This window comes from Beta vulgaris, chromosome 8 (assembly GCF_026745355.1).
Source record: "Beta vulgaris subsp. vulgaris cultivar EL10 chromosome 8, EL10.2, whole genome shotgun sequence".
Classification (NCBI taxonomy): domain Eukaryota; kingdom Viridiplantae; phylum Streptophyta; class Magnoliopsida; order Caryophyllales; family Amaranthaceae; genus Beta; species Beta vulgaris.
In genome coordinates, this window is record NC_079209.1 from 47,418,632 (window position 1) to 47,490,720 (window position 72,089).

At 36.4% G+C, this 72,089-nt stretch overlaps 4 protein-coding genes across 6 annotated transcripts in view; 1 reads left to right on the forward strand and 3 right to left on the reverse strand.

Annotated features, from left to right (window-relative positions):
* Positions 1-3,132: 3,132 nt before the first annotated feature.
* LOC104909051 (diacylglycerol O-acyltransferase 1A) lies at positions 3,133-21,638 on the reverse strand. Of its 3 annotated transcripts, XM_010698235.4 has the most exons (16): positions 20,219-21,612; positions 15,814-15,894; positions 15,636-15,709; positions 15,452-15,527; positions 14,742-14,809; positions 14,053-14,176; positions 13,349-13,435; positions 12,262-12,363; positions 12,031-12,167; positions 10,338-10,419; positions 10,200-10,220; positions 9,452-9,514; positions 8,995-9,042; positions 7,954-8,016; positions 7,752-7,805; positions 3,133-3,754 (listed from the first exon to the last, which is right to left on the reverse strand). In XM_010698235.4, exons 1-16 carry the CDS (start codon positions 20,588-20,590, stop codon positions 3,650-3,652), a joined length of 1,557 nt encoding a protein of 518 aa, XP_010696537.1. In that variant the 5' UTR covers positions 20,591-21,612; the 3' UTR covers positions 3,133-3,649. The 3 variants fall into 3 exon arrangements, with proteins under 3 accessions (XP_010696537.1, XP_057247277.1, XP_057247278.1); XM_057391294.1 differs by lacking the exon at positions 3,133-3,754 and having other exon boundaries at positions 7,752-7,854; positions 20,219-21,629; XM_057391295.1 differs by lacking the exons at positions 3,133-3,754; positions 7,752-7,805 and having other exon boundaries at positions 7,984-8,838; positions 20,219-21,638.
* A 3,115-nt stretch (positions 21,639-24,753) lies between these two features.
* On the reverse strand, positions 24,754-34,539 carry LOC104909052 (THO complex subunit 6). Its single transcript, XM_010698236.4, has 13 exons — positions 34,225-34,539; positions 34,120-34,151; positions 33,922-34,020; positions 32,581-32,657; positions 31,263-31,308; positions 30,578-30,638; positions 29,031-29,084; positions 28,749-28,829; positions 28,475-28,514; positions 28,219-28,328; positions 26,791-26,901; positions 25,589-25,705; positions 24,754-25,072 (listed from the first exon to the last, which is right to left on the reverse strand). The coding sequence occupies exons 1-13, from the start codon at positions 34,429-34,431 to the stop codon at positions 24,983-24,985; spliced, it is 1,125 nt and encodes a 374-aa protein (XP_010696538.1). The 5' UTR covers positions 34,432-34,539; the 3' UTR covers positions 24,754-24,982.
* A 19,704-nt stretch (positions 34,540-54,243) lies between these two features.
* Positions 54,244-57,275, forward strand: LOC104909055 (disease resistance protein RPS2). The gene has a single exon (XM_010698237.4). The coding sequence runs from the start codon at positions 54,483-54,485 to the stop codon at positions 57,174-57,176; it is 2,694 nt and encodes an 897-aa protein (XP_010696539.1). The 5' UTR covers positions 54,244-54,482; the 3' UTR covers positions 57,177-57,275.
* A 7,014-nt stretch (positions 57,276-64,289) lies between these two features.
* LOC104909056 (telomere repeat-binding factor 4) overlaps positions 64,290-72,089 on the reverse strand; it is a 12,669-nt gene continuing 4,869 nt past the window's right edge. Inside the window, exons 3-6 of the mRNA XM_010698238.4 lie at positions 70,873-70,957; positions 66,227-66,310; positions 64,765-65,035; positions 64,290-64,678 (exon numbers count right to left, since the gene is read on the reverse strand). Coding sequence (XP_010696540.1) covers positions 64,647-64,678; positions 64,765-65,035; positions 66,227-66,310; positions 70,873-70,957 — 472 coding nt within the window. The 3' untranslated portion in view covers positions 64,290-64,646. The remainder of the gene's footprint in view (positions 64,679-64,764; positions 65,036-66,226; positions 66,311-70,872; positions 70,958-72,089) is intronic.

The window sequence follows — 72,089 nt, forward strand, 5'->3', positions numbered from 1 at the left end:
GCAGATATCGGGACACGGTCCTAAAGTTAGACAAGGATACAATTTTTTTATATATAGATATATGATATTAAATTCATTTTTAGTTTTCAACTTTGCAAAAAGACAAAATAGAAAAGCCAAAAGTTCAAAATTTTAAATAGCTGATAGCATAGAATAAAACATGTATAAGAATATTTGGATAAAGATAAGAAAAAACAAAGTGATTATAGAGAATCAAGATTGACCTAGTGGTTGTAAGGTCCTTCTTTCACCCCAGGTGTTTGATTCTCACCCCTTTCAATAAGGATATCCAATTCCTCCCCCTTCTTGCAAGGAATTTTTATTCCACAATGTAGAACCCCTTTCCAATCCGTAGACACGTCCGTATGACGAGTACGTTGCACACATATACATGACTAATAGGCCAAATGTACATGAATAACATGTACATCTGAACACATGTACATGAATAACATGTGTTTTAATATATGTTCATTGGTATTAGGGATGGCAATCAAGTCCGAATCTGACCCTAGTCCGCTCCGATCCGAAGGAAAAAATCCGAGTCAACTCCGACAAAAAAGTAATCCGACTCTGTTCAAAAAATCCGACTCCAAGTCAGGGGAGGGTCGGAGTCGGATCTCATAAAATAATCCGACATCCGAATCCGACTTTGAGTCAATCAATCGTTTTTTCTTGTTTATGTTAATGTATTATTTATATATAATCTGACTTCGACTTTCAGCCAATTGTATTACATAGGATTTCCCCATTGAAGAAATGAATGTTAAAATTAATAGTAATATTTAGATTATTTATACTATAGAAGATTTTCATATGATGATTAGAATAAATCGTGATAATTAAATTATGAGAACGTATTGTGTCGGACTCGTCCGACCATAATCTTTGGTCGGACGACTTTCATGTGGTTCCAATTTTTTTTCAGTTAGTCTTAATTTTCTTTCAGGTAGTCTTCATTTTTTTTCAGGTAGTCTTCATTTTCTTTCAGGTAGTCCATTATTTCTTTCAGTTGGCCCATTATTTCTTTCAGTTGGTCCATTTTTTGTTTCAGTTGGTCCATTATTTGTTTCAGTTGGTATACATATTACGAAGCAAAGTCCAACTGAAAGAAAACAAAGTCCAACTGAAAGAAAACAAAGTCCAACTGAAAGAAAACAATAACGAACTGAAAGAAAACAATAACCAACTGAAACAAAAAAAACCAACTCAAAAACCCTAGAATCATCTTCTCTTCCCCTCTTAACTACAGTACAAATAAGAAAAAATTGTGCTAGAACAAGTTTCTACAGCATATAAGAAGAAAAAATTCCTCGAACAATATTTCCATTTCTCATTCTCTGAATTGTTCTTAGAAAATTAAATTTAGAGGAATATGAACTGGATTGTATTTGCCAGGAAACAATTCTCGTCCGGGACGTGTTGAATCATATCAACTGTCTATCACTTTTACCACCGCACTGAGATCCCTTGCCTTCACCAGGTAGATACCAAAGTGTCCAGGATCGGGAATGTCTTCTGTTTGCACAGCTCCAGGATTTGCTCGATTTGAAGCGAATACAATCCAGTCATTTCTCTAAATTTAAAGAACTAAAAGGCTGGAGAAAGGAGATGATATGAAAGAGAAAAGAGGAGAGATTTTTCATTTAGGTCAGCCCGTCTGACAGTAAGTATTTGGTCAGACGGTCTGACCCAATACTTTCACTTAAATTATTGTATTATAGAAGACTATTCTATTATTAAAAAAATGGCAAAAAAATAAGTCGGATCGGGTTCGGATTTTAAGTCAGATGTTCGGGTTTTAAGGGGTCGGATTGGGATGTTCGAATTTTAAGTTGGTTCGGATTCGGATTTTCAGAGTTGGATGTCGGAGTCGGACTCGGACTCGGATGTCGGAATCCGGTCCAAGTCCGACCCGTTGTCATTCCTAATTGGTATTGATCTTTATGTTCATAACCTAGTGTTTGATGTTTATCGTACACACCTTCCTCAACATACGGACGTGTGCGCCTACTAATTTGCACCCCTTTTCCCATTTCTTCACTCCCCCACTTAATAGTCGACGAATATGCTATTCTTCATGTACTGTTATTTTTTTAGGTTTTTTAGCGAGCTAAGCAAAATAACAAAATTGTTTTCCAAAACCTTTTAGGAACTAGATCCAATCCTCCTAATTAAAAGATCCACCTATAATATGGTAGATCCAAAACTATCATCCTCCACAAGTCCATAACATACAACTAAATTCAAATATATGTCCTGTCGCCTTTGCCTAAATGGTGGAATTTCCTACCCATTTCAGTTGTTACAAATTTCCCTGGTTTCTCCTATGTCAAGTTCTATATAGATGGAATATAAAGATCCACAATATAAAAAATTCGCCATTCATCTACTAGTCAGATCAAGACTTCAAACAGTTACGGGGCTTCTCTAGAAGTAAAAGGAGCATCTAAGTGTCATGGATTGAACTTGGTAAGTAGCGCAATATCCTTTAGGAATGGCAAATTTTCTATATTATGGATCCTTATCGACCAATAGCTATAAATAAAGCTTGACAAGAAGAAACCAGGGATAACAACTAAAATAGGTAAGATATTCCGCCATTCAGTGAAGGCGCGTATCTTCGAATTTAGTTGTAGAAATGGCGGCTTTGATCGAGAAGAAAGGAGAAATGTCCTGTCGATTTGTCATGGCATTATGGCCCGTTTGATAGTTTTATAAATATTAGTAATGAGAATGAATTTATATGTAAATTTGAAAAAAAAAAATCATTGCTCATTCCATGGTGATGTTTGTATTTTTCTTCTTGAATTTTCATTCCCATCCAATACCACCTTGTTAGATGGTAATGAGTGATAATGAAATTAAGAATGAAATTGCTTCCCCGTGAAAAAAAAAACACAAACTTGAAGTTCGAAATTTCCTCCCCATGGAGATTTTAAGGTTGCTTCCCTGATAACCTACACTTAAAATTCAATCCCATTACCACAATCCATTAACGACTACCAAACGGTTGCTCACGACTTCCACACTGAATGATACCCATAGTTGGTTCATTCAACTCACAGATATATCGCTTTATTCAATCGACATAATACCAACACCAGTTGAATGAAAGAACAGAGTTATCACTTTAGCCAATAGCTTCATTCAATTTTCATTTCATTGGTAACTCGATTACAATGAACAGATAAAAATATGGAAGCTTTGAATCATCAATGACAAAATGTTATTGCCTGACTTCACTTTATTATCGTCACGACCCACGAACTGAAACTGGAAATAATGTAACGAGATCCAGAATCTTACAGGATACCTTCAGATAATTGATCAATTTGCACCAAATTGATCAAACTCCGAAAGGAAACAGAAACCAAAAGACATCATGTACAGTTTTCCCAGAAAGATTCTGATCCTAATTCAACGTTACATCTTTGAGTTTGTATCAACAAGGGTGTGTATAATTTCTGAGTCAAAATTACTCATACAGAAAATGAAGTCATTAAGTATGACTCACTTGGCATGAGGTACTCGCGTAGACCAGCATTTACATAGAATCTTGAAATGGAAAAACAGCTGCTGGTCTCTGCAGGTAGCATGAGCTGGTACACTTACTATGCAATTAATACCTTCTCTAAGCTAAAAAGCTTCATGCTAAATTGCCTTTGCGATTCATTAGATCATGGTAATAAAGAAGAACACACATTGGTTGACCAAATATGCTGAAGATGAACCAGAAGATCATATTTCCAAGCTGATAATGACACACATAAAGGAAGAGTCAGCACGCTGTGAGACACACCGAGGAAATCGCCCATTTTATAGATTTAAAATAGCAATTCATTATACATGATTCTAAATGCTGGCGATAATACTATAGGCATGTTTAAACCAACTATTAAAGTTTGCACCATATAAAGGCATCCAATCTAGTTCTCAAGTTCGTATATTTGCATCAGTTCACATTAATATTCTTAGTTACTTCACTAACCCATCACCCCTCCTATTTCCTCACACAATATCTCAATTTATTTCTTTTGTTAGCTCAGTTTTGCATCAGAACGTGTAAGCATTTAATTGGCTGATTCCAATTTGATGCTTACTGTTGGGTATATGGCGTGATATGAAGCTCATGGAGGTGTATGGGTGTGGAGATGAGGTTGCATAGAAGGAAAACGTTATTTGGGACATAAGGGTGACTTTGGATGCACATATCTTTCAATCTATAAATGATTTTGAGGTGATTCAAATTGGAGGTGATAGCTTGTTCCGAGAGCTTTCCAACAATAGGTCATATGTCCAATTCCGGTGAGAAACGAGAAAGTTATGACTGTTTTACGAAAAACTGACGAAACTGTTTCGTCTCGCCCGATCAGGTGCACCCGCACCTCTTCTACAGAGGATTTTTCACACATTGAGGCAGAAGACTCAGGTGCGCCCGCACCAGGGGCTAGTGCACCCGCACCTATCGAGAACGCGTTTTTTTTGCGGTTTTCTTTAGTTGGGGTATTAAATAGGTGCCCTAATTGCGTCATTAATGTATTCTTCATCTTTAAACACATACTTGAGAGAGAAAAAGCTTTAGAGAGAGTTCTTGAGTGTTTTTGTAATCTTTCTTGAATATTCATCGATTCCTAGTGCATATTCGTGGTTTTTCTCCCAGTTCTTGGATTTCCACGTAAAAGTTCTGGTGTGTTCTTTTCTGCTTTCTTATTTAATATTTTATTATTGTTTGCTATTATTTCTAGATTGATAGTCAATAGAACTTACAATGGTATCAAGAGCTAGGTTTGTTTATTGTCTAGATCTAGAATAATTAACAATGAGGATTCAAAGATTAGAATTGAGAAGTTTGATGGGACAGATTTTGGATATTGGAAGATGCAAATAGAAGACATCTTATATTAGAAAAATCTGTATCAACCTTTGTCTGAAAAGCCTGCTGAGGAGGTTAAGTGGAAGGTACTGGATAGGCAGGCACTAGCAGTGGTGCGTTTGACATTGGCTCGGACTGTGGCGTTCAATGTCAAGGATATCAAAACAACGACAGGATTAATCAAAGCACTGTCAGATATGTATGAGAAGCCATCTGCAATGAATAAGGTATATCTGATGCGTCGTTTGTTTATTTAGAGATGAATAATGGTAGTTCTGCTGCTGAACATATTAATGAATTTAATTCATTAATAAGTCAGTTATCTTCGGTTAATATTGTCTGAGGATGAAGTGAAAGCCCTAATTTTGTTGTCCTCCTTACCTACTGCATGGGAAACTGTAGTAACTGCTGTTAGTAATTCTTCTGGTAAAGAAAAATTGGTTTATGATGTTGTCCGTGATCTGATTTTGAGTGAGAGCATTCGAAGGAAGGAGAGTGGAGAATCATATGGAGCATAAGTAGAGGGAGGGGAAAAGGGAGGAACTTTCAGGGAAAATCGGAGTCAAAGGGGACCGGAGTAAGTCAAAAGGCAGGGCTAGTGTTACTTGTTGGGGGTGTGGTAATGAAGGACATTTAAAGAGAGATTGTCCTAAGAAAGTGAATGGGAAAGGGAAGAAGGTTCAAGAAAGTGATGATGAAGAAGATGCATCAACTAACTTGATTTCTGAGTACGATTCCGATGCTTTGATGGTAAGCATGGATGATCAGGAAGAGTTGGTTGGGTGCTTGGGATCATGGGTCTTGGATTCGGGTTCTTCTCATCATTCCTCACCATGCAAGGAGTTGTTTCGGAATTTCAAATCCGGAAAACTTGAAAAGGTCTATCTTGCGGATGGCAAGGCATGGAAGTCATGGGAAAGGTGATGTGAGTGTGAAACTCACTCATGGTGGCTCGTTGGAGTTGAAGAATGTCAAGTTTATCCCAAGGTTGAAGAAAACTTGATATCGGTAGCCCAACTTGCTACATCGGGTTACAAGGTTGTGTTTGATGGTGGTTCTTGGAAGATTGTCAAGGGAGCATGATCATAGCTCGTGGGACAAGGAGTGGAACACTTTACACCATGGGGAGCACAATAAAGGGGTCCGAATTGGGATGAGAACTTCATGTAAAGTGTCGTTTGGTCGGAAAACTATCGATAGTGGGCCAAGGGATGAGAACCGTGGTGAAGCGGTATCCCGTGGCAAATTGACCGGTAAGCGCACAAGGTGAAGGACGGCACACAAGCATGTTGTGCCGGAAATCCTAAGTGGAACAAAGGGGTATTGTTCGAGTGGGAGCAATGTGAGTTTGCTTTTAGAACAATGAGAAGCTTCTTTGGCTTAGGTGGTAATTGGTTTTATTGAAGTTTGATGAGACTTCAATGTGCTTCTTTGGTTGGAGAGGAAGTGATTATCTTCTTTAGTTGTAGAGGAAGGGATCTTCATTTGGTTGTGCTTGTCTCTAAGGTGATCCGACCTCGGGGTAGGAGGGTGTGTAGGTTCATGGAGTGATGGTGCAATGATTTGGAGGTTAGTATTAAGAATCAAAGTCGGTGTAGACTTTGATATCTTTTGTATTGGAGTTGGTGCAAACTTCAATGCTATTTTCTTTGGTGTAGAGGAGATGTGTTGTCATGGGATGCTTGAGGTATGTCATGGTTTGGACACGACTCGAGATTGCTTTTGCAGTGGGAGTTGTGTGTAGGATGATGAATGAGAGGATGATGAAGGTATGAAGTTTTCTTCACTTACACCTATCTCCAAGTGGGAGATTGTTGGGTATATGGCGTGATATGAAGCTCATGGAGGTGTATGGGTGTGGAGATGAGGTTGCGTAGAAGGAAAATGTTTTTTGGGACATAAGGGTGACTTTGGATGCACATATCTTTCAATCTATAAATGATTTTGAGGTGATTCAAATTGGAGGTGATAGCTTGTTCCGAGAGCTTTCCAACGATAGGTCATATGTCCAATTCCGGTGAGAAACGAGAAAGTTATGACTGTTTTACGAAGAACTGACGAAACTGTTTCGTCTCGCCCGGTCAGGTGCGCCCGCACCAAACAGTGGTGCGCCCGCACCTCTTCTACGGAGGATTTTTCACACATTAAGGCAGAAGATTCAGGTGCGCCCGCACCTATCGAGAACGCGCTTTTTTTTGCGGTTTTCTTTAGTGGGGGTATAAATAGGTGCCCTAACTGCGTCATTAATGTATTCTTCATCTTTAAACACATATTTGAGAGAAAAAAAACTTTAGAGAGAGTTCTTGAGTGCTTTTGTAATCTTTCTTGAATATTCATCGATTCCTAGTGCATATTCGTGGTTTTTCTCCCAGTTCTTGGGTTTCCCATAAAAGTTCTGGTGTTCTTTCATGCTTTCTTATTTGATATTCTATTATTGTTTGCTATTATTTTTAGATTGATAGTCAATAGAACTTACACTTACTGCCTCTCCACATTTCACAGGTAAGGTTGCACACCACATCTAATCCACTCAGCATTTCACCAATAATACTTGTTGATTGACGGTTTATACATCTTACTATCTTTACACTTCAAATAATATATTGATAAGTCACATCACAAAGAAATTTTACCCCCCTCCCCACCTCCGAAAGGGGCGAGTGCAGGGAGACACCAGGGGGAAAAACCTCATCATCTTTCTAAAACTTCGGTTTTCTTAAATTACTCAGCTTTTTCCTATTTGCATTCCAGATCTAGAGAGTTTTAAGGACAGCTTCTGTTTGTTTCAACTCAAAAATCAAATCCAGTAAAATACCAAACCCCTCACTCCCTGACACAAAAGATCCAGAAAACCAGTGAAGTGAGAGACACATACCATGGAGTTCTGGAACTTCCTTTGCAGGAAATTTGTAAGCAAAACCAAGGGAACCTGGTTTAGGAAATCAGTTCAGCACATTCAGCAAATAGTATGCACATTTCTTCACAAAAGTAGATAGGAGCAATAAGTTAGTCTTGCAAAGAAAAAACAAATAACAGAGGAGCAAGTACACCTTTGTGTCATTGACATCCCATCTTACCTGAAACATAATGCCCAGAAAAGCCCAAAGTTTGAAGATATGGCAAGGGACAGCAATGCATAGCTGCAAAAAAAAATTAAAATCAAATACAGACACAGCAGGAAAACAAGATTATAATATCAAGATCATGGTTTCTCAAGATACAAACTAGAGAGCTGGAAATGATTTAAGAAGAGAGAGTTCAAAGAAGTAGATGTAAATGCATATTCAGATCAAAAAAATCAAAAGATGCAACAGAGAAGCCCATATCTATAGCATTAAAATGTGAGCCTGTTAGATGTAACTTGATGTTTCGGCAAATGTCTTGACACAAAATTACCCACACAGCATTACTGATTCAGTCTTTATACCTTTCTCATAAGTAAACTGAGCCACACTTAATGCAGAAGGCTAATGACACGTCACTATCCTACTATTTTACTAGATATTAAATAACAACCACACTTCCTCACTTTTCTTATTTTTCGAACTTGGAACGTTGCCATGTGGGAGAAAGCCAGGGAGAGTAGTAAAATTATATTACTAGATAAAAGAGTAGGCCGAAACATTGGCATTTATATGGAATCCATAAGACTATAAGAGTACCTTGTCATGAGTACATCATTCATACAAAGTTCAAGCATGTCTTCTTCCCCTCAGCATTTTAATATTACTTTAGAAAGCAGTCTTAGTCTGAATTCATTTAGGATCTCTTAAAAAATTGTTCAGAGTCAATTTGTGCTTTCAGATCATAAATAGCAGGATTGCAAGTAGAAACTCCATTATAAGAAGTTTCAGAACTATTTCCAAGATTTGGAGTCCACTCAACAAGGTTCACGTCCAGATAGATGTCACAATGGTGGAGACCTCTTTCGATCAGCCAAAGAAGTTTTGAAAGATGAAGATCTAGCAGAAAGTGCTGTACCCAATTACTTTGCAATCAAAACATGCCAAAATTGAATCTTATCAAAGTATAAAAACTATCAGTCGTGTTTAAGACACTGTATACAAAAAAGATAAAAAAAAATGCAGAAAGATGCTCCAAGTAAATTTCTGAGATACCTCATGAAATATGGCAGATATGAGGAAAGCAATCAACACTGCAACTCCCTGGATAAAAACGAGACAGCATTAGAAACTCCAAATTGATAAATGACAAGACATGCAGAACAAATTCAATCACAACCCGAAAGACTTGGTCTGATAAGACCACATCTGCACTCAAGCAGCAAGACGCGCTATTTAACTTTCTATCTATATTATTTTTCAGATAAAAGAACTCATTATCTGGGTTAAGGGGGAAAGCATCTATTATAAGCCAACTGCTGATGACAGAATATAGGGACACAATGAAAGATAAACTCGCAAGTTATAATATACTGATGAAATATCAGATTGATGCCATATTCAGAGAAGACTTAAAGAAGCAACAACAACATCAATGTCAGAGCCTTAATCCCATTAAAGAAGCAGCCAGCAACTCATAGTTGAGAAAACTTAGTATAAGATAAGAAGATACCTTCGGTATTCCATTGCGCAAGCAAGGAAAGTATACATGGCGAACCATCCATTTATGTACAGGCTGTTCCAAAATTGATGTTAATGGATAAAAAAATAATAGGATCAAGTTGATAAATACATGAAGAAAGCAGTTTCAAAGTATATTTAGTACGAATGGGAGAAGCTCCAAGCAGCACTATATGCTTGGCAATATGTCGCAACCATGCAAATATTTGGGGGATGGAAGGAAAATGTTAAAAAGAAAGCAAGGAGGTGTCAACCATGCAAAAGGAGGACAACGTAATTAATCTACAAATTTAAATTAAGCGTCGCTTAGAAACTAAAACTAATTTACTAAAGTTAATTTGAACTAAACAACAGCCCATAGAAAAGGAACTTGAAAGGTTGATATTCACCAGCTCCATCCTACATTTGATATTGAAACATTGCAAGTTATGACTACAAGGTGTGGAGATACTTTAGCGGTGGGAATGTGGGATAATGTAATTGATTCTTTCTCTTTCAACTTCTCTAGTCCTCATTCCCTCTCTTCCCATCTCTTTTTCAATCTTATGATCTTATCCCTTCCTTGCCTCTTCTATAATACACTCCTCAATCTTCCAAATTACTTTTCTCAATCAACCTAATGTGGATAATGATCATGACCTGATTTAATTTGGTACTCAATTTTCTATTGAGCACCAAGCCGTGAGCAAAGTAATAACAAATTTAAACAGTCGGGTATGATGATTTAAGAGGAAACATACCATATTCCACATCCTCCAATACTGATGCATGTCATCAATTTCGCCAGCACATAAAAAAGAAACAAGGTGATCAGATTATTAGCAATAAGTCACATTAAAAGTAAGAGCTCTAGGTTTGTCTCATTAGCAGGAAACTACCTCTTCGAATGTTCTTGCATTCCACCAATCTTTGTAAAACTCACGGTCTCCAAACTTAAGAAGCTCAGCCAATATGTTCAACCTAATGTTGGAAAGACATACCCAAGTAACAATCATCATATAGTAATATAGAAATAGTGACTAGATCTAAAAATATGTTAAATTGTGACCGATCAATAAGAGGATCATTTATGGAAATTTGCATGAACTGAATCCAACATCAAGTGTCAAGTATCCAAACTTATATCTAGACCGAGTACCTAACATCAGCATTTTGAGGTGAAATAAAGGGTCTGAACCATAGAAAAAAATTGCGCATGCGGTCGCCATAGCGGTAACGGCCGCTTTATCACAAAAGCAACTTGTATTGGACGTATGGAACGGATCGCGGCGAATGCAACGTGAATTTTTTCAACGAATTCGCATATAAGGGATCTAATGTCATATTTGCAAATTTATAGTTTAAGTAGTATTTCTTCATCATAATATACGAAACAACTCAAATACATCCAAACTTAAATCCCCCCACTAATTTATTCTCCTTTCTTGAGTGTGCATGTTCTTTTTCTTACAATTTATGCTTTTTTTCACGTTAATTCTGTCAAAAGAACAGAACACTCTCGAGGCGAGAAGGACATGATTTTGTCATTGCGTTCTATAACGGGATTCTCGGGAAGATAACTCCCAAATCCATTACTAACAACCATTATGTAATGGAACGGCCGAGTTTTAATTGCATGGTCTGAACTCTGAACATAGCTGTTGTTGCTTAAGAAACAGCTCTAGAACACAAATTCTTCCTGCAACTTCATTTCATTGGATTGTAATTGCAATTATATATCCTTATCTACACAATCAGCAAGTTCAAACTACTTTTGTTTTTTGGTCTGAAAGAGCGATTAAGTGCAGTGATGTAGACAGGATTCAGGTTTTGAGTACCACACCTACAAGACTTTACCAACTAGGTTAGATGGTATCCAGACAAGTTCAAACTACTCAAGACACAAAGAATTTAACAAAGATAGCATGGAGCTCAGGAACCTAAACAGGGAGAACTTAACTTCACATTAAATGCTTTCTATATATAATGAAGGACGTATCGACAAACTGGAGCTTGAGTAATTAGTTATTAGCCTAAAAAGAGCATGAAGTCAAAACTTACTACGTGAACAGACACTTGAATAATTAGAAACACTATTTCGTTCTGCTTTCTCATGCAAGCTCTCTTTAAAACCATGTTTTAAAGATCAGCCGCTATGTATCTCTTTTTCAACTTGCAAAGGAACTTTCCACCTTGTAAAGGACTACTATAGATCAGCTGGTAGATACAGAGCCAATAAGCCTATATAGGACCGAATGACCGCAATAAAAATCTGACTGAACCACAATCCTTTACACAACACCAGAACAAAGTTAGCACAACTATTACTGTGATCATTACCAGAACCAGAATTTAGAACTATGCTTTGCAACAAAAACAGCATTTAATAGAAACAAAAGAAAAATGAAGTCTTAAGTTAGTACTTTTTGACAGCAAGAGTTGCTTCAACTTTCACTCTTAAGTCTTACAACAAACTTCTCTATTCAGCAAAATGGTCAACTATATGTGTAATTGTGTACGGCATGAATGTCCCACCCAATTTCCTCACATAAATGCAACATAACTTGGAAAATAATGTGTAGCATAACTCACCAGAGGTGGAAAAAGCAATAGAACATGCACAGCCACACGTACAAATTCGGGACTGAGAGCTTCAAAACTCTTTCTATTGCATACAACAAGTTTCCTTTCAGTGGATGCTGTGAATTTTGTACAATTGGATTGATATACTACAAGTATTCCAACCAAAAAAAAACTTATATCAAGATTGTATCTGGGATAGGAAGGAACAAGAAGATACTAATTACAATAGCATTGACTGACTTGCTCTACGATGAACCCCATTAATCCAGTAAATATCACCAATTTCAATACTTGTCGAGCCACCCATCCTTTTCGAATACATGCAGTATTAGGATAACTTGGCTGCAAAATAGAATGCAAAACTCAAAACATATAAGCACATTCAGCTAATGGCCAAGCTAACATAATTCATCACAGTGTGAAGAAGTCTTATATATGTGTGATATGCTTTGAGAAAAGACAAAGCTGCACATAGGCACTCTTAATTGACAAAAGGAAATTATAAGCATAGAACAGACAAATTGAACTCCTAGCATTGGCGTATGATCTTGCAGTATGACAAAGCATGCATAATCGACAAGTTTTGACGCATGATTGCATGAATGACATGCATCTACTGCCAAGATGCAGTTGAACAGGGAGTGCAAGAAAAAGCATTAAATGCACCCTCCTCTCTACACCTAAAGACACAGTTGGGAAGTATATTTCACAGGATACCAGAACTCTTCATGAAATTCACCGAAAAACACTTGGATAACTTTTCAAATTGAGAAGGAATCATAAAGCGCTAATGCAACTTGGAACATTTGAGACCGGATATATATTCCCTTATTTCACTATTATTTTCTGCGAAAGGTGTAGACATGTCATACCAGAAACATGGATAGATAATCAGAGAAAAGTTTGTTCACTGCCAAATTAATATACACATATTAAGTAGAAGACTGATAGACCTCAGAGATTATTGTAAGTCAACTATAAGTTCAGGCAAACACGTGCTCCTGTCCCAGCCAAATGTCATCCATACGGAAGAATGACACCCAAAACATCAACATTGACACCAATACTTTCCCAATGCCTTTAGAGGGGCTCCCCAACCCCAAGCCAAACTTCTTCTTCACAAGTATAACAGAGAGGTAGTTCCAAATGACTCAACCTTATGCACCATCCAATTGCTACTTTACAGTGAAGAAGTACACACAATTTAATGACACATTTCGATTTGGTCCATTAGAATCCAAAAGTCAAACAACAATGATTTTGTTGACTCAATTCAAAATGGACATAGAGGATGATGTTGCCATAGCATGAGAAAATTTCCACGCACCTGGTAACATAGCGTGGGAGCAACCATGAAGTACACCAAACTGTCGAAGTTGACATCATAAGGAAGTTCCATATCTAGTTCATCATCCTGAAACCAAACTGAAAAACTGGTAAGCAAAAACATAAACACTATATCACAGTGACATGATATATTTGTTTTCAGAATACAAATATCTTAATTGCAGGAAGCAAGTAAACTTCCCATAAGAATCAAAAGGACCTTGGAAAAAATATGAATACCAAAGGAATGAAGAAAACAACACAAGTACAGTTGGCTGCTTCAAGAACTACATGGAGAACTAAGATTGGAGATATGTAGGACCTCACAACCAAATACCAATAGCTAGTAGCCTTGTAGTCCAGGGGAGGTGTTGTCATTTGTTCGCATCATAAGGTAAACAATGATAGATATAGAAATAGAACTAGAATCACTTATTTGAGGCTGTGGAAGAAGATCTTATACCTTAATTTCCAAGCTAAGAGGTTGTTATGAGTGGATTTAGAGTATCTAGTTCAACTCGGTGGACTGCAAAGAGAAATACCTATGGCTCATTATAGTAGGAGAATAATCCTCATGTTGTTAATGTATGACAGGATAAATGTATAGGAGCCAAAGGACTAAACTTGGAGTGATACTTTATAGGTTATACCAAAGAAAAAAAGGAGAAAAAAGGGAAGAGAAGAAAATGGAACTCTTTCCATTACCTTAATAGATGCTTTGGCAATTGCTCTCATATCATAATTTGTATGTGCATATGATACCAACTTTAACCACATGGTGCAAGCAAAAAGCATCAATGTGACACCAAAAAGAACAGCAGAATCGCACCTGCAAAGATACTAGGTTTTTTCATTAGTTACTTCGGCCCACTTATGTCAATGAAATTTGAAAAAGTTGATAGAACTAAAAAAACATCACAAGTAAGAAATTTTCGCACACAACTGCACACCACTCCAACTGACAACTAATGACAATGACCACTAAGTACGAAAAACAAACAAAGCTTCCACCACTTTGGGTTTTGTCAGTGAACATATTTGTGTTCACGAATCAAAACAACATATTTGTGTTCACGAAGCAAAACAAGACTATTACAGCATTAAGGTAATAATAAGTAAGTACTGTCTCTGGTTTCTTTTAGTTGTACCATATTCACATATTCCACTTTCACATTCTTCCATTATTCATACATAAGGAAAAACATATTCATGTGGGATTTTGTAAAATTTGTCGCGTTATATGATTTTATAATATTTATAATACATAATTCAAAAAAATAATGATGCTCAAAGTTGTGCATTGGCAAATATGCCAAGGCCTTTGGGTACAACTGAAAGAAAAAGAGGTGGTATTAGATATATATATAAAAAAACAAAAGGTTTCAGGATCCAACCTGAGTATTACAAAAACTGGATACAAGATTGTAATTGTGGCAATCAATATATGAAGTAGGACAACCACCTGCACAGATGGTTACCAGATTAGCATGTTTTTGCAAAGTTTGAGATGGTTACAGCTTAAGATATTATAAAAGGAACCAGCTAATAGAATTACAATAGAAAAAAATCCACTTATCCAAAGAACAAGTAGAAAGAACTGTAAATCACGGTTTTATGAAGTTCATCATGGAGTTCAGCAAACATCTGAGCAAGCAAACTCAAATGAAGAAATTACAATCAAACAGCTTCCAGTTCCTATAACAGGTAATGTAGTTAAAAAAAAATACATTATTTTTCTTCTTCTCCTCTGTCACCTAGCCAATCAATCCAGGCTATCCTCCTATGTCAATTGTTTGTCAAATAACCCCACAGTGATCATCAGTAACACATCTAGTACTGAGCTTGAATACCAAAATGAATTGGTTATAATAGAGGCTACCAATAAGTGATAATCTAGTGAACAAGACCAACAATAGCCAAACAGGATTTGAGGTTCAAGGGAAGCCTGCAATGGAGATTAGAGTCTTCATCTAAACATCTAAACATCTAAATAGTTGAAATGGCAGCAAGCAAAGGTAGGATATGCGTGGGCGTGCTTTAAGAAAAGAGCCCAAATCACAATTTCGCATCTGGATGACAATGAAATAGGATTTAGATCACCTACCGGATCAGATATGCGCCTTCTTTGTGCCAACTTTTCTACGAAGAAAGCAGCCAATGGAAAAACTGGGAGAGAAAGACTGTAGTTTAAAACAATAGTAAAAGTAAGTGCATAAGCAAAGACAGGATCTGCATCCATGTAGCACACAGCTTGTCAGTAAAACGTATTGATAGTAAAAGATTCCTACCAGCACATGAAAAGAGGCCAATCCCTTAGTGACTTTGAGCTAAACCAGAAACCAGCTCTTATGAGCAAACCATACTGCAAATAGTCAATGAAACATCAATTATACTGCAGAACTGAAATGAAACTGGCTACTAAACAAAAGGGTAAGCAAAATCAAATGATGTTTGCTGCTACTTAACCTTCATGAGATTTTCAATGATAAGCCGGCTGTTCACAGCAACAAGTACCACTACACAAAGATTGAAGAGACCAGCATGACTCTGCAGCAAATCATATAATTAACAGTTAAGATCGCTGACTAAGATAGACAGCAATAAGATAATGATGCTTAGCATAGATAGTTGCAAGAAAATGTTGTCCATGGAATTATTAAAAACCAAGGACCCTTGATCTGAAGAAGTATCGGAAACCAAAGGAAAAAAGTAGTACAATAAAGCTATATGAATAAGATTATCTCCAGACCTGAATTTGAAAGATTGATCAACCAAAATTAGCAACAATTATTAACAGACCTATTGACATCTATACCAAAATCTACCACCTGTACTTTACTCGAGGCAGACTCTTTTTCTAGAAAACCAACCAACATGGAAAAATTGTGGCTCTTGATTTCAAGCTGATCTTTTTGACTTAGTGAAAATGTGGCTCTTGATTCAGAAATTAATCTTTTCAGCTTATTAAAATACAAACCGCAGCATTATTTCAATGCCACTACTGAGGCTCCTGACAAATAATTTATTACTTTGAATACCAAAGGAAACCCACTAACCAATAAATTCTTAATAAAGAAGTACATGGCATTCAGTGAGATATCTCATTTAACAATCATGGAACAATCATTTCCTGCGCGAAGCATTATCCGAATCATAACCATGTTAAGAAATATGGACCAGGATCATATGATAAGGCAAGACTAAAAGGAACTGTAAGCATGAGGGGTAAATGGGCCAAAGCACTGGTTTAGATCGATCATTGAATCCAGTAGGAGGGAAAGAAGGTGTTCCCCCTTTCTTTTCTTCAGGCATCATCTTTTGGGTAAGAAATAATCTCAGGTAAAAAAATTAAGATATATAATAGAGATCTATACATGGATCACAGATCAGCAAGTTGGCTCAGTAGCCTGTAAACCTGTCCATTTCCACGGACACAACAGATATTTATCATATATACAATTTTTTTCTTTTTAACTATAACATCCATAATTTATATGCATTGATAGTACTGGCTACACAAAGGGTAAACCAGTTTTCTGAGAATGACTGGTAGTAAATAGTAATAGACTGCATTGATCCTTTTTCCCTTTACCAGATCAGGGAATCAGCTGACCCTTTGGTCTCATTTCATCAAGAAATGTTATATTTATTTTGAAAAGAGATAATTGGAACTCTTTTAAAATCACTTTAACAGACATGCTCAAAATTATACGAGCCACCGTACCATAACCATAAGGGAAGGAGCAGTAAAACTGCAAATGCAGAACAGACTTCTGCTTTCTGGAAACAACAGCCTAATGCAGATGCAGAAATCTGGAGAACGCAAATCAATCGCCAAAAGGAACCAATTTCTCTATAGATAACGTTCTAGTAGCAAAAGCAATATATTGATAATTTGAAGGAGAACAAAAAACGGAATGAACTGAGTAAACAAGACCTGCACAAACTTTATAAGCATTTGTTTTTCATCTGAATCTTTCAGCAAATAATGTTGGTCACAGAAAATGTGATTAACTGTGTTCTCTGTTAGGCACTAGCTCTAGATATTAGTTCACCAAAAAAAAAGGTCTAGATATTAATGAAATCTCAATCTTTACGTATGGCTACTTGGCTACTTTCCTCTGTCAAGGACATAGGTTTCTTTTCCCATCCAAAGAGTATGTGAAGGATATCAATGACATGATTCGGAAAATATGTCAAAACATCAAAGAGCAAAAGACATTAAGGAACTTTATAACAAACAGAAGCATACAGTAACCGTCATAAAAGTACCAACAGTTGATGAAAAAGGGAAGGTTGTAAAAAAAAGTCCATAAATGACTGTCGTCCCCATGAATAGAATCTACCTCCAAATAACTTCTAGGAAACATAAAAGCGACTTAGCTTACCCTTGCAAATGCAGAGAATTTGATTAAATTACAAGAAAGAGAAGTCATCACGCCAGTAGCACAAGAGCTATTGCTTATATGGAAGCTATAAATGCAACCAATTTTATAAGTTTTTACAAAATACTACCTCCGGTCTTAATTAGTTTACCCGTGTTCCTTTTTGGGACATCCTTTATTAGTTTACCCATTTCTTTTGTTTCTATTTTTGGAATGGGACCACTAACTTTCCATCACACATACATTCAACTTTAACATAAAATAATAATTTATTTTTCTTTCTGTCCCACAATATTGTTTCTCCTAAAACTTTGTGCAAAAGAAACAGGTAAACTTAATAAAGACAAAAGGGAGTATTAGTAAATGTGGGGGTAATTTTAGATTATCCAGTAAACAAGTTAAAAATATCATAGATGATCATAGAATAGACCTTACAGGGGTTTGATTCTTATTCTAATTCTCACTATTTAAGGAAGTTAATAGGGTTATAGGGCTACTAACTGTATGGCCAATCATGGACATATGCCCTTTTCTTCTCGATTAATTTGATTCTTGCAAGTCGTAGATTTCTTCCATTATCCTTCAGGACATTTTTGTTAAAAACCGATCCAGATCTTACGATTCTACGATCCACAAGGAACTTTTCGATCCGGATCCTACATAAAATCTTAATTTGATAGGCTCTTTCGATCCTATCTAACTACCATAATTCACATGGAAGGATCATAAACTGCGATTCTACAATCCATTTCTATCATAAAATTTCACAAAATAATTCAAAATATTATCTCTCTCCTATTAGCTTTTGGTTACATGTTGCTCCAATCTTAGAGTATTGAACCACTATCACCATTTGAAAATCAAAAATGTCGTTATTAATGTGTGTGAAGTTCTAACATGAGTCTTTTAACCATATTATAGCATAATTTTCACTAATTTACCCTATATTTTAGGAGCTTACGATCCTATGATGCGATCCTACCAACCCTTACGATCCAAAGTAGGATCTCGATCCTGATAACATTGCTTCAGGATGAGTAGGGGTGAGCCTACGCTAGGGGTCTAACCTAGATTTAATTTCCTTTATATAGAAAAATGAAGTTTTTCAAAGATTGGATGATGTGTTGTTGCAATATCACATCAGATAGTCCTCTTTGCCGTACAAAACTTTCAAAAATATTGAGATTTATCTTGGTATTATCAATAGGGGAAAAGAGAGAGCCTCTATCGAACACATAGACTAGATCATTACGCCTTACATGCAGGTTAACACCAAAGTCTGAAGAGGATATTACAACTTTCATGCATATCCAAATCTTAATATCTAAGTACAATCCCCACATATCACTCAAACCACATAAACTCCACCCCTATGTTTCCTCTAAGAACCAGAGCCAAAGCTCATATACCTATGTTTCCTACAAGAACCAGATGTCAAAGCTCATATACACTAAATATCACGATTCAAGAATAACTTATCAACCTGATGGCTTGGAAATTGTTCAAATCCTTCGCAATTTTCTTTCAGTCTTCACTAAACAAGATTTCTTAGTAATAGAATTAATAATATCCTCCGGCTAGTAACTTCGACACATTCTTCCCGCCTTCCCGGTGGACTTGACTCTTTTACTGTTCATCCTCCATCTCAAAATGACTATTCCAATACTTACTTTTTCCCAATTTCAAATTCAGTTGCCAATTCAAACTAAAAAAAAAAACCTACTAATACATTATCTGATGTGAAATTATTCCACCATGTTCACTAACTATACAACCATTAGCCAGCCTTTTGCATTAATCAGTTTCCTGAAACTTTATCCTTTCGCGATTAGGACGATTACCACGGCAACAGCCATCAACGAAATTGCGCTACGGAGAACAGATGTATGCTTTTGCACCACATAATCAAATTTTGGAGTTGCATTGGCCAAAAGGTTAAAATAACTCCCAGTGCATGTTTCATGATCAAAACCTTTTATAGGCCAAATTAGTAGTCCATATAAATCTATGTATGATGAGAACCATACACACGATGAACATGATAGACTAGATTATAAAGACAAAGACCAATACCAATGAACATGTATCAACAGAGATGTACATATGTTCATTTGGTTGGGTTATCCATGTATTGATGTACATGTGTTCATTCGGCTTGTTATTCATGTACATTTGGCTTGTTATACATGTACATTTGGCTTGTTATCATTCGGCTCTATGTACTAGCATGTGCATCATTTAGGCGTTGCTTCTATAGAAACAAAAATACATTCACATTTTGGAGGCACATATTTAGTACCGAAATTCAACTGTCTTCACTAAAAACATGTATCACATTCATTACAGTTTTCACAATTAAAAAAAGAAAACACTATTCCAATTCAACTCACCAGAAAACAGTCAAAAGTCAACCAAATTGCATAATTTACAACAAAAATAAACAAAACCAACAATTAAGACTAAACTAAACAATTGAAAAAGCAAACCTGTCTGAAAATGGCGTCAGAGCTAAGAGGACTCTCCTTAACCTTCAAATGAGCGGGAGACGACGGTCGATACGAGTACCGAATCGCATTCTCAGAGTTTTGAGCTCCTCCACCATTGACAACTCTCTCTTCACCTTCACCTTCACCGCTCACATTTTCAGAATAAATCCGTTCATTATTATCAACAATCCTGTCAACATCACCGCCATTGGAGACATTCTTGAAATCCTCCAATTCTTCCGCCATTGAAGATGAAGATGTAGAAGCTTTACCATTACCAGCTGGTGCACTAATCGGTCGCCTACGAACGGATTCGCCATGATCAGTCGCCGTGGTAACACCGATCGTCTCAGGCGAATCCGAAATCGCCATAGAAGAAGAGCTCAGAATTCGCACAAAATTGTCAGAAATCTCATGCAAAGCTAAAAGTGATAAGATTTGTTGAATCGAAAATGGATAAAAATTGAATGAGATGAGAGATAAAGTTTGGGGAATATTTATGATGTGGTTAATTGTAGTATGAAATTAATAAGATGTTTGATGTTTGTAAAGAGGAAATTGAAATGATTCGTTAGATTGGGTGCTTAATGCTTTTGATGATGTTTGGAGGTGTTTCTTAGGATACTTGTTTTGTTTGGGAAAAAGGTAGGAGAGAGAAAATTGATGAAATCAGAAAGGGAGAGGTGTTGAAATTGAACACGAGTCGGAGACTGACAGAATGCACATTTCATATTTAAGCATTTAATCTCTCTGCCCACGTATGGGTGGAATGGGTCGGTGCACCATGAATATAAAATTTGAGCTTTTTTTTTTGTTTGTTTGTTTGCTTTCTTTTCCGACAAGTTTTTTTTTTTAGAAATTTAATGGGCATAAAAAGTTGTGTTATAAACCAAATTTGCTTTTGAGTGTTTGGTAAATGACGTTTTTATTGGCCTGTGGCTTTTTCTAGTTAAATAGTTGGAAAAATGGTGAATTGGTAATTTTTATAAAGCTGATTTTGAAAAATATATTTATTTACTATTTTATGTTGTCAAGAGAATCATGTGGGAGTTCAATGGTTGGAGCTCCCACCTCCTAACCTTGTGGTTGGGTGTTCGACTCTCAAGCCATTGTAAAGTAACATTGAGAAATGAATATCGGATTTTCTTCCTATTAGTTGTTTTTTGTTTAAGAGTGAAAACTTTGGTCATACTTTATGCATATGAAATAAAAATATTTATCATGCATGTACAATCTTTTAAATATATTTGAATTTTCTTTCAAAGTTTCATCTTTTTTTTTCCATTATACTAACCTTTGTTTATAAATAAGTGCAATAATTTGATTTTCCAACTTGCCAACCCACAACTTGTCTATTATATTTCCATTTATATTTGTAAAAGTTATAAAAAATTGATATTATTAAATATATTTATTTAACAAATACAACAATATTTTATATGATCATTTTTGTTTTGTTATTATATATAAGTAAAAAAAAATACAATCACAGTGAGATGTGTGAATAGTGCAAAAGTTAAAGTGTTGTACTTCAAAAAAAATCATGTTACTCCCTTTGTCCAAAAAAATGTTGCTACATTTGCTTTTTCACAGTTTACGAGATATAACTTCAAACACCAATATCTTGAGTTATATATATGAAAAAAAAAAAAATTATATATTTGGAAAATACAAATTGGTACGAATCAAATAAGATCCAACGTGACTATATATTTTTCTTATGTATATCAACTAAAAAACTGTCAAAGATACCAAGTGAATAATGCCAACGGTCAAAATATAGCAATATTTTTGAAACAAAGGGAGTTGAAATTATTAATGTCAAAAGATTTACACTTTTAAGAAGGTATAAAAGAAAATCAGAAAAATTTGATGTAGTACGAAAATAAACAACCGCGCTGGTGGCGTGAGTCGTTGACGTTGTTGCTTCACAAATTGTCTACATAACTACTAACTACCATTATCTTAAACATAGATTAATAATTTGTTAGTTTCATCATTCATGTAACAGCTTCAATCATAAATTCTGGTTCGGCATATTAGTAGTTCAGGTGACATCAACGACTCAAGTACTAAATATAGAGCTTCATTCACCTTGTTAATTAAAGTTTCTGGTCAACTTTGAAGACGTTTATCATTAAACAACTAGTTCAAGTACAAAATGTATATTAACACCGGACCCACCTACACATATAATCTTCATTTTATCTCGTAGCCTGGCTCTCGCTATCAAGTGGGAGTTTGGGACAAGGAGAACATAAGAACAAGGAAAAGGTTGAATATTCAGATTTCTAACTTCTTTAAGCAATTCCTACGTAACTTCACTTACAAATTACAAATTAGTGCTACTCCTATGAGGACCAACTAACCTGGCACAAGAAAAAATCTAAAATTTTGAAATTTAGAGATATAATTTTGATCACTAATATCTTTCATTATTATAAATTAGGAAATTGACAAATAATACGCTGAAAAAATATAATGATAGAATCTACGATTTTTCACCATATACCCCTGACAAATTTTTTTTGTACCGTATACCCTTTCAACTTTCCAAATTCATCATATACCCCTCACTTTTCAAAAAATACATTAACTTACCCTTTTGACTAACGGAAGGCTAACGCCGTTAGTCATTTAACCCTAATCCTCCCTTTAACCCTAATTAGCTACCCTAAACCAAACCCTAACCCTAATCTAATACCCTAAGTCCCTAACCCTAACCACCCCTTACCCCAGCCCCCACTCCCCCACCCCTTACCCTAGCAGGCAGCAGCCCCCACCCACTCCCCCACCCCTTACCCCCGGCCACCACCCGCCTCCCCAAATACACCACCACCGAAACCCACCCCCGCCCCACCCTTTGCCCCACCACCGCCGAAGTCCACCGCCGCCTCTTCTACTCTCACCATTTTGCTTTCTCACCCTCCTTCGCACCTCGCCGGAGCCTTTTCTCCTCTCGCCCTTTTTATTTCTCTCCCTCTCGTTGCTCCTCTCTCTCGCTAGCATTTCCTCGGCTCACCGGAGCCACTTCTCCTCTCGCCAGTCTTCGTCGTTCTATTTTTCGAAGTCTTCGCCGTTCTGTTTTTCGAAGGGAAACAGGGGTTTGGGAGGAGGGTCGTCGGTCTCTGTTCTCTCGTTGGTGTGGGAGAGGGTTAAGGGCGTGGTGTGGTGTGGTGTGGTGGCGTTTCTCGCTGGTGTGGTGGCTACGCGGGAGCGGAGGGGGGGGTGGGGTTGCCGTGGAAAGGGGAGGGGTGCGGGGTGCGAAAATCCGGTCAGGGGTGGTGGGGTTGCCGGGGTTAGGTGGTGGTGGGTCAGTTGGTGGTGTTGGTTAGGGTTAGGGTGAGGGGGGTGGTGGGCTGTGGGCTAGTGGGGTGGGTTAGGTTTTTTGGTTAATTAGGTTTAGGGTTGAGAGGGTTAGTGTTAGGGTTTAGGGTAGTTAATTAGGATTAAGAGTAGATTAGGGCCTAATGACTAACGGAAGTCTAACACCATTAGTCAAAAGGGTAAGTTAATGTATTTTTTGAAAAGTGAGGAGTATATGATGAATTTGGAAATTTGAAAGGGTATACGGTACAAAAAAAAATTTGTCAGGAGTATATGGTGAAAAAACCGTAGAATCTAATGAAACTTCATACTTCCTCTAACTTTTTACTTGCAACAGTGGAGTATGAGGCAAAAATTAGGAGCGGATAGAAATATAAACAGATAAAAACAAACTCCATAGATTTAGAGAGAGAAAGAGAAAATATATTATTAAAATAATTAATATTGTAAGTAATATGCAACTTTTTGATATGAGAAAGTTTTCTAGTAAAAACAAAATAAAATCTTTTAGTTAAAGATTACCAGCAATAGTCAAAGTGAATAGTGTACATACAAAAAGTGTGTATGAAAAAAAAAAGAACAAACAATATTCGATAAACATATATATTACACGAGTACCAAGTTTGCTTGGTGTAGTTGGTTGGAGATTCACATTGTAACTTTGAGAACACAAGAGAGAATCCTCCCAACTGCGGTAGCCGGTACTTGAGGGTAGGAATTTCCCTTTCCTTTCCCCCTATTCTTAAGTGTCTAACCTACAAATACTAGACCAAGATCACCATACGAGTTGAACTCTAAACAAGGTCCTTGTCATTACTCATTACCATTAAAAAAAAATCTATCACACTAGTATAGACTATAGTAGATCACCATTTTACCCAACCGGAACCCATGCCCGACTTTCCCAAAAAGGTCCTCGCCTATAAAGTCCGATTTCAATCGATTTTGAAGCTTTTAGGCCAAAAGGCCCAATCAAATCTAGCCCTAAAAGCTCAAGCCCATTGGCCCACATTTTGAGCCGAGGCCTAGTGTATCCCAGATACCGAGTAACATACTATAAGACGAGGATTTAGAGCTTTTCCCTTCTAAATTGCTTGTCCTTGTGTGGATTATTTTTCAACAAATATTTTCTTTCGGATTCTAATACTACCCTATTATATTTTAAAATTTCAATATAATATTAAAATTAAAAAATCACTTTAAACAAGTGAATCCAATAACTATAAATTTATTTGTATGCAACAAAATTTATAACAAAAAAATCAGATTGAGCTCAATTAACAAAATGACATGTATCTCCAAAAGAGGGATGGTCAGTAATCTACTTTTTAAGATTAAACTCAATCAAACTTCTGCTTCCCCGTTAGACAAATTTACAAAGCTCAATGAAATTTGAAGCAACTAAATCATGAAAACGATTAAATCAAAGTGAAAAACTCATACAGATGTGCATCGGAATGTGCACAAATGGCTTCCAAACTGCGATATCACATCAACCAGACCTGCGTAACCAGCAACAGCTATAACCTGCCAACCAAAGATCAATAACACGGTTTCAGGAAAACAAATATAGGTTAAAGAGTTATGAATTAGCATCAATAAACAAAAAGGCCTTGCATACAGACTAAAAGTGGAAATAATAGCACAACAAAATGAAAGATAAAGAACGAGTCAATATCAAAAAATCCTAAATATAGGAGCAAACACTAATGCGTATTATGACTGGCAAAATTGGGTTATGTAGAAACATCACAATTGACAATAGGCATGAGATAACACTTCTTTTTTTTGTCTCATATCATTGATGTAAACAATATGATTGCCTTTGCCATTCTCGACATTCCAATTTGTGACACAGAGACTAGTTAGTATATGATCCAATTATCACTGAAACGTCCACAAAACTTTGAGGGTTCATGTACTGTTGAGTTTTCCACATAGTATTAATATGATTGAAACAAGTTACAATAAGCCTCTAGCATTATTAGCAACTGTAGCAAATTTTAGAAACAGAAAAAGAGCCAAAAGGTTACAGAAACATACACCCGACCGATGTAAGGAGACGGAAAATGCTGACTCAGGAGCACATCTTATTTGAGATAAAATCTTGCCATTCATGTCCATTCGACTTAGCATTGATGAAGCTCCAACTGCTAAAATCTGATACATCATCACAAATTTCAAAAACAAATTAGAGCAACATACAGAATTACTCTGCAAAATAGCCCAACCTAGATGTAAAGTGACCGACTGATGAAGTAGAATCTGCAACAGTTGCTAAAGCGTAAAGCAAAGTTTATAATTGATACACAATTCCTAATGATACCAGCATGTAGCTATTATGGTCCAATTATTACATATGAATGAAGGGATCAAGCCAAAACAGCAATAAAATATATGCACTTGAACAGCTATATCTAAAAGAACTTAACTAGTCAAAATAGAAAACAAATAAAATTTTTAAATGAAACAACAATCAAAATGAAAAGGAGCTGAAGAAATTTAGTAAATGAACCATGTCTTGTTTCTAGCTAGGGTATATATCAGTGAATAAGATATATTTTGATAAATTAATAAGGGAGGCCACTACATTGTTTCTGAATCTAAAGCCTGCTAAGTTAGAATCCATCTTAATCAAATTCAGGCTGAAGAACATTCAAGATTAGAGGTCAAAAGTTGCAGTAAACAATTCCCTTGGTACCCGAAGACTCAAATGTCAAAACTGGTAAGCATCTTCTTATCGCATCTATTCCTTAACGTTCATACAACTCTACCAATAGAACACAAGGCTCAAAAAATCTAACACAAAGTCAGACTTCCCGTAATTATGAGAAAAAATCCTGTTCCAAAAGTGAAAGATATAACAGCAATCAGAAAATTAAAATTATCAATGTGATAAAACCAAGAACCGAGAAACGGGGAACTCTTCTATATACAGGGCTGTTCAAGATGAGGACAAGTTAAACAGAAAAGACATCAAGCATTCAAGTGTTTCTTATCACAATCAAGAATGCGTACACTACACGAACATAAACAAAACAAATTTTTCAATGCAGCATCAAGTTTCAGCAAGTGTAAGAAACCAAATCTTCAAGTCATGCAAGCACAACAGCAGTCAAGAATCTAGTAAATGTTTACGATTATGGATGGATGTTTAGTAAGTCAGGTTCTACACTCCTACTCAGAACGGTTATATTTAGTCGTAGCTGGTGAGGTACCCAATCACTAAGCAAAAAAGATCTTACATGATTGTCATCAAATACTACATCTTGGCAAGTTGTAGGAGTATGGATCCTTGATATTTGTTCCGAAGCCAAAAAATTCCATACAAATAAATTCTGTCCGCTACCACAAGCCTGCAAAACAAAAATCTACATTATGCTTTATGCAGAGCATCTGACTGGCATACACACAAAGCCTTTGGGACAGGATAATCACAGAAAGGGGGTGACAGCTATTCACACAAAAGTCCAATCCAATCCATACTGAATAAGTAATCCAGATTGGATGTACTTATAAGTCGTATTGACTGGACTCTGCTTTACTCAAATTAGATTTTCGGATTGGATCGTATTAAGGGTATTTGGACCAAACAAACCGGTCAAAATCGAAAATATATGGATATTTGATCCACTGTAAGAATTATAAAATGTTGATGTTATTTTTAAAAAAAAAAAAAATTGACTTCTAATATGACTGTTTATTTTAAGACTTATTTTTAAGGTTTATCAATTAAATTTATATCTGTAAATAGGCCCAATATCAGAACCAAGGTCCATGAGCCAAAAAAAATAAATTAATTCCATATATTTTGTTCAGAATGAATTCAAAGTAGCAAGACCCAAATTGGATTGGACTTGGTGGAAATTCGGAAAGACAGCAACTCAAAATCCATAAATTGAAACTTACTTCGAATTCTATTCGACTCGCAAATTCAAATCGAAAACCAAACTTTCACCCCTTACAAAAAATTATTTAAATGAAATAATGCAGATATGTTAGGTACTTGGGCTACAAATTATATCACAGAGAAACACATTTTATATGACTAAGTATGCACTTACATTAGCAGTAAAGCAATGGACTCAAAATAGAAACAATCAACAGAGGATGAGGCAAAGATCTAAACTGGAAGGAAGATACTAATGCTGCACTCTGATTAACCACCAATGAGAAACCAAAAAATGCCAAGATGCCAAAGAACTATACTTCCAATTACAGAATAAGATAACTTTATGTCACTTTTTCTAATTTCATCAAAAGGAATCAATGATTCAATCAAACAGATTCCTGTCAGAAATTTAATAGCAATATGGAAACCCTGAACGAAACTATGAGCCATGTCAGCTATTATTCTTCTGCCGACAAAGTGATAAGCATCTAATATGTGCATCATAATTTGTAAATCTTAACTCGTCAAAGGTACAGTCAAATGCATCTTGAACTTCTCGATCTGTTGGCAACAAATTTTCCACTAAAAGAAGGATATGTAAAAATGCTTCTAGAAAGCAGCAAGAATTAATGATGAAACCACTGCTGCACTAACTTTTTTACAGCAAAGTATCACAAACTCATTCAAGCATGCATGCAGATCTAATGAGGTGTATAAAATGGAATTTCAATTTCTGAAAAATAGATACAGTAACTAGAAAGCCAGGAACTTCAAACTTTACCAGCCAACTCTCACTTGCATCGAGAGTAATGCAACTGACACATGAAACTTCCTTTAGGCTCTTATCTCGCTCAGGAGATATCACCTGAACACACTTTCCACTCCGACAATCTGAGAGAAATCAAGAAACATCAGCTGGTATTGACTTATTACAGAGTTAAGAGTCACAAGAACATGAAAGCAGTGCACCAAGAAAAGAGCAAAAAAGTCGTGTGAACAAGCAATGTTACAGCATGAGCATAAAATCACCATCATACCCCATATTCTTGCCGTACCATCCTCCGAACCAGTTATGATCTGAAAGCCAGAAAAGCAGTAATGAGGTCTACTTTTTCATATCAATATCAGTATTCCACTTCATCTACATAGAATGCAAATATTGAACACCTAGATATACACAATCAAATTTCATTACTAGTAGCTTCGCAACTCAATGCAACGGACAACAAGAAACAATATTTTCTTTTAATGAAAGCTCAAAAGGGGGTATTCCAAAGAGTCACCCGTTTGAATTTTGCCATAACGCTTTACCTGATTGCTGCTTTTGCGAGCAACAATGCAATGCAGATAGTCCAAATGTCCCTTAAACACTGTCTTAATCTTACTCGTCTCCTGAGAAGGATGCAGAAGGGACTGGTCAAATACAGAAGAATGATGTATTTTTTATCGACAATGACATTGTCTTGAATTCTGAAATAAAGTTTTCTATATAAGAAGACAAAGTGAGTAAAGAAATAAGAAAATGTGCCAATAATCAATCATAGAAAAATATTACATGTGTTTCATGTGTAAATTGAGACACGAGAAAATTACCACATCCCAACAGTATGCACAAGAATCACCAGCAGCTGCATATATGGATCCTCCCTGATTATGACCAAAAGAAAACATCGATTTCATAAAAAAAGGTGAAAATTGTAATATAGAATAAAAGCTTTGTTTAAGAGTTGAAAAACATTAAAATTCTTAGATTTGTTCAATGAAGAATCGTTTTCTGTCAAGAAAACTTGAAGCAAGCTCTTTATAATCGATCAAACGCAAGCATCCCCTCTATAGAGAATGATAATTCAAACAAGTTTCAACTGGACCATTCTATGGATTATCAATATCTATATAGTGATACACAAGGACAAGGCATCCATTTGCTTTTATTCATCTCCTCCTTTGTCCAGATTGACTATTCACAAATATTAAGGAGTGTCATTAACTAAATGAATCTTAGAAATGCTTCCTCTGTCCCAAACTACTAGATCCATTTGCTTTAATTTATGGTACCCAAGGCAAACTTTTGGCTGTTAATATTTTTTGATTTTGTATCAACGATTTCTGAAAAGTTCAAAATTTGAACAAAAGATACAATTGAAACGATCCTAACAAATCCAATATGATAGTTCTTTATTCTTATATATTAGTGCCTAAACTTTGTATTCAGTAGTCATCAAGAAAGGAGCCACTTAAAGAGCGCATAGTAACCAACCCAAACACATCAGAATTCAGAAGTCAAACTTTGATACTTGGACTAAACGAGTAACCCACTCTACCCATATCAACACAACATGAACTCAATTTTCGACACTAGATATGTCTCTGACTAGAGGAAAAGTAATGGACAAGGCATCCATCAAATAACGAAATGAAACTTACCTCCTCTGTCTACCATACCGGAACGACATCAGTCAATCATCTCTCCAGCACAAAAAACCCAAATTTTTATAGATCTAAGTACATTTCAAAACCCTAAATCAAAGGATTGACCCATCAAGCCACAAGGAAGAAGACCATTTTAGGGCCTCCAATCCTTTAAGAAAGGGGATTCCAAAATGGTATTCTTGTGGTGACTGGCTCATAGGTGGCTGCCAGGGAGAGATGTGAGTCCTCCACAAAGAAAGGTAAAGGAGGAAGGTGACAGATGACAAGCATATAGAACATATGGGGAAAAAGATGTGGGGTTAAAACTCTATAAGGGGGTGGTGTTGTGGGGGGGGGGGGGGGGGAGGCCAAGAGTCAGAAACTCATAACAGACAGTTCATACTTTACTACTCTTTCTTACACATATCAATATCTTCTTCTTCTTGAAATATTCTTTGATAAGTTCAGATAAATACCAAAAAGTTCCACTGAGGCTACCATCAATTCACAACTCAAATAAGTTCCAATAATTTCAAAAAACTGTTTTTCTGGTGAAAAGAACAAAGCTACAGTCAACACCCACACAAGCACACTTAAATAGTTGAAACATTGTGAAACTTATGTACTTGAGTCCTTGTCCATAAACTTGAATCAGATAGAGATTAGTAACCTTAAGACACTAAAACCTCTGAATGATAAACTGAAGAACTAGCAAGACAATCGTTGAGAACCTGGTGGTCAACAGCAATTGCATTGTTCTCAGAGATTGGAGGCATAGCATACCATGGACCCCTGGTAAAATATAAGAAAAAACATAATTAAAAACTAAATCAAGCATAAAGAAAGGATACATTAACATGTGCCGTAAAATTCTAATTTTCGGGAGACCCTGATTACATGGGAACTGCATAGTGCATACTTAGCATCAGAATGATGTTACACATGATGACGGGAATCGTACAAATAAGTTATTCAACATTCTTGGTGTGACTGAAATTTGTGTATACGAATCTTAATTCTCCAGACTGCCACATCCTAAAATTACCTAACACATACCATGATGATCCGAATCTTGTGAGGTCAGGCATTCACATGGAAAGATAGTCCACTAGTTCCAGGATAACATCCTGAATTCAAAAATCTGTCTATGAGCTACTGGGTTTAGTTCAGTAGTTCCCCTGCTTATTATAACCTCCAGACATATTTGGGAAAATGGAGAAATGTTTCTAGTATCTGTGCCCTCACAAAGTGGAGAATAGGAAAGCATTTTGAAAAGGTAAATAGATATTCCTAAAATAAATCCACACAAAGCCATATAGAGTTATGACAATTAACAGAATAAGTGCACACATGTACTATTCAATTAAATGCAAGCAGTAAGAGTTATAATATATTAACAAAATTAGAACTAGTAACCTGTGTTGCGGATTTATCAAATCAATGACTGGTTTTACATGGGAGCCTGCACATACATCAAGAAAACAGAGATTGTTAAGTCTGATTATAACAGAACATTCTAATATAACTGGTGGGAGAACTAAGCAAAAGTAATGTCGGATGGGACACATGCTAGGTCATAGCAGTTACCATTAAATCCAAGGATGTCTAATTATAAATCAGATGTGGTCACGGTGAACAGCTAGTTGGAATGTCAAACTGAATCTAGATTCTAGGAAGATGAATTCAATCCATATCTATTTTACTATATACTATTGGTTGTCTTTTGAAACTTCAACCACCTTATCTTATGCAGTTTTAATAAGATCGCCTTTTATATACAAGGTCATTCTGTTGAAGTAATAGTAGTTTATAATTTATATGTCCACAAAAATTTACCAAAACGAAAATTATGACGAGGGTAGCAGAGCAGGGAAGCAATAACATGGTGCTGATTCTTCTCCAGTCGACTGCCAGCGTCTTGATCCTAATAAACCCCCCCCCCCCCGATTACCAATCCCAAATTCTCGACCCAAACCAAAATTGTATTTGATGTTACATGACCCAAACTGAAACTGACCCGACCTAACCCAAAAAGTAAGGTGACTAGAATTGATTAATTAGTCTTAATAAACTAGCTGACAACAACCCATTTATGACCTGACAGAGATAGGCCCAATTCCACCTAAAACCGGACTGAATGACTCATGATGCAAATATGTCCTGAAATAAACACGATTCACACAATTTGCATAGGCCACCTCTATCTTAGGACACCACCAAAGAAGTGGGAGATGGAAAAGACCGGGGGGGGGGGGGGGGGGAGCGAGGAACTCTTAAGTCGCAATTATGTCTCTTCAAGAGATATAAATGAGAGGGCAGTTCAATATGATGCTCCCTCTCGTTTATCTCTATATCTCCTCCCCGGCTCCATAGACTAAATAGCCCATGCACGAGCACAAAATTGCCATCACAATCGGGGTGTCCTTTCATGAAGTTAGTCTATTATAAACTGATCCTTCATTAGATAATAACAAGCACTGGATATTTGACATTTTCACTTCAACATCCATGGAGTTCCCTTCAACTTATATTAGATCTTGTTAAGCAGAAGTCAGATTCAAAAAGCAGAAGCTCGTGCACGTAAAATAAGTTCATATATCTAAAGGGGACTAGTTCACAAGCTTAGTTACACCATCCACATTTTAGCTAATGCTACACTCTAGAAATATAAAATTAGACTAACAAATGCTAAAGTAACCTGACAGAATTGCCCACATGAAACAAGACATATCACCTTGTTCGTGTATAGGTGTCTCGGCCTCCTCAAGCTCCTTCCATTTCCACCCTCGTATCCGACCATCATCTCCACAGCTGGATTGTAAATTCCAACATTTGTTTAATTTTCCCAAACCCCATATCTTGATGTTACCATTTAATATATCTTTATGCATTCAGATGCAAAAATAAATAATAATAACACAGGTACAAAAGCAAAGCGTTTACAGGAATAAGAGCTGCTCTAGCTTCAATGCTCAAAAACAAGTTTCTGTATGTCCTGCCCCTTCTAATTTGAAAAAAGCTGCTTGTTATCAAGGGTCTAACAGATACATCCTCTTTAAAATTGTAGGGGTAGGGCTCAAATAACCTCTTTGCAGTTCTACGGGAAGGGCTGCACACATTTGATCTTCTCCCCAACTTCTTTGTAGGCAAGAACCTCATTAGAGGCTTCGAGATCTTGGGTAAAGGTTTGGTATGGTAATTTGAAGCAACTATATTTTCTATTTTAATTGATTCGGTCAACTTCTAAAGTCAGATAAGACTACCTTCGATCACATATTCTCAAGCTCATCTAATGAACCATAGTCAGCATAATCTTCTAAAAATAGACTTCCAACTTGGTAATAGCAGATCCAATGTTATATTTAAAATGCTAGCAACTTTGTAATATTAAGGGGGTACAACATCATCTAAACTCAAAATCAAAACAAGAATTCAAAGTAAAGTTTTCTTGGAGGGGATTGTTGCTAATAAGATCTACCTCCGTTTTCCTAAGTTCTACACACTTGCATTTTAGACCGTCAAAATGCATACGCTTGACAATTAATATATACATAAATATATTAACCTAGATATCACACAATAATAAGTTAATAGTTCTATTGTCTAAAGGAAAACCTATAAATATCAAATATTAAAAAAGGAAAAACAAATAAAACATGTAAAAACTAAGGGTGATAAAGAATCAAGCATGTTCGTGAACAGTTTGAGCTCGGCCAGTTTAACATTTGGCAAAGCTCGACTCGAACAAAGTTCGGCTTGTTAAGCTTCGAGCTCGGCTCAAGCTCGAATAAACTTAACGAACACAAGCCGAGCATACTACACTTCGGGATCGGCTCAATCGATAAGCATCCCTAGACCCTAGGGAGTACTACACATAAACAAGTAATATAGTATGGTGTAATTCACCTTGAATGTTGGTTTTTCCATGATCATATAGCCAAATGCTAAGTACTCCATAATACAAGCAGCATTTTCCTATGCTTAATTAATAATCACCTTAATCCAACAATCATTGCAAGTTAAATTCACTAACAAGAACAAAGGAAAAAGAAAAAGAAAACCGAAGAAAACGAACCTCAACAACAACGAATCGGCATCATCGCCGTAAAATTTAACATCATAAGCAGGCCCCTCATGCGCTTGAAGAAAGAAATTAGGTTCAGCAGCAAGCACTCTAAAAACCCAATTTCACACAAATCATTCATCACAAAACACAACATCAAAATCATCACACAATACCAATTAAACCAACCAAAATGTAGAGAGAACTCACTGTCCGGGGATCAAAATGCCATGTCGCAATTCCTGCAATCATAAACTAAAAATCAAACGCGAAAACACCAAAAATTGAGGAAATTGAGAAGAGAAGGAGGCGTACAGCGGAAGAGAGTATTGAGGAGAGAGAATAAGCGGCGACAGAACCATCACTGGAAGCAGCAACGACAATGTCGGGGTTAGAATTAGGGTTAGGGTTGACGGAAGGAGCGAAGATGGATCGGAAAACAGTGCGGCAATGAGTTTCTCTCTCCTGAAGAATGGTGTTTCTGTATGCGTCTTCGTCCCAATTGGTGACGTCCATCACCATGATAAGGTTGTCGGATTTCTCAGTTTTAGCTCCAATATTGCTGCTTTGGCATAGGAGTAAGAAGTGTATGTGGAGTTCTCTACTCTTCTCCCTCCAAAATTGTGTTGGATGAAGGTTTTAAATTGTACTCCCTCCATCCCAATTTAGTACTACCTCCGTTCTCTTTTAGTTGCAACATTTGACAAATTGCACTATTTATATTCTCTTATTTGACCACATTTATTGATTTATATGTTAAACAAAATATAGTTATGTGGGGTCTTGTTTGATTCATTTCGATGTAAGCTTTCATAATATCAAATTTTTATAATTTTTACTTACATATAATTAGAGATAAAACGATTTGAAATTGTACATTGGCAAGCGTGAAAGTCAAAACATTGCAACTAAATAAAAACATAGGTAGTATTACATTTTGACCGTAAGCACTATTCACATCATAATTTTGACTATCTTTTATTCTATTATTATATCTATAAGAAAAAAACATAATCATATTGGATCTTGTTTGATTCGTCTTAATTTGTATTTTTCAAATACATTTTTATAATTTTTTCATATATGTAACTCAAGATATTAGTATTCGAAGTTCCATCTCGTAAACTGTGAAAAAGCAAATGTAACAACTAAAGTGGGACAGAGGGAGTAATAAGTATTTCCTCCGTCCCATAATATAAGTCATGTTTCCTTATAAGGTGTTGATAAGTGCGTTTTCTAACGCACTTTATGACCTCCTTTTGGTTTGTTTTGGTCCCACTTATTCCCCTTTCTTCCCTCTTTTTCCTCACTTTTCCCTTCTATTTCATTCACTTGATCATAGTGACATTTTGCTAGATTTTCGATCTATTTTGATCGAATGTCTAGCACATATGCTTTCACCATGTTTTCTCGTGTTTTTATTGCAGGTATGACCCTTTTTGGGGTCGAGTAATGCGAGACATGGCTTAAGGGAACGAGCTAGAGAATGCGAGGGAGCTTGAGGTGCGTTTGGAGTCCCCCTGCACACGATGGTGCGCCCGCACATGCTACTGGCTTAAGTGTTTGTTTTAGTTTTAGCACTTACGTTTTATTCTAGTTTCTATAGAATATTTTAGGGTTTTGTATTAGAGAGAAAACACTTTAGTTTGATAGAGAATTGAGATCATCGATCCTAGTTTGTGATCCCATTGACATCAAAGATACTTTTCATTGAATTTTAATTCAAAGTTTCAGTTTTTAATTCATTTTCTTAGTGTTTGTTCTTGTTTTTAGATTATTTTAGATCTTCATTCTCTTAGTTTCATAATTGTAATTTTTATTAGTTTAATCATTTCTTAATCATGTTTAGCCTTAGATTAGTCATAGATTTTATGTTTAATTGCTTAAATTCCATGATTAGTGAGTAGTTTTATATCTAGGTTAGGGTGAAAGTATGAATTAGGGTTTTAAATGTGTTGTTGATGTGATTGTGATGTTTAAAGAAGTTTATGCATTGATTTTGGTGTTTTGAGACCTTAGGATAGATATTGATCACATTTATACTTTGGTATTTTAATTTCAAATGTTCTTAAATCGAATTTTGAACTCTTTTATCATCCCCAAGAATCAACTTAATCTCTAGGCCAGGATATTGGGTAGAAATTAAGGGGATCCTTCATTAGGGGTTTTCCGAACTTATTGAATCTCTTAATCAATTAACTAAAGACCATTCGAGAGATGATTTAGTTGATTGATTAAGTAATTACTCTTGAGGACTATTCGAGAGAGGACTCGAGTATTTTAGAGGAAAACTAAACCTTGCATACTCGTCTTCGTTGCTTCACAATCGCATTAACAATCATTATCCGTTCTTATTCATACTAGTAACCTTAACTCTAGTGTCTTCCTATCTGATTCATCAACTCTTGTTATTTGCTAGTTCTAGTCTTTAGCTAGTCATAATCGTTACAAAAACTTTTCAAACCCCCAAATACCATTCAATTAGGTAGTCTGGACTTTATAGACTTTAATTGATCCCAATTTCCCTGTGGATCGACCCTCGACTGCCCTTACTATTTTCTTAGTAATTGCTCGTTAGGTTTTATAAATATTTTTTGGAAAGCGGTTTTTGGTGCCTTAACGACACACTAAAAACATCTTATCAGGTGTCCTAAAATATAAGTCTTATTTCTATTTTCAATCAATAATTATGTCCAAAATACCCTCATGAAAATAGTTTAATTTTCAAATTGTCATCATAATTTCAACTTCCAATGCATCATTATTAATGACAAAATGAAATCTTTTACCCCATTAAACTCATCTACACATCAAACCATGCAACATTAAATGACCGACTTTATTTTTGGTTAAAAAGAAAAAAACAATGTAAGTGTTTCTAAATAAAAAAATGATTTTTTTTATTCAAATAAAACAAGATTCCATTTTACCTTAATTTCCGTGTAAAAACGTAATCATGACTTATATTATGAGATGGAGGGAGTATTCACTGATTTTAAATACATCTTGTGTAATCCCCCACAATTTTAAAGAATTTTATAAATATATTTAAGTATTTATGTAGTTATATTTAAATCCAAAGGAGTTTGGAAAATGGTTTGACTTTTAAAGAGGGTTGACTATTTTAAAAGTCAAGTGAAATTATTTTTCATAGCTTGATTGTAACAGCCCGAATTTCCTGACCAGCTTACAGAGGATTAAGCACAGCAAAAGAGACTATGGTCGAGGTAACTCGGACTATTACCATCACACTCACCGAACTATATCGGAGAGTATGGAACTCAATTCCCAACTCTATTCAAATAAATTAACTTATTATAACTATGCTCTGATTCTCAGACTCTATTCCCATGAATTTCTACAGAAAATCCGGCAGAGTTTCCTTTGAAAATAGGACAACGCTAAAGCGAGAAATAATATGAACCTGTTGCAATTTCAATTTATAAAATATTTCCAAATCCCAAAGCTCAACAATCTCAACGCTTTCGCGGAGCAACAACCAATAGAGAATCAGGAGCACTAATTAGCGACTCTTAAATGTAGAAATAAATTATAGAAAATAAATGATTAACTATTACAAGTGGAGCGTCCTCACTTCAATAACAAATATAATACTGCACCATCTCGTATCCGCTTCAGCTTGCAAAAGAATAACTCACGACTTCAACCTGAAACATATGAGATACTGCCACCCACCAAGTGACAGGCCACAGAAATGACAAAACAACATGCACACATCAGCAAAGCTGAGTACTAAACCCGTAAATAAGAGTAACACATGCTTTGTGGCTTTTACTTGAAAACGACTCAGCAGTCAACATAATCACATTGTCATAACATGCATCACATCAACTCATGTTGACAACATACTTATACATCTTCGTCTAATTGTTCCTTTCCTACTACATCGTCATTCACATAAAAGTAAACCCAACAACGTAACTTCAAGCAATCTTGTAACTGATATATCTTATATAGAAACTGATTAGTTAACCTTTCAACATATCACGATCCTTTATGAGGAATCTGGGTTACTAACTTTGATATAAGCAATATACTTTACTTCCTTTAATTGATTTCTTATCAGAAATCCAAACTTATGCTTTCATACTCTATAACCACTTTCTTATATTTTACTACAATACTTCTTATCAGGAATCAATAACATAATAACTTTCCCTATCAAGTTCCTTATCGGGAATTCAATAACAGATACGATTCCTTTTAGGAATCCACATAACAAGATATGATTCCTTATCAGGAATCTGACGTTAATATCACTTACCATGATATGCCTCCTTATCAGGAAACCAATATCGATATTCATATTCATATAATGAATAAACATTCACTACTTACCTGATATGATTCCTTATCGGGAATCCAATATCGAAACAACTTACCACGATACGATTTCTTATCGGGAACCCATTATCAATATAACTTTCATACTCTGAGATAACATTCCTTTTAACCAGGGGGAAAGAGAACGCGGCGGAGGAGACAAAGCTTACACTCCGACAGTGGGGGTCGTCACCCAACCATTCGCCTTTACTTTTGGCCAATAACCGCGACTAGTCCGGAGTACATTTTTCCGCTGATTTCATCAGCCATCCACAGGTTTCACATTACCTGATATATCGCCCGATTATCGCCCCACAGAGCAATGGGCATGTTTCCCTGTGGGGCCCCCAAGGTTCACAGTCCATGGGGCACTGTTCATGTCACCTCATCCGTCGACTCAGACGAGGCTACTTTCCCCTTTCAGATTCCTTGCGATTATTGTTCATAACACAACCAATCATTCTTGGAACTCATCCGCTAGCTTTATTAATTATAAACGATTGTTGCATAGCCAACCACACTAGAAGACTTCACTCTGGAAAACTATAATCACATGCTATCGTGCTTTCTTATGAATTTCAAGGTTAACGTAGTTATGCAACTAGGTTCAACTCAATTTCAATCATAGAACTTATAAATTACCACAACTCACAAGCAATCATATCTGGTCAATACCAACAACAATAGCAAATGGTCTCTCAGCTAGAATTAACTAACGAGAGTTACTAAACCAATTCAACAACGCATACTTATACGTATAGATGGTTCATATTCTTTTTCACTTCACCATTATCTGTGTAGACTCATCTCAATAATGATAATTATGATTATCAAGCATCAACCATACTAGCAATAGGTCTCTCACCTAGAATTAACTAGGGAGAGTTAACTTAAACATCCAAACTTGAGGTTCTTAAGACAATATTGATATGAAGTAGTTACTATTAGTTAAACACTAATTACAAAATCAACGATGAATCCACTCACAAGAGTGTACTCACAATCACAAAGTGCCAAGTCCAATTCATGTCCTTAGAATACTACCCAAACATATATTCGAGGCCTCTTTAAGGTATTTCATAACTTATAGTTACTACGTAGTTGAACTCAAGCACTAACATTAACTAGTAGATACTAATCTGATAATCCAACTTTATTACTTTACTCCATCTATAGTCATTAAACGGAAATTCTTTATAAAACGCACCCTTGATACATTACTAGGTAAGCTAACTTCAATACTCTTTATACTATTACTAGTAATTAGTTAAAGCTCTCTCTAACTTCATGTGATATTACTAATTAAGTCAATCCACTTTTAAAGTCTAAATCTTAAGATACTCAACTCATTGAATAATTTCAATCATATACTATGCTCTTTTAGAAATGAATTTTTATAGCTCATCAATACACTTTTAAAGTCTTCTCAAATAATTATTCTTCCGGACACTATTGAACACTTCCAACCAAATACTCATGCTATTTTAGAAATTAATTCTTCTATTACATTTTAAAGTAAGCTTTCACCAAAATGAACCTCTTTTTAGAGCTTTACGAAACCAATAGTAGAATACCATTCTAGTTATAGGTAAATCATCATCATAAGATTACCCATGTAATTCACACATTACAATAATGAAGACATTAAGAATTCAACAACTCATAGCTCTTGTTCCTACTTTATTCTAAATATTTTATCCTCCAAAACTCATAAACCACCATTAATAACACATAACTAGATTCCAGAAATTTAAGAAACAAATATAAAAACTCAATCAATATCCTACATTAAAATATTAGATATTGTTAACTTATTTGTAAACACTAACAACCTTCACTTAAAGCATAAAGTAATTATAACTCAACCTAGAGCTCCATATAATCCCTTTACAACAATAATACTAAATTACCATAATCTCAAATAAAGAAACTTAACTTGATTGACTCATTACTATAGAAACTCTTTCACCTTGTTATGATAAAACTTAACTGAACTACCTGAATGATATTCATTCTTAAACTCAACAAACTTCCAAAAACCATAAACCAAATTCCAATTGAATACTAAGTGAGCCGTTCACATAATCCCGCATACCCAATTACTAATTGATACTTGCAGATTAGCAACCTAAGTAAGCATAGTGAAAGCAACCTAATTCATCACATAATTACATTTGTAGATTAACTAATTGAAGATAAATTCCAACTAAGCTTGCTAAGGAATCCTAGCCATATCAACAACAACCACTACTACATAGCAACAACACAACATAACAGAAGAACAACAACAATCAACAATTTATTAACATTAACAAGATCACAACAACAATAATAATATGCAGCAGCAACAGTACCACAACAACAATCATCACCACAACATAATTCAATCAACAATAATTTCATAGTAGATATACTAGCCAGAATTCTAAACTCTAAATATTACATAACCCAATTTAAAATAGAAGTAAGAAGGGTTAGTACCGACAATGGTAGCACCACCATCTTATGGTGCCAAGACCAAAGCCACGGCGGCAGACGAGGCGACACCCACGGTAGGACGACAGCAACATCCAGCGGCAACAACAACACCAAATAAACAACAAACAACAACAACAACAACATCAACGGCGACGGCAAACAGAGGCAAGGAAGGAAGAACACGAGCAGTGGTCTGCTTTCACGGTCGCTCCACCAAAGAGGATGTGCGACCCATCACCGGTAAAGGCGCGACGACATCGATTCAACACAACAGCAACACCAGCGTAGCAGCGGCGCGAGTAGGGGGAAAACGAGAACAGAGCAGCAGCGACGACAGGCTGCGGTGGTTCGACGCGGCTCCGGCGAGGCTGCAAGGCACCGGCAGCAGCGGCGCACAACACCACTAGCCACGAACAACAGCAACCTTACAACCAACGGTCACCGACAACAGCAGCAGACCGACGAACATCAACAAACAGGGCAGGCACGAGGACGAAGAAGAAGAAAGATAAGCAAGGAGCTGCAACTCGACGCAGCCGCGGTGGTCCGCCGCGAGCATAGTGGTAGTGGTGGCGCGAAGCCGCAAGAGAAGGAGGAGATGGAGGTCGGGTTGGGGTTTTAGTTTTGGGGTTGGGGTTTTGGGAGTACCACGGGGAGAGAGAAAGAAATGTTTAGGGGGTTTTGGTTTTATTTCTTTCATTAACAAAGGGGGTGGGATATTTGGTTCGGTTTGTAAACCGACAAAGAGAGGGGCAAGGAACCGAGTTTGGTTTTTTTTTTTCTAATTTGTGAAACACCGCTCAACTAATTGCGTAAACCCAAAGTATAAAATAATAATAATAATAGAAATAATCTCATATAAGTAAATAAATAAATACATTACAACACGATAAATAAAAATCCTACTCCACAATTCAAATAAGACAAGAATTTTCGAAACATAATTAAGTTAATAAACATAATCATCTTTCAAATAAACGCTCTTAAAAACAGGACTATTACATTGATAAAATTAGAAATATTTTAATTAAGCATGTTTTAATAAAAGTTTTAAATATTAAAAGTATATTAAAAAGGAAGTTTAGTGGAATCGAAAGCCCAAAAAGTGATAAAAAGGGAAAGAGTCATTTGATGACTAAAGTCTTAAATAGCCCATCTTATTAGTCATCAAGTTTCATTAATTAAAATCTCTTTTCCTAAGCCCACAAGTAAAAGCCTTTATATAAATATCCTAAAAATCCAAAATATTTTCACCCTACACTTTATTCTCCTCCTCTTCTCACGTGATTCTCTCTCTCCACTCGGCATTCTCTCTCTCTTCCCTTGTGCGTCGTTTTCCTTCGGCCTTCTCTCTCAAAAATTTGTTTCTTCTTCTTCAAGTAACGTTTCTTGTTCAACAAGAAACGTCACGAATACTTCTCAAGAACCGAAAACTTGACCGCCGGTTTCCCCGTCGTGGCTGATGTGCCGCCGGCCCCTTGTTCCTCCATTGTTGTGGTTGTTTTCTTTCTTCCTCTCTAAGATTCCATTAAAATACTAGTTTTTTATGTTATTTTATTATTATTTAGCATGTTTGTGAATTAAATTACTGTTTTATTTATATAAACAATTTCGGTCATCATGTTTATTAATATAATGAATTTCAGATTTGTTATGTTAAGTTTATTTTTAGTTTTAATCATGAAAATAATAGTTTCTAGGGTTTTCAATTGCTAGAAACTATATATATATAATATAAATCATGAAAGTTATGTAGTACGTAATTTTAAATACGTTTTATATGTTTTAAGGATGGTTATTAGATTTTATAAGTGCTGTAATTTCAAAAAAGAATGATTTTATGGTGTTTTAAGGATTTTTAATTGCTAGAATAGTTATACAATACTAGGAATTAAAAATAACGTAAGTTTGGTACGTAAAAACGATTTTAAAACACGTTTTAAGGGGGTTTTGATCGTTTTAAAGTTGCTGTAATTTTTAGTTCGAGATATTAATTTTCATTACTTTATTTTCTAGGCGGAGATTTCGTTGTAGGAGACTTTTAACGAGTTAAAAGTGGCCTATCGCTTAGTGTATTCAAGGTACGTACATTATTTACGTGCTATGTGATTTAGAAGCATACTCTAAGAGTATTTTAATATTAGTATCATGTATAGGAACTTGTTATTCATATATGTGGATGCTGGAATTTATTTTACATGTTATGTACCTATGTGCAACATGTGATTTAGAAGTGGTTATGTTATCAGATTATAAATGTTTGTATGGAATGTTGATGCAAGCATGTTGAGTAGTTTATTTATTAATTCGTGAGTGAATTAATATAAGTTAAAGAGAATCATGTAATGCATGTATTCATGAGAAGTATCATTTATTTATCTTATAAGGACCGTGGACCTTATTTGGTAAGTTACAAGTTATACCTATATAAAGGTAAAGTTTATTGTTGGCTAGGTTCAACAAGTAAGTTGGTAAAGGTTAAAGAGGAAGTAAAGGAGTCTTGGTTGATAAGTCGTGATCACTTGTTAATCCAAAGATAAAAAGGAATTATGTTATGATTGTGTGATTATTAATTATGTGTTATTTGCTTGGTTGTGTCAACACAAGTAATAAAATGTAATTAATGTAAAGTGCAACGAGAATAAGTTATAGACTTTAGACTGGTGCACGTCTAGAGTTGGACATAAGGGTTGGGGTTATGGTGAGCGTGCCATAGCTTTTCTAGGAATGGATTGATCACCATCCCTCTTTATTTCAAAGGTTCCTCGATATCGCAGGTCACTCTGAAATGCGGAGTCGCGCCCGCATTTCACATTAGTAGGCAAGACAACTCGTCCCAATAACTATTCCATTTAAGTGATAAAAAGTTGGTTTAAGTTTAGTTCAGTAAAAGTTGTCTGCAGATTATTATATACTTATGTTATTATTTATTCCTGCATGTTATTTTTGTAGTATCATGTTTAGGATTATTTATGTCTGATATGTAGTATTCAGCTTTGCTGATTACGTGCTTGTTTGTGTGTGTGATCATGGCCTTGCCTATTGATCATGTGATGATCCTTCTGGTGAGCAGAGTCAGTATTGCATTGACATTACAGGTTCGCAGATGCATCTCATTGGGAATCTGGAATGGAGAGACTATTTATATTACTAGCTTAGTTTAAGTTCTGTTTTCGTAGGAACATGTTATTTCAGATATTAGTTCATTTAAGTTGGTGTGTTTAGTTTCATATAATTGTTATTTATTTAACGAGTTTTAATAAAGTTGGTTTTTAGTAAGTTGTTTTCCGCTGCAAAATTCTGAGTAAGCCGATACGTTATCACACGGGCGATAATGCCTGGGTAATTCTCTAAGTTTTATATTATAAAGTTATTTCTAGAAAGAGAGAATTATCGGGGTGTTACATCTTGATATTTAACATTTGTCATAGTGAATCGTGCGTGAATCAAATCTTACACAAAGAGGATTTTGTACACACAAATAAAAAAGCATGAAAATAAAAATGAAACATATGCATTAATAAAGTGAGTGGGTGTGGTTTACAATTTTATTTTGTCCTTACTATATATTTTTTTCAAGATCTGCTACTAATTACAATATTAAAGATAGTATAGAATCTATAGATTGTTTATTTTGCTTTAGGGCCTGTTCTCTTCGGCATAAAACAGCTGAACTGAACTGAACTGAACTGAACTGAATTGAACTGAACTGAACTGAACTGAATTGAACTGAACTGAATTGAATTGAACTGACTGATCTGAACTGAACTGATCTGATCTGAACTGAACTGAATTGAACTGAACTGAACTGAAATGAATAGTGATATGTGAGAGTAAAAGTATTGTCAAGAGCTGAACTGAACTGAACTGGACTGGTCTGAACTGAACTGAACTGATCTGAACCGAACTGAACGGATCTGAACTGAACTGAATTGAACTGAACTGAACTGAATTGAACTGAACTGAACTGAAAATAAGCTGGGGAGAACAGGCCCTTAGTGGTCGTGGGTTGAGTTCCAAGTTTTTTAATTTATCATCCGTTTAAACATATATCCAAATAATTTTCATTCCAAAAAATATGGGAATAGGATCCAAACCCGTTTTTAACCAGCATCAACTTTTCATGCTCGAATGTGATTACTTTTAAAGTTAATTGTCACAAATCTATAGATTTTATTTTTGAGGGTTATCTTTATACTGATAAATGTAGATGTGATTAAGTATTACGTTAGTTTTTTCTTTGAAGGGGAGTATTATGCTAGTTGTTATATACTCCCTCCGTCTTTTTTTATTTGCTACATTTTGCCATTTAGGGGTGTTTCAATTTATTTGCTACATTTGCAAATATTTCCATATATAGTACATAGGTCCCACACTTTATTTACAAATTTGCCATCACTCCCTTCTTGATTTTGTAAATGTTTCCATATATAATACATAGGTCCCACAATTTACCTATTTGCTTTTTTGTTAATTCCATTTATGTCAATGGTCCCCACTCCCTCCTTGGTCTTTGTGAAAAAGTGCTTGTAGCAAATAAAAAAAGACAGAGGGAGTATATAGAAATTGTAGCTTTCCTCCTTTATCTTAGATAAGGACTAAGTGAGTGGGAAATTACAACCAGAGTTAGCTCTAAAAATAATGCATCTACATTATCTCTACGATTTTTTACTATATATCCTTGACAAATTTTTTTTATTATCTAGATACCCCTACATTTTTCATTATTCACCATATATCCCCGAGTTTTTTAAAAATTACAAAAAATAACCTTTTGGCTAACGGACGTTAAATCTCCGTTAGTGGATAACCTAATCAAACCATGTAATCCTAATTAACTCATCTAACCCTAACCCTAACCCTAACCCTAACCCTAATACCCTAACCCTAAACATTGAGTTTCTCTCTCCTCACCCCACCCCCCCTCCACCACAGTGTAATCCACCATAATTTTATGAATTTTATAAATATATTTTAATGTATATTTATATATATTTTAGTATTAAAATAATTTATTTCTTAGTATGTTGACGATTCGAAAGTCAAAAGAATTATTCAATAAATTTAACAACTTGGTTTAATGTTTGATTAAAGGGTCTTTACGAATGGGCCCCTGAGTTAGATGGCCAAGTGAGGAAAGCATACAAGATGAAAGCTGCAAATCGTTTGAGAGACTTGCGGTACTGGGTGCTTAAGAAACCTAAAGAAAGGCCAAAATGGTTGGGTGAAACCTTCTACGAAGCAATGAAGAAGAAAAGTCAAGAGCCCACGTTCCTCGAAAAATCTGAAAATGCGAAGAAGAACCGAAGAGGTGGCTCCCTATTTAATCCAGTTGAGCCGCCACACTTTTAGGGTTCCATCTCGGCGGCACAGCATGCTAGAAAGATGGTAAGAATGTTTCATATCTACTACTTAGTTTAAATTTCATGATTTTTTTCGTATATGTAAAAAATAAAGCCTTTGTTCAAAAATGTGTACAGGGAAAGAGTAGAGGAGGAGTACTCTCTACCGTCATCGAGTTGTTCTTGAAGACTCATTTCAAAACTGTTGCTGGAAAAGAAGAAATTGCAGCAAACAAGAAAGCAAAAGAAATTTCGGTACATACTTTTAAACATATATGTATTTAAGGCATTTTAGGCTATTTTATTTGCAAAATGAATGAATTTGAATACTTTTAAGTTATTTTGAATTATAAACACATCAAACATCCTATATATACTTAGTTTAATGTGTATTAGATTGTAGTTTTGATTGAAATGACAAAATATAGGCAAGTTAGAACCAAATATAAGTCATTTAGCTCATTTTAGGCCATATTGCTTGAAAATGCATGAATATGAGTAGTTTTAAGTTTGTTTGAGTTATAAACACCTCAAGCATCCTATATATACTTAGTTTAATGTGTTAGATTGTAGTTTTGATTGAAATTACCAAATATAGGCAAGTTAGAACCAAATATAGGTCATTTAGTTCATTTTAGGCCATACTTCTTGAAAATGCATGAATATGAGTAGTTTTAAGTTTGTTTGAGTTATAAACACCTCAAACATCCTATATACTTAGTTTAATTTGTTAGATTGTAGTTTTGATTGAAATTACCAAATATAGGCAAGTTAGAACCAAATATAGGTCATGTAGTTCATTTAAGGCCATATTGCTTGAAAATGCATGAATATGAGTAGTTTTAAGTTTGTTTGAGTTATAAACACCTCAAACATCCTATATATACTTAGTTTAATGTGTTAGATTGTAGTTTTGATTGAAATTACCAAATATAGGCAAGTTAGAACCAAATATAGGTCATTTAGCTCATTTTTGGCCATATTGCTTGAAAATGCATAAATATGAGTAGTTTTAAGTTAGTTTGAGTTATAAACACCTCAAACATCCTATATATACTTAGTTTAATGTGTTAGATTCAAATTACCAGATATAGGCAAGTTAGAGCCAAATATAAGTCATTTAGCTCATTTTCGGCATATTGCTTGAAAATGCATGAATATGAGTAGTTTTAAGTTTGTTTGAGTTATAAACACCTCAATCATCCTATATATACTTAGTTTAATGTGTTATATTGTAGTTTTGATTGAAATTACCAAATATAAGCAAGTTAGAACCAAATATAGGTCATTAAGTTTATTTTAGGCCATATTGCTTGAAAATGCATGAAAATGAGTACTTTTAAGTTAGTTTGAGTTATAAATACCTCAAACATCCTATATATAGTTAGTTTAATTGTTGTATATGTATAGTTTTGATTGAAATTACCAAATATAGGCAAGTTGAACCAAATATAGGTCATTTAGCTCATTTTAGGCCATATTTCTTGAAAATGCATGAATATGAGTAATTTTAAGTTTGTTTGAGTTATAAACACCTCAATCATCCTATATATACTTATTTTAATATGTTAGATTATAGTTTTGATTGAAATCACCAAATATAGACAAGTTAGAACCAAATATAGGTCATTTAGTTCATTTTAGGCCTTATTGCTTGAAAATACATGAATATGAGTAGTTTTAAGTTAGTTTGAGTTATAAATACCGTACCTCTAACATCTTATATATACTTAGTTTAATGTGTTAGATTGTAGTTTTTATTGAAATTACCAAATATAGGCAAGTTAGAACAAAATATAGGTCATTTAGCTCATTTTAGGCCATATTTCTTGAAAACGCATGAATATGAGTAGTTTTAAGTTTGTTTGAGTTATAAACACCTCAAATATCCTATATATACTTAGTTTAATGTGTTAGATTGTAGTTTTTATTGAAATTACCAAATATAGGCAAGTTAGAACCAAATATAGGTCATTTAGCTCATTTTTGGCCATGTTGCATGAATATGAGTAGTTTTAAGTTAGTTTGAGTTATAAACACCTCAAACATCCTATATATACTTAGTTTAATGTGTTATATTGTAGTTTGTATTGATATTACAAAATATAGGCAAGTTAGAACGAAATATAGGCCATTTAGATTATTTTAGGCCATATTGCTTGAAAATGCATAAATATGAGTAGTTTTAAGTTTGTTTGAGTTATAAACACCTCAAACATCCTATATATACTTAGTTTAATGTGTTAGATTATAGTTTTGATTGAAATTACAAAATATAGGCAAGTTAGAACGAAATATAGGTCATTTAGCTCATTTTAGGCCATATTGCTTGAAAATGCATGAATATGAGTATATTATTTAACTTAATGCAGGAGACATACAACAAGAAGCTGGATGATTGCGCCACTGAGGGATCACAGCCGAACACTGATTTGTTGTATTGGGAGACAATTGGTGGGAGGAACAGAGGTAAAGTGCAGGGGTTGGGTCAGGGAGATCATTTGTACTACAACTCTGCATCGGGGCGAGGAGATGGCTCTTCACAACCATATGAGCCGTCCATTTTTTCTCAGCTTGAGGCGCAGGTGGAGGAAAAGGTCGCTGCATGGATGGAAGAAGTGGAGGCAAGGGTCGCAACACGGCTGGAAGAGTCAAACCGGGCCCTCTTGCAGGAAATGATGCGGAACATGTCTAATTTTGTCCACTTGTTCTTAGGTCGCAACACAGGACCCTCTCCACAACGCAGACCAGACGATGACTCTGGGTCTGGTGGTGGCACTGGTGCTACAGAGACACCCGCGACAGTGTAGTTTGTTTGGTTTTGGCAACTAGATTACTAACTTATAGTTTCTACATACTTAGTCTAATTATATATATGCATTTAGTGTCTATATTTATTGGCATATATCTAGCTTTGATTTTAGATGTGTAGGTATATTTTTTTGGAACTCGACTTTTACTTGATTTCCCGACACCGGGATCTATTTTGCGTACATATAATTAATCTAGGTAGTTTGTCTAATTATAGACATTTAGTGTCTAAACCCGACTTCAACTTTATTCCCCGACATCGGGATGTATTTTGTGTACATAAATCTAATCTATTTCATGTTTAAATTGCATATTTTTTTAGTTTAACGTACATATAGAATGCGAACGAGGCGATGCAGGTTAATGTAGTATATTTCGGTGCTGCCGTGCAGCTGGTACATGTTTAATTATAATATGTAATATTATAATATTATTTAATGTAATTAAAAATAATAACGACGGCTAAACATCAAACAACGACGGCTAAACGGTTGTTGTTTAAAGAAAGTAATGCTGCCACGGAATTTAATAAGAATGACGACTTCAAAATATGGCGACGGTTGGAAGCCGTCGCTTACTTAACGTCTGCTTTACAACGTCGTTGACTTAACGACGGTTCGACACCATCGTTGATTCCGCGACGGCTTTAAACCGTCGATGTATCTAAGTCAACGCGCGCTTACAGAAGCGGTCGATGATGGGGTGCAAAAAGGTCGTTGATGCTGCATCGACGGCTTGATCGTCGTTGATTCCTTGATTAACGACCATCTCTGCAACGTCCAACGATCAACGACGGCTGACCGTCGTTGATCATGGCACCGACGGCTTGTTTGTCATTAGGGACAACTTTTAACCGTCGTTCATGACGTACTTTCTTATAGTGTAAATTTTCTCTCATCTCTTTTCTTTTTCTCTCTCCTCTTCGAACCTTCGGCCGACCACCACCGGCGGCATCCGCAGCCACCGCCAGTAGCCGGCGTTTCCCCTTGAGTCGCGTGCCTATTTTCTCTTTTCTTTGGTTTATTTCTTCCATCTCTATCTTATTTAATGTTAAGTTTATTTTTTTAAAGGATTGATTTAGTGTTTTCATTATTAAAGTTTACAGTTTGATGGTTTAAATATAAATTTTAGATTATGTAATTTATATAGTGAAGTAATAAAATTCAAGATTTATTTATTATGTTTAAACTAAGGTTTTAAGTATCAAATTATGGATTTTTAGGGTTTTATGGGTTGGAAAATTGTTAGTACTATATTCTAGTTATGAAATTGAATACTCTTATGATTATGTTTATGTTTAAGCATGTTTTAAAGGGTTTTGAACTCATTATAAGTTAATCAAATGGTAGGATCTTAATACGATTCTACGATCCTACGGCTTTACGATCCGATCATATCGTTGAAAAAATATAAAGTAATTTCACATATTATATTTCTCCTATTAGATCTTGGTTGCATCTTACTTCAATCTTATAGTATTGAAAAACTATCACTATTTCCTAATGAAATAAATCATTATTAATATGTGTTTAAATTTTTAATATGAGGTTATCACCATATTCTAGCATAATTATTTCTATTTTATCCAATTGTAGGATCTTACGATCCTATGATTCGATCTCACCGGTTCGATCCTACCAACCCCTATGATCCAAAGTAGAATCCCGGTCCTAATAACATTGGGTAGTACTATACTAGGAGACATTAATAGTTGGAGTTTTAATGATTAAATAGGATTTAAAACACTTTTGAAGAGCGTTTAAAATATTTTAAAGTTGATGGAATTTTATTTGGGTATTGATGATTAGTGGTTATATTGATATATTGGTAGGCGGCAAATTCTTTTTAGTCGACTTCTAAGGTTGTTAAAGCGGGCTCGCATATTGTCTACACAAGGTACGTACATACCTATGAGTTGGTAGACTAGTATCATGTCCTAAGATTATGATTGATGTATTATCATATATAGTGAACTATTTATAATTCAAATGTGATTTATATATATTCAAGTGGAATTACATGTTTTATGCCGTTGTGTGAACCATGTTGACTATGTTGGTTATATTATATGTTTGTATGGATGACCGATGCAAGCATATGGGTTTGAGAACTTTATTTTATTCATTCACATGAGGGATTAATAATTATGTTGTTATTGGATCATGAATTGGATCATGTTGTTCCGTTTGGATTATTTATTTACTTTATGAAGACTGAATCCCTTATTTGGTAAGTTGGTTATACACTTATAAAAGGTTGGTTGATTGTTGATTTAAACTAACAAATAAATAATGGATGGAATTAATGATGTAATTATTTGTTAATTGTTAAGTTGATGATCACCTTATCTAATCCTAAGATAAAAATGAAAGTTTTATGTATCCTTGATAGGGCTGGCAAAAGTTGACCCAACCCGATAAGGCCACCTGAAAATTTCGGGTTTGGGTTGAGATTTTCGCCCTGAAATAAAAAATGGATCGACCCAACCCGACCTGAAAATATAATGGGTTAGGGGTAACCCGAAATCGGTAAGGTCGGGTTTGTGTTATGATTTTCGACCTGAAATTACAATCAGGTCGGGTTTGGGTTAGGGGTAAGTCACCTAAAATATAAATCAGGTCAACTTGAAATTGACCTAACACGACCTGATTGCCAGCCCTAACCCTTGATGATTATATTGTTTGTCTGATCTTACCTTTGTGAGTCATAAGAAGTAAATAATTTTTTAATCAATTTAAGTGGAAAGTGAATAGCAATAAGTTTTAGACTTATGCACGTCTGAAGTGTTAGACTACTATGAGTTGTAGTATATGGTGGTTGCCCATGACTTTTCTTGGGACCATGATTGATCATTGTGTCCTATTTTATTTAAAAGGTTCCTCGATATCGTTGGTCATGGGAGTACGGAGTCGCGCCCGTACTCTGTCTTCTAAATTGAAGACTTGTTTGGTTTGGACAACTCTTTCCATTGCCTATTCAATCTAATTTAATTACGTTGTTGGATGTGAAGTCAAGTTCAGTAAAGTAGTCTATCATTTTATTACATTAATATTTATCTTTGCTTTAATGTTTATTATTATCATGTTAGGGTTTTATATTTATTTACTATGTAATACTCAGCTTTGCTGATTACGTGCTTTTGTATATATATTGATCGTGCATATGCCTTATTGATCCTATGATGACCCATTTTGTGAGAAGTCTCTCGGGATCAATAGTGCATCGTCCATTTCAGGTTTAAAGATGATGCATCATGGGTTCGGGATTTCGTCGAGAGCTTGTGTTAACTTTATTACTCTTATAGTTGACTTTTAATTTAGAGTTGGAGTTTGACTTATGCTGGTTTGACTTTAGTTTGGTTTTGGAGTTGACTTATGGTTGACTAAGTTATTATTTTCAAAGTTATTTATTATTTCCGCTGCAAAATTCTGAAAAAGTCTATACGTTATCACACGAGAGATAATTTTGATGATTCTCTAACTTTTATATTAAAAAGGTATTCAAATAGAGAATTGTAGGGGTGTTTCACCGAGCCCCCCTAATCTCCCCCGCAGCCCCCTTCTCTTGCAGCCCTCCCTCTCTCCAACAACCTAGTTTCCGACAGTTCCCCCTTTCCCTCAATCCTAATCACTTCAACTCCGATTCTTTCAATTCCCATTCAATCAATTTCCGAACCAAAATCGATCTTACTGCAGGATTTCGATTATGACTTCATTTTTCCGGAGGATTTAGGAAGAACTCCTATAATTGGGAGGTTCTGCTAAATTCGAGAGCGGGGGAGGGCTGCGGGAGAGGGGGTTGCGGGCGAGATGGGGGGCTACGGGGGAGATCGAGGGTTGGGAGATCGGACTGGTTTAATGTTGGTGGGTTAGGGAGAGAGAATTAGGATTAATTAGAGAATTAGGGTTAATTTAGGTTACTTAGGATTTTTTAGGGTTAATGAATAACGGAGCTAACCGTCGTCAGTCATTAAAGGTATTCAAATATTTTTTAGAAACTCGGGGGTATATGGTGAATTCTGAAAAATATAGGGGTATTTGACGAGAAATTTTTTTGTCACGGGTATATCGTGAAAAAACAGTTATCACTATTATATGAGGGGAAGGGGGAAGGAAGATCGTGTCCACTCTCTAAAAATACTAAATTACCCTTAATGATCTAATAGAATGAAAAAAATTACGAAAGAAAACGATTCGAAGAACTCTTTCTTATTTCAACTTGTCATTCTAAACAAGCTAAAAACGGTATGATCAAGATATTTCAATCAATAAATTAAATGGACAGAATATATTGACCTTTTTTTTTACAAGACAAAATGGTATACATATGAAATCCACCTGAAAAGTTTGACACACTCACGACATTTGAAACTCTTTAATCCAATCAAATCAACTCATTATGTATATTCTTTTTGTTCACGTTCAAAAAAAAAAAATATTAAAAAACCCCCCACAACCTTTGTAGTTTTTTACATTAATGAATTAATATATCTAAATTTATCTAACTATTAATCTTTTGCATTTTAAGTGTAATTATAATTATAGTATGAACGAAATATATAAATAGAATAACAAGTTTTGAAATTAACGCACACATCGCATGTACATAAAGTTAGTACTTCTATAAGTGAAGAGATGAGAACTTGGTGTTCACCCTCTTTTACACTAATACCCCCAACAAAAAAACAATTACGACTTCTCCAATTTTTGGGGCTTAAAAAACGAGGTGTTATAGGCGTCTCATAGTGAGATGTCAAAATGACATCTCGTACAAAAAAACAAAAAATTTTGGTACCAAAGATAAGTCAAAGTGGTACCAACATAAAGTCACAGTACCAAAATGTTATCTCGGTAACAAACTAAAAGTTGGTACCAAAATAGAGTTGGTACCAAAGTAGTAAGTACTCTATTTTGATACCATTTTGACTTGGCTTTGGTACCAAAATTTTTTTTTGTCCTTTTTATGAGATGCCATTTTGGCATCTCACTATGAGACGCCAATATTTTCTCTTAAAAAACATATTTATAAATCTCTATTATATAAGTGAAGAAAGGAGTACAATGCCTACCCTCTCCTACAATTATACTGCCAACTAGAAATAATTTATCCAATTGTTAAATCTTTCAACAACCAAAAAAAAGTCATAAATGTAAGTTAAACTAAAAAACTAAAATTACAATTCTCCAAAATTTAAAAAAATTTCGCACACATCAAGTGCATATATAAAAGACTAGTGAGACATAATTAATAACTTTTAAGAGGTAAGCGATAAGATAAGACATCAGTTTCCATTTTCCAAGTACCTTCTAGACTTAATGGCTAGTAGAATCTATCACTGTTTGACCCTAAGACCATTACAATTTACAATCATCAACACAGCCTGGAAAGTTTTCACATTACCATTGCCTCTTTTAGATTAAAGGACTAATTGACTTTGTCAAATTTAATGTTAAGAGCATCACAATCATCAATAACTGGACAGAATTTTTCTCATCACCCAGTTGTATTACTTCCTACTGGAGGGTATGAGATCGACTGAAAGTCAATACAAAAGCTTATCCTCCATTTTTTATCTTTGTGATTTCTAACAGTCTAGAAATGGAAAATGTTGTGGCACCTTTAATGAGCTTTAGTGAAAGTTTATACTCATCAATAGCTAAAAGGGTAGATCATGTAAAAAATTTCAACCAGAGAATTCAAGAAATGGTGATTAAACTTGAGGAGCTCAAGGATAAAAGAGATGACTTGAAGAAAGAGATCGAGCAAGCCGAGTTAGGTGGATTGATGAGCACTAAACAAGTAAAAGGATGGCTAGATAATGTGGAGAAAACAGAAGCTGAAGCACATTTGATCCTTGCACAACCAATAATGCAGCAAGGGATGTGCTGCAAAAAACCAAGTTGTTCTTCTAGATACAGGCTCAGCAAGAAAGCCCTGCAGAAGGAAAGAGAAATCAGTGACCTGATCACCAAAAAGGCCAGCTTGGATGTGGCTGTGCGGGACTTGCTGCGTATTGATCCGAAACCGTGTGTGCCTACTGTAGGCTTGAATGCAGCAATGGTAGTGGCACTTGAAACCATTGCAGATGATGAAGCTCAAATGATAGGAATTTATGGTTTGGGTGGAGTAGGGAAGACAACGCTCTTGAAGAAGATTAACAATGAGTATATATCAAGAACGAATGAATTTGAGGCGGTGATATGGGTGACAGTTTCTAAGGATTTTAATCAGGAAAGGATACAACGCGTTCTTATCTCAAGGTTGGGTTTGTCTGTGGATGCTGCAGAAAGCCAGGAGATGCTTACTTCGAGGATATATAACTTTTTGAGGAGGATTAAGTTCTTACTCCTGCTTGATGATGTGTGGCGAAGACTGGATCTTGAAAATATAGGAATACCTTTGCCTGATGAGAGAAATAAATGCAAAGTGGTATTCACAGCGTGCTCTGAAGATGTTTGCAGTGACATGGATGCAAATAAGAAGCTAAAAGTTGACTTCTTGAGTGAAGAGTATTCATGGTGCCTGTTCAGTGAGAAGGCGGGAGGGATGGATGTTGTGAATTCAGATCATATAAAGCCTCATGCTGAAGCAATTGTTAAAAGATGTGGGGGTCTGCCACTTGCCCTTATAACTGTCGGAAGGGCTATGGCGAACATGAAGACAGAAAAGGAATGGGAGCATGTAGTTGAAGTACTCAGCAATGCTGCATCAGAAATCCGAGGTATGGAGGATGTTTTTACAATATTAAAGTTTAGTTACGACAGTCTGCAAGATGATACATTGAAGATGTGTTTCTTGTATTGTGCATTGTTTCCTGAGGACTATCCTCTTGAGAAAGAGCAGCTTATAGATTATTGGATTGGGGAAGGATTTTTAGATGGTTCGAATGTATATAGCCTTCATAACAAGGGGCACGCGATCATTGGTTCTTTGAAGGTTACGTGCTTGCTAGAAACTGGCGAAGATGACACCCAGATAAAGATGCATGACATTGTACGTAGCTTTGCCTTATGGATCGCATCTAACAGAGGTCAGAACGTGGAGAAGGCTGTGGTACAAGGTTGCAATGGACTACTAGAATTACCAAGTGTCGAAAAATGGGATAAGGTAGAGAGGGCTTCGTTGCTGGGTAATGAGATAACCACCCTATCAGCAGGGCTTGTCTGTCCTAACTTGTCAACCTTGTTGCTCCATTGGAATCGTAGTTTGAGCAAAATCTCTAATGATTTTTTGCAACATATGCCAACTCTTAAGGTACTTGACTTATCAGTAACGAGCATCAGAGAACTCCCAGCGAGTGTTGGTCAACTAGTTGAATTACGTTATCTTGATTTATCAAGGACCAAGATAGCTGCACTCCCACAAGAGTTAGGACATCTATCAAAGTTAAGGCACTTGGATTTGCAACGAACTGATTCACTGAAAAAAATCCCTAGGGAGGCAATATTAGGACTTCGAAACCTGAGGGTCCTAAATATGTATTACAGTTATGGGGAATGGGAAATATCACATTGTGAGGTTGAAAGGCAGATCAAATTTCTGGACCTGCAAGAGTTGACACACCTAACTGCTCTTGGGATTACAATGACTGAATTTTCTGCATTGATGAAGCTATCTAACTTCTACCATATACTAGACTGTATTGAGTATCTTTTTATCAAAGGATGCGAAGGATTAGTTTATCTGATGGTAGCCACTGAATATGGTGGTGGTGAAAGATTAAGACGACTAAACATCTATGACTGCACCACTTTAAAAGAGATAGACATAGGTTGTGAAAGTGGAAAGGATTGGCTTCCAAGCCTTGAGGTTCTATCATTACATAACCTCCCCAACTTGACCACCATCTGGAGGAACTCTGTATCGCCAAAATCTCACAGAAATCTCCGCTTTATCAATATATGGTACTGCCACAAGTTGAAGAACGTCTCCTGGATCATCCAACTCCCGAGGCTTGAGAAAATGTATCTGTTTTATTGTGATGAAATGGAAGAGATTATAGGAGAAAGTGATGCAACAGAAGGAGCATTGGAGCTACAATTTCCTAGGCTTCAGACTATATCTTTTAGAGGCCTCCCTAGATTGAGAAGTATATCTAAAGTGGCAATATCTTTCCCTAAACTGCAAACATTAGCTCATATTGATTGTCCACAGCTGAGGAAGTTACCATCTACAGGATATGGTTTGTCAGATTTACCAATAGTGTACTGTAGTAGGGAATGGTGGGAGAACTTAGAATGGGAAGATGTTGCTTCTAGCTCAACTTTACATCCCCAATTTATAGCTAATTGATTCGATATTGTGGCTTTGATTGTGAATCAGGAACCGGATTTCTAAAAACTGTTCTTGTCCTTCCTTCCCAGTTGAATTGAAACTATAGTAATTGTATTATCTGTGTTGAATGATTCTGTTCTTATAAAGTTTAGTCCATCCATCCCTAGTTGAGTCAAGTATTGCAAGTTTTGTTAGCCTTTTATATGATCTGGAGAATTGACATTGTAATCTTACTATCTACTACTTCATCGGTTCCTCCATACGGAACTAATTATTACATTGATAAGTAAAATGTGTAATTCAAACTAGTAAAGTGACAACTAAATCTTTTTTTTTTTTTTGGTGAAATACGGATTTAAATTAAGTTTAAATGTCTCTGGCTAAACGCCTTAGTACATAATCATCCCACAAGTTCAAAAGATAACTAGGGGGGGTGGGGGTAAGCCTAGTTACATTCATATCTAAGACACTTCTTCTTCCTTCCTTAGCCATTGTATCCGCGACCGAGTTGAGCGTTCTTGGGCACGATTGGACCTTCATCCCTTGGAAATACTGGCTTTGATCCCTGCATAGCATAATAGATTGGTCATTTTGTGTTGTGCAAGTACTGGGATTGTTAATTTGTTGCGCCGCTATTTTGCAGTCTGTAGCAATCTCTACATGCGTCATCCCCTTTGAGTGCGCCGTGGTTAGGGCCCAGAAGATGCCCAGAATCTCCGCGTGTAGTGCGCTGTTTGCATACACCTTTCTTTGAAACCCAAGAATCCATGTACCTGTACAGTCAAACATAACCCCAGCCACACACGAAGCAGAAAAAATATTCACGAAGGATGCATCAACGTTTATGGTTATCCACGGGTTTGGGGCTATCTTTGGGTAGTTTAGTGTCGGTTTTGGAGAGACCAGGAGGTTAGGGATGGCTTTGTAGTGTGCCTTAGCCTTTTGACGGGCTATATCGATGGTAGTATTTGGTGGTGGCAATGGTTTGTTTTCGAAAACGAGTTGGTTCCGCTGGATCCATAATTCCCAGCAGATAAAGGGGAACAAATAATTCCTGGGAATGTCACCAGACAATGTGGGGTCCTGTAGGTAATTTCTAAGCCAATCTTCAATGTTGGTTTGATTTGGGATTGTGTGATCCAACCTCTCCCATACCTCACGGGCGATATTACATTCTATAAGTACATGGTTAGTAGACTCCTCACTGGTGAGACAACTCGGACAGAGGGCAGATGGGATGATATTACGGTGGTGGAGAAGCTTGTTGGTGGGGAGACGGTCCCACCAAGCTAACTAGAGAAAGATTTTTAATTTTGGGGGCATATTACCTTTCCATAGCCAATCCAAGTTGATCTTGTTATTTCTATTTTTTGTGATGGCTTGGTAGGCCATGGTTAGAGAGAATTTGTCGTCCACCACAAATGATGAAAAGGGTCTGTCGCTGACTTGTTCGTGAGTTACCGGGATTTTTGTCTCCAAAATTCGAGATAATATGAAATCCGGGATAGGCATTGAGAGAAGGTGTAATTGCCACTGGTTTGCTTGTCTGAGGTCCCTGAGTTTCATTGAAATTTCATGGTGTTTTAAAGGCCCACAAAGCAGGGATCTTATGGAACCTATACCTAACCAGTTGTCTTCCCAGAATGAGATGTCTTTCCCGTCTCCTATTTGCCAAACCTTATTTTGTTGTAAAAGGTCCCAACCTAAACCTATGTTTTTCCATGTTTTTGAACCATTATTAAACGTTGTGACTTTGTCGTTTTGAATATATTTAGACCTAATACAGTCTTGTGCAAGATTTGGTGGTCCCTGGCTCATTTTCCACCCGAGACGGGCCATGTAAATGATGCTAAGGTCCTTATGAGCGCGAATACCCAGACCTCCTAGATCCTTGGGTAAAAAGGTGGCTGTCTTCCCTACGAGGTGAATTTTTTTCTTTGCGTCTTTTTCACCCCATAGGAAATCATTGCAAATCCTATCCAACTCGTCAGTAGTAGTGACAGGGAGTGTTTGGTTCTGGAGATAGTAGGCGGGGATGGAGTTAAGTGTAGAGTTGATTAGAACTAATTTACCCGCCCGGGAGAGGTAGTTTGTTTTCCATGAAGCGAGTTTTTTCCTAACCTTGTCAACAATAAATTGAACCTCTCGCCTTTTAGGTCTTTTATGGGATAGGGGAACTCCAAGGTACGTCCCTAGGTCCGGCGACTCCGTAACTCCTATGGTTTCCTGAAAAAGTTGTCTATGGTCGTTGTTGGTGTTAGGCGAGAAAAACAAGCGGCTTTTGTGTTCATTTATTTTTTGACCTGACTCTGCACAGAAGGCTGCAAGGGTTTCTCTTACAGAGAACGCTGTGTTTTCATCAACCTTTCCAAAAAGGAGAAGGTCATCTGCAAACAGCAAGTGAGAAATAGGAACTTTCTTCCTACCTACCCAGAAAGGTGTCCAATTTTTATTGTGTGTCTGAATGTTTATTTTTTGTGTTAAGTGTTCGAGGCAGATGTTGAACAGATAGGGAGATAGAGGGTCTCCTTGCCTTAGGCCCCTGGAGTGAAGGAAAGTTTCGGTCTTTTTACCATTGACTAACACAGTAGAAGAAGCTTGAGAGACACAGTTCATGATTAAAGCTATTGAGTGGTCATCCATGTCTAAGCAGCTAAGACTTTGTTTAAGGAAATGCCATTCTATCCTGTCATAGGCCTTTTCAAGGTCTATTTTGAGTGCAAACCAACCACTTTTACCTTTTTTGAGGTTCATGGAGTGCAGAATTTCGGTGGCTATGACAAGGTTTACCTCCGGGCCCCTCCCTTTAATAAACCCGTTTTGATTAAGAGAGATCCAATTTGGGAGTATTGGTTTTATTCTTTGAACAATTATTTTTGTCACTACCTTGTAGATAGTATTGCAAAGGCTTATAGGTCTCAGTTGTTTTACTGTGGTTGGGTTCTCAACTTTAGGAATAAGGCAAATAAGGGCATTGCACAAATTTGCGGGAACTTTAGCTTTTGAAAACCATTCCATCATTGCTATCTGAAGATCCTGACCAGTAGTGTCCCAGGTGTTTTGGAAGAAAATGGGGTGAAAACCATCTGGGCCCGGTGCTTTGAGGGGTTTCATGGAGAAAAGGGCATTTTTAACTTCTTCTAGAGAGGGAGGGTGGCCATATGATCTACAAGCCTCAAGGGTGGGTCTCCTGAAAGTTATGTTAGGGCAGTGCATTTTTTCGGAGGTGAAAAGTTGACAGTAGAAGTTTCTAATGTGATCTCTAAGAGGCTCTGGGTCCGCAATTTCTCTCCCTACGTTGTCTTGAAGACTTAAGATCTTACTTCTGTGCCTACGGATTTGCACATTTCTATGAAAAAAGGCAGTGTTACGTTCGCCTAGGCCATACCAGTCCATACGGCTTTTTGCTAGCCATAGAATTTCTTCTTGGTCTAGGATATCAATAAGCTCATTTTGTAAATGTTCCTGAAGGTCAAGATGATAGAAGGATCCCGGGTTAGTTTGTATAATTTTTTCTAGACCGCTTAATCTACTCAAGGTCCTTTTTTTTCGATGGTAAACATTCCCAAAGACTACCTTGTTCCACTCGATCAGCTCGTTTGCTGTGTTATCTAACTTAGACGAGAGAAATGACCCCCCTTCCCAGGCTTTTTCAACGACACTAGAGAACGTTGGGTGGAGAATCCACATAGGTTCGAATTTGAAAGGCTTTGGACCCAGACGGGCGACGGGGCGATCAAGGTTAAGAAGTAAAGGGCAGTGGTCTGAGGTAATTTTTGGCAGATGTGTTATTGTGGAGTTTGGCATTTTGGAGAACCATAAATCGTTTGCACAACCCCGATCAAGTCTTTCGTGAATAGGGTTGTTTTTCCTTTTATTGTACCAAGTATACTTAGACCCCAAGAAACCCATATCAAGAAGATTGCAATCATTTAACATTTTTTTGAAAAGGTCAGTTCGATTTTTTGAGACCGGTCTCCCCCCCCATTTTTCATGCTGGCCCGTGACTTCATTAAAATCCCCATAAACAATCCATGGTAGGTCAATATTACAAGCAACATCATATAAATGGTTCCATAATGTTTTCCGAATACTAAGCGTGGGGCTTGCGTAAATTGCGGATAAAATAAAAGGAGAGAAGCGGTTTTTTACCTCGACCAGAGCAAGGACACTTTGAAGGTTGGCACTCAGAATAGTAACGGTGACACGAGCAGAATTCCAAAGCAGTAGAATTCCTCCCGCAAAACCGATTGGATCGACCAAGAACCAGCTATCAAAGGGAAGTTTTTGGATGATTTTTTCAGTAGTTTTTCGGCTGGCGTGAGTTTCGGCTAGGATGATTATGTCCGGGTCATGATCACGCATGATCAAACGGAAATTAGGCTTGAAAGATGTACGGGCAATGCCCCTTGCGTTCCAATATATGACCGACATATTAAAGGGTAAGCTTGGCTTGGCCATTAAGGCCTTGGCTAGGGGGACTTGATCACGCCCCACGGATTTACTTCGGCCCTTGTAACCGGGTCTATCCAGAGTTGTCTTTGAGGAAAGGCTGTCAATGTTGCCTTGTTTGGGGATTTTCTTCCTCTTCCCTCTTCCCAGTTGGCTTGAAGGGTCAGTTGATGTAACATGGGAATGATCCGCATTTCTATCATTGCATTCGAGTGGCTTAGGAAAGTCCACTCTATGCTCCTGTGTTTCAGTTGATAAATTTCCCTCAAATATGGGAGAAACACAGTTGGGTCCATCCACGCCCCCAAACGGTGCATCAGTAGCCTCTCTTCGTCCTCGTTGGTCACCGGTTTCGTCAGAAGCCAATAGATGAACAAGAACATTTTTCGTGGTAGGTGAGTCATGTCTTGAATTTGAGGTATGTGGGCCGGAGCTATGGCTCCTTCTTCGGTGTACATTAGCAAGTTCATGAGGTAAGGTGGAATCATATCGGGTTTAGGATGAAGTTTTTGACTTGTTGCAAAGGAATTTCTATAAGGTTTTCTCCCTCTTTCCATAGATAATAAACATGGACTTGGTTGACTTCCGGTTTGGTTGGCAATGGTGGTTTCTCGAATATGCATGGGAAGACCCAATCTTTCAGGATTAGTCGGGGAGGGGATGGAGTTGAACTCTGTGAGTCCGGTGATGTGGGAGGCGGTGGGGTGGAGGGGTTTGGTGATAGGGGTTGTTCCATGGCAGAGGGTTTTTTCGGTTTGGTGGAGTGGAGTAAGGTTTTTGGATGATGATGATGGAAATGTTTTCGGGGACGTATAAGTGATAATTGTTGGGTTTGAGATTTGCAGGGGGTCAGTTGGGGGATGGTGATTTGATATGCCATGTTTTGGGTTTTTAGAGGTCAAAAGATCTTTTTCCAGATCTTCCCTCTCATCCTCAGAGATTTGCAAAGGCTGAAAAGAGTTTTTTGTTTGCATAGGTTGGGCTATGATGGGACAAGTTGGAGCTTTCCTTTTTTCTTGGGAAATCGGGTTTGCTGGGGTTTGGGGAGCCAAAGTTTTGGCAATCCCTTTTGAATTTTTTATTGGGGTCCACCTATGATTTTTAACATTTGGATTAATTGGTTGGTGGGGCCCGAATTTTTCCTTTTTGTTTGCCGCAGGTTTTTGCCATTTTGAGGCATCATCTTCTTCGTTGGTGCTCTGTTGGGGGCCTTCAAATTTAATGCCACAGTTTCTATTTCCATGGCCAAAGTGGGCGCATTTATTACAATACCAGGGGCCCTCCATATATTCAATGGTTTGGAAAACATTTCCTAACCAAATACCCATGATGGGTTGACTCTCTTTTTCGACAAGAACGCATATATTTGCATACCTCTTTCCTTCTCCTTTAAGAGTATTGTTATCTATCTTGACTAGTTGCCTAACGTTTTCCCCACCTGGACAAGGATGTCATGGCGAAAAAGTTCTAGCGGAAGCTCAGGAAGTTTAACCCATACTGCAACCTTTCTCACATTTTGCTTTTGATGGTTTAAACCCTGCTTCCCATTCTTGGACCCAAACATGGTGGCTTTGAATACACCATGGCCCATCTGCAAGAACTTTTGCTCTTTCTTTAATAGATTTGCAGTTTATGGAGTAGTATCCCTTTCCCAAGGCTGCAAGGGTTGGAGTTTGGGGCCATCCCCATAGACGTGCAAGTTCCTTGGCTAGAAATTCTCGCGCGTAGGATCTGCCTATTACTTTGACAATGACACATAGCTTCCATGGGGTACAGAGATCCTCATAGAGCTCCTTGGATATGGGGATGAACGGGGTTAGGGGGGAGGTTGAAAGTGGGGGTGTGGTGGCATATGGGGTCGATAAGGGTGGGAGTAGTGAAAGACTTTCGGCTTGTGTTGACAATGGAGAGGTGAGGATGGTTGCGTACGATGAGGGAGTGGTGATGGTTTGAGGTGGTGGAGGGTTTGAGATAGCTGGTGGAGTGGTCGACATTCTGAGCGGAGCCAAACCTCCAGGGGGAGGGTCTTCTTGCTCGGCAGAGATAACATTTTCTCTCACTTTCTCTCTCTCACTTTCTCTCTCTTCCATATGGCAGTAACTAAGTGACAACTAAATCTAAAAAGTTATATATGGTAGAATTTATTGAACCTTCACTATAAATGACTTTTCGCTTGTTTTAACCTGTCCATCTGATTGTATCGCTTTGTTTTGCGTGAAAAGTGAAAAAGGTAAGTTCTACATCGTTTCCTTTTTTTTGGCATTGTACATAATGCATTTTACTAACATAGACCTCTCATACATCATTATGTTCTCATATGGAGAATTGTTCCATAGTAGTATTAGACTTGCACTTAAATTAAAGCAGAGAAAATAGTAAACCAAACTGGTGCTTCATCCTTAAAGTCATTTGATTTTGTAAAGCATCGCTCAGAGTAAGCAGCTCATCTCAAGTTATTTGACTAACAGTAGTTGATATTACTTTTATCCAAACTCCAACAAGCACGCTCTAGATGTGACAACCAAGAATTCAAGTGAGTTTGAACAGCTACAAGCTAAAGTACTTGAATTAGTATTCCTTTTTTTGACTTGCTGGGTGATTAGCTACAATGTTAAACGTATTTCAAGTTTCAGCTCCCTTCTAAACTAAAAGCTGCGCAATGCCAAAAAGATAAAAACATTGAAGACACAAAAAATAATGATCTGCTGCACGTTGTATTGGATAAACCTAAGGCATGCAATTAAAAGTTATGAAGGTCTTCCAACCGTAAATCATATTTACACGTTACAATGATATCGCCATCTGTGCAAGCTTACTCTAAATTCCTAGCATAACTCTTCAAAGTTTTTAACTGCATTTTGTTTTCCAATACAATTGCGGAGCATGCCATTACTGCTGCCTATTCCTCTTCGGAGGGAGAAAGCCGCAAACTAAGCACCATATTCCAACTTCATGCTTTAGGGCCATGCTACAGTTGCATGTTTCTGCACGAACTTTAGCTGCTACTGGTTCCATATGTAGATCCGATTTTGAGTATCATGCAACAAGGACAAGTTCACCGTGAGTACCTGCCACCAAGAAACAATGGATGAAGCTGAAGAAGCGGGAGAGGAAAACAAATGAAGAGCTTGAGATATGGAATAGAATATATTACATCTGTCAAATATCTCTTTTGCCAACTGCAGAATTGAGTCTGTTTCTTCTACCATCTTCGCTAATTTCTCTGCATCCTTAACAGCCTCAGCTGCCGTAAATGCCTTGTTTTCTGCTTCAGCAACCTTGTAGGCTGCAGTTTTTGCTGCTTCTTCTAGCGACTCACCAACCCTAGAGCAGGCAGTGGCCAAATGCTGTCTGGGCCAGCCGTCTTTTCGATTGCTTGCGTTTAGCTCCATGGAATTGTTCTTCGGTCTGTAGTAGCTATCAACCTGCAATCTCAAACCATGTCGATTTCAGCTAGGTCAATATGAGAATACTCTTAACAAAAACACAACAATCATCATATTCACACCCTTTATTTAAACGACTTTGGCATACACACTTCAGATTATTACCACACTCGGCAGATATCGCATGTAACCAAAACTGAAGGATGTCAAATTCCAACAATAGGAGAAATTTTCCCAAAAACAACCAACGCCCTCTTACTGTATGCAATAATGATCTCAAAGAAACATGCCTTTCCTTAAAAAAAAGACTGTTTCATAGCTCATCACCTGATCCTTGGATGGCAAACAGGTGGGGTATAGGGAGAGAGAATTAGCTCCTAATTCAGACAAGTATATACGTGAGAGTTTTGCAGTTCATTTTATGGGAATGATGAATCTAATCCTAAAAATTACAAAGATAACTTAAATGGTTGCAACTATGCAACATAAACGACAGATTGTTACGCAAATAAAGATTAGGCACAAATGTTGTAGGCCACATCCTTATTTCTAATTCTATCCAACAGCAGACAACAAACAGAAATAAGAAACACAAGTGATACACCCTATTGCAAATAACAAGAAATAAACATGTTCAAACAATATATTTGCTTAAAAAGACTACATAGCATAAAAAGTATATTAGAGGTAGAAGTTGCAAACCCCGACCCAACCGAACCCCAACCCACCAACCCGACCCATCCCGCACCCAGTAATAGTGGGTTTGATTAAAATTTTCAACCCGTTTGATTAGATAGGTTGGGTCAAGTTAAAATTTTCAACCCGATTTCAACCAGCCTAACCTGTTTATTGGGTTCGGGATGGATTGACCCGCTCAACCCAAAATTTTCATATTCAAATTTATCAGTTTTCACGTAATTTAGCCTTTTGGACCTTATAATGTCTATGATATACAAATGTGTTGTAATTTAGCTTCTCGTTAGTTGTTAATACTAACCATGTTTTACCGTTTTAGTAGATCAGAGTTCGATAATATTGCTATTTAGTTTAGTGGAATAGTGGGTCATAATCAGGTCAACCCGTTTATTACATGGTTGGGTAGGGTTGAAAATCCCAACCCATTTAACTTATTATGTCGGGTTCGTGTTGAGGGATTCAACCCATTTATCTTAATGGGAACACGAGCCCAACCCCGGACGGCCCATTGCCAGCCCTAGTTAGAAGCTTTACCTTCTCGAGTTTCTCCTGATGAACAAGTCTTCTCAACCTTGCCCCCAACTGTTTTCTGAAATTTTGCGGCACTTCAATTTTTTGCTGCACAAATTAACGATAGAAACAATTAAATTTTACAGTAGTTAAGGCAACCATAAATCTACTGCAGTTAGGTTTTTGATAGAGTTACGCTACTCAAACAGCCAAAGGCAAATCGTAGATATTTCATTAGCTTTAGAAAAGTAATATGGTTCCACAATAACAAAGCTTGTTGATATTTGCATGGTGATAAACTGGCTGTTAAGAGTCAAGGTACCGCCAGTAACCACAAAGATATATTACTAAAGGAAAAGATTCATCTTGCATTAGCGTAACACTACCAAAATGTAATTACGCATAGGGATCACAATCTGTGAATTACGAGCTCCATGTACGCACAAAATGGCCACAAGGAGCAAAAATATAGCTGGAAAGATATGATGTCTCTTCATAAGATTACTGTTCTAGTTATTAGCTATTAAAAATTAGAGGTCAGCTTTCATAATAGCTCTTACCATGATTAGTGTTCATAATTATCTGTTGGATTTGAAAATAATTAAAGTAACTATTTACTACTTTCAAAAGCTACTCCAAAAACTACATCTACCCAAAAGCTAATCCATTTAGCTTTTCCAAACATTACTTTAAGTTCTCAGCCAATAAATGCTATCCTAAATATAACCACCAAAAGCCAAAGTAACCTTTGGTGAAAATTCAACATGGTCAAACTTTAAAAGCTACTAAGAAATTTTTTCGCCAAACATGCCCTCTGACTGGTAAGGTTAGGAATAGGACACTGCAAAATATTAATGCTAGTAGCTGCAGTTTTAAATGTGTGAACTACACAGATTTGCTGCAAAATTTGTGGTATACTAAGTAATCATAGAAAAGAAGGGATTTCAGATATCTCTAAGACCCCATCGATTATCTTAAACTCAATCTTTCACCTACATTCTTGTCAAAACCGTATCAAACTCGTGTCGATTGTCGAATAAGGGTATGATAGCTTGCGGACACTGGCTCTAAGTATGTTTATGTAGCGGTGAAGGAAAGAACTTCCAAGAGCAGTATTGACAGACTTTATGCTGAAGATGGACAGATTCTTACTTCCATTGAAGATTTTAGGCAGAAGTGAGTCATTCTTATGTACAGCTCCTTGGCCCTTTTGCTCCTACTCTCCCTGCCATTAACTTTACTGCAATAAGAAAGGGCCCTGCTCTGAGCGATGAAGTAAGTGAGAGTCTATGTAGATCCATTTCTTATGGTGATATTGATGCAGCTCTTTGCAGATGCCTAAGGAGATCTTCCATTCAGATATTTAGGGGTACATTGTCTTCTGAACAACTCCCTTATATTAATTGCAAGCCTCTTGTTAATAAATCATCTCTAGAACTAAGCTGTGGTCCTCTAGCTCTAGAATCTTGTGTTATGCTGGGCAATTAATCAATGGTGTCATCTTTAGTATGCAGACTTTCTGGTAGCATCCCTTCTAAAAGATCCTCAGGGAAGTGGAAGCTTGTTGCAGATTATTTCTCTGGACAGGTGATATTATTGCTTTGAATAAAGCTCCTGTGGCTTGGGAAAAGGTTTGCCTCCCTAGACCAGCAGGTGGCCTCAATGTGAAAATCTTGCTATTTGGAACAAGATAACTGTTACCAGGCTTCTCTGGACTTTATCTCGCAAACCTGACAAATTATGAGTTAAAAGGATTTATGCTTACTACCTCAGAGGAAGGTCTACTCCCTTCATATTCAAAATAATATGACTTGGTTTCTTAAGAAATTCCTAGCTTCCAGAGAGCTAGTGGACAAAGATGGTGGTTGCTCTACTCTTCGTAAAGGCACAAAATTCCCCATTTAGAAGACATATAGCTGTTTGCTGGGTAGGCATACAAAGGTAACCTGGAGAGGATTACTGGCAATATCTGGGCTGTAATGCTAGCGAAAATATTACATGGGTTACTTCAAAGTTGAAAAATTCAGGGGAGTCTTCTGTGTCAATTGTGTGGGCATCAAAATACTCTGCAGCTATATGGGGGACAGTGCAGACTTTCTTGCAGGTTCATAGGCAACCCCAAGAGTTTCCTTTTGGAGCTATCAGTGCTGCTAAAGCTTGTCAGAGGAAAGCTAATGCTTTACGATATGTTTCTGTACTGTCTATGGGGTCTAGCTGCAAAGATATTCCAAAGTGTTCAAAGGCAGTCTGCTACCTAGGGATGGTCTATAGAAACAAATTGCTTATCTTGTTGCTAGCAGATGTAATGACACTACGAGATCTCTTACATTTCCATCATGTTTAGATTTTTTTCTAGCAAAGGTTTTCTTCTCTTGTTAATTTTTAGGCCGCTTGTTGGAGTTTAAGGGTTCATGTGTATTATCTGTACTTATCTTCATTAGATGTTGATACCCTTCTTGGTAATAAATCATTACTTGTACTCCTATAAAATGACATGATCTTAAGTAATAGGCTTTTAGGAAAAGGAGGCTCAATCAGGGCCACAAACCAGAATATATTCTGCTTTACGATCTTGTACAATTCAATACATCTTTACGATCTTTTACAATTCAATACAAAACCTGTTGACTAGTTTGAATTCATATAAAATTAGTTAATGAAACTATAAACATTGTGGATATGAAATTCCTAAATTCGACAAGACAACCTATGTCAGGTAGAAAATTGTTGCTATTAAATCTTCTACATGAAGAGAATTATGACGTTTAATAGAGTTTGGATTATTTATGATTTTCAGATAGGTGTGGCTTTGCCACATTTTATTGTTCAACAATTAATCTTTGTTTGTTGGAAAATGTCCCCTCTTGAGCACCATAAACCCTTTCATACCGTGTTGACACAATACAACCAGGGTGCAAAGTCCAGGTATGAGTCCAACCCAAAGGAGATAAAACAGCCACAACCAAGAATATTTTTTTAAATTCTTTTTACCATACTTCATCTTTTTCTCTCTCTAAGGTCTTAGAGAGACCCAATTGCACTTTGAAAATTTACATTTGATAACCCTAGATTTGAATTGAGCCACCAACTGAAAAGGTTGAGAAGAGGCTTAGTGCTTCCAATCCTTAGAGTGAAGAGATTCTGCTGGAGGTATCAATTTCTCCGACGTTTGGTTACTCTAGTATGAAAAGAAACAAATAGGATGGGTTGACAAATAAGTAAGGGGAGGTCCTACGTTACAAACATGATATAATCATTTTCTCTCTGTTAAAGTCGGTCATCATTTTAATTAGTTTTACAAGGACAGCTCTTCTTCTTCACATTATTTCACTTATTTATCATGTGTATAAATATTACATTTTTCACAACTAGATGAATGTTAGTGAATCTTTTAGAAACATACTCTCCTCCCATATTAGTTTACACAATTAGAAAATGCACTTTCCCTGTTCAGTTCACCTAAATTAGTTTGCACACTTCTAACTGGTCATAGAGTACGATGACTACGATCTCCAATCACCTCTACTTTTCTCTCTCCTTGATATGAAAAAACCCATTATCTTCAATCACATATTCACCTCTACATTTTCTTTCTCCTCAATATAAAAATACCTATAATCTCCAAATGTGAATACATTTTGCTACAACTAATATCGTGCACCAAGGATTGCCAAGCATAGTGCCCCCACTTTGAGTTTCATCAATGAATCTATCTACTAAGATTTATCAAAATATACTTCAAATCAAATTCTTTTAAAAACTCATGTGTCCACAACCACAAATGATTTCCCCAAAAAAAATAACTACCAATCTATGTTTATCAATGAGCTTACTGATTAATATTTATCAAATTGAACATCAGTGATAGTGATATACTGATATGCTGTTTACAAAAAGGTAAAGCATTGTTCAAGGCTTATTAATGTATTATTATAGCCTCTTCTTGAAATTGTAAGGTGTAGATGTAAGTATCATTTGATCAACGAACCTACTGTAAATTAAACGTATTAAGCAATGTGATTTTAAAGTACATACCAGATAGACCAATAGAATTCATCCCTCATATTGTCTGTTTCATATTCCATATTGAAAAGCATAGCTATTTTCTCTTCATACTCTTTTCCCATGTCAAAAAATTGGGTGAAGTGGTTGCCAAAAACTAGCCAAACTACATTCTATCTTTAAGAAAGTTAGAAGTTGGATTAAAGAGGCTCCCAAAGGTTATTCATGTAATTATTATCAGACATGAGTTTTTTGGTTGAAATTTGTCTGATTTTTGGCTTTCAAAAAAAGATCTTATGAACATAAAACAGCATACACCTTGCACTGCGACTCGGGTGCGCACTATATAAGCATTGACTTTATTCGGACCATCAATATAAGATTATTCACTATCTCCAATCACTCAAATGAGTGAGAACTAAATCATAAATTCATGCTCTTATGAGATATGATAACCCCAACTCAAAGTCTATTTATATTCAAACTGTATTTTCTTATCAAAGTCCCTTATCCTTCATTCACTCCGTTGCGCCCACCTGGTACTCACCGTCTAACCACTAAAAGAAAAGAGTGGCCAGCAGGATTCGACCATCAAGAAAGTGAATCGAGATAACTGTTGAAGTAAAAAGAAGAAAAAGAAGGGAGAAATGGGGTTAAATGGATCACACCTCGATATAGGATAGAATCGAACCAATATCCAACCCATTTTGTTCTTTGACAGCTGAAAGGGCTTCAAAGATCAATTCGTTGTACCTGATACAGAAGCAGGAGTCAGGCCATACACAAAACAAATAGCCTAAAGATATTTATATCGCTGCTAGTTTTTTGTCAGATCGAATATGCAAAATATCCATTTTGCATATTTGCACCACAATGGCCCAAAAATATCATTTCCCTGACATTATAAAATCTAGAAAGTTCCGATGTATAAAAAAATTAGCTCATACTTGAGTGACTACAAACGTCCAAAATTTTTAAATTATCAAGAAATTAACAAAATTAAGAAATGGAAATTATATTTTCTATTTATCAACAAAAGAATAGTACAATGCCAAAAGCCTTAGTCCCGAAATATGAGATAGGCTGCAAGACCCAACAAATTATCTCCAGTGGGTCATCCACAAAGATCATCTTCCCCCATTCATTTCTACCTAATTCTATGATCTTGTAAAGCTATCATATTCCACTCCCTCAATGTAAGTTACATGCAGAGCTAAACATGGCATTATGGATAAAGCTGGAAGAACTACAAGCTAAGTAGGACTGCAAGAGCTACAAATCTCAGCTACAATTGATTCTCTCTTCTAGTTTTGTTTAGTCTTGTCTCCCTTAATCTGACACCCAAAGCAATTAGGCCCACTATGTCATTTATTTGCACTTGTCCCTCGCTCTCTCTCTCCTCCAAAATATGGGAGAAGAAAAACTCAAAAAACCCTTCTCTACCGAACTGATGGTGCCGACCTCTTGCTTGCTTTCTCCTGAAGCAAACCCACCTCAGTGCTATGAATTAACATAGCTTGGACAGATTATAGTGCTAAAATGGAGATATTAAGGGAAGAAGATGAACTTTAATTGATTAATAACTGAAATTACAGCAAAAGTAACCGATATTCAAGCTTTCAAGAGGCTTGATTCTCCCCCCAATTGAGCTACTAAGAGCTCACTCAATTTCTCATCTATTTTCCACATACTTTTCACTCTCTAATTATCCCTATATATAAAGTAATTTCCTAAGCACAACTACCTAGCTTGTTCCTCAAGCCAACTAATGAAGATAGTATTTAAATTACCTTTCCCCCTAATATGGATTCATAGCACGGAGATGGCACCTAAATCCCACAATTTTGCTGCCCTTCTAAAGTGTGATGTGTGTCAAGCATCTGTA

What these genes read in the sequence shown, in the direction of transcription:
- LOC104909051 (XM_010698235.4), bottom strand. Translation starts at nt 20,590, where the DNA reads ATGGCGATTTCGGATTCGCCTGAGACGATCGGTGTTACCACGGCGACT. An exon ending in CTCCCACGCTATGTTACCAG is followed by an intron (nt 12,364 to 13,348) that starts GTGCGTGGAAAT and finishes TCTATTTTGCAG; the next exon opens with CCAAGTTATCCTAATACTGC. An exon ending in ATTGGAGGATGTGGAATATG is followed by an intron (nt 9,515 to 10,199) that starts GTATGTTTCCTC and finishes ATTTTGGAACAG; the next exon opens with CCTGTACATAAATGGATGGT.
- LOC104909052 (XM_010698236.4), bottom strand. Translation starts at nt 34,431, where the DNA reads ATGGTGATGGACGTCACCAATTGGGACGAAGACGCATACAGAAACACC. An exon ending in GCCGATTCGTTGTTGTTGAG is followed by an intron (nt 32,658 to 33,921) that starts GTTCGTTTTCTT and finishes TTTACAATCCAG; the next exon opens with CTGTGGAGATGATGGTCGGA. An exon ending in ATGCAAGTGAGAGTTGGCTG is followed by an intron (nt 26,902 to 28,218) that starts GTAAAGTTTGAA and finishes TTTGTTTTGCAG; the next exon opens with GCTTGTGGTAGCGGACAGAA.
- LOC104909055 (XM_010698237.4), top strand. Translation starts at nt 54,483, where the DNA reads ATGGAAAATGTTGTGGCACCTTTAATGAGCTTTAGTGAAAGTTTATAC.